This window comes from Ciconia boyciana, chromosome 2 (genome assembly GCF_034638445.1).
Source record: "Ciconia boyciana chromosome 2, ASM3463844v1, whole genome shotgun sequence".
Lineage (NCBI taxonomy): Eukaryota > Metazoa > Chordata > Aves > Ciconiiformes > Ciconiidae > Ciconia > Ciconia boyciana.
In genome coordinates, this window is record NC_132935.1 from 64,388,669 (window position 1) to 64,460,757 (window position 72,089).

General features: G+C 39.1%; 2 protein-coding genes across 3 annotated transcripts; one reads left to right on the plus strand and one right to left on the minus strand.

The window, feature by feature from the left end:
* Positions 1-10,840: 10,840 nt before the first annotated feature.
* FBXO15 (F-box protein 15) lies at positions 10,841-37,855 on the minus strand. Of its 2 annotated transcripts, XM_072852822.1 has the most exons (10): positions 37,692-37,838; positions 34,608-34,727; positions 32,597-32,701; positions 28,046-28,288; positions 27,562-27,771; positions 25,511-25,640; positions 23,059-23,141; positions 21,686-21,831; positions 15,914-16,038; positions 10,841-12,331 (listed from the first exon to the last, which is right to left on the minus strand). In XM_072852822.1, the coding sequence occupies exons 3-10, from the start codon at positions 32,698-32,700 to the stop codon at positions 12,062-12,064; spliced, it is 1,311 nt and encodes a 436-aa protein (XP_072708923.1). In that variant the 5' UTR covers position 32,701; positions 34,608-34,727; positions 37,692-37,838; the 3' UTR covers positions 10,841-12,061. The 2 variants fall into 2 exon arrangements, with proteins under 2 accessions (XP_072708923.1, XP_072708924.1); XM_072852823.1 differs by lacking the exon at positions 27,562-27,771 and having other exon boundaries at positions 37,692-37,855.
* An 820-nt stretch (positions 37,856-38,675) lies between these two features.
* Positions 38,676-44,953, plus strand: TIMM21 (translocase of inner mitochondrial membrane 21). Its single transcript, XM_072852824.1, has 6 exons — positions 38,676-39,241; positions 40,526-40,588; positions 40,688-40,785; positions 42,137-42,210; positions 44,259-44,364; positions 44,459-44,953. Exons 1-6 carry the CDS (start codon positions 38,926-38,928, stop codon positions 44,549-44,551), a joined length of 750 nt encoding a protein of 249 aa, XP_072708925.1. The 5' UTR covers positions 38,676-38,925; the 3' UTR covers positions 44,552-44,953.
* Positions 44,954-72,089: the final 27,136 nt, after the last annotated feature.

Consider the following 72,089-nt stretch of genomic DNA (forward strand, 5'->3'; position numbering starts at 1 on the left):
ATAATAAATATAGTACTATATTTATATATATTATATACAAATATTTATATTTTATTCATATTTACATATTATAGTACAATCCTATAATAAAAATAGTACTTCGGATTACTCCCTAAAAACTTTGCTTTTTGAGGTTTTCAGGTAAAACAGAACATTTTCTGAATCTATCCAGCTTCATGCTGTGCAGAGAACTGAGCAGTTCTAAGGGAGCACTAGACAAAAACATTGTTATGATATCAAAGACAAATATGTAAGTAATTTGCAGAGTATGGGCAGTGAAGAGTTACAATCTATACAAGCTGTTGATTCTTGATTCATTGATCAAAGATCTGCTGGCATAAGAAACATTTCAAAGCAATCTCTTGCTTCAGCTTAGATGAACGATTATGTTTTAACCATACAAATTAACTAAGAGGAAGTGTAACATAACCCATTTTTTATGCAAACCTTAGCAGCAAAGTCCAACTCTCACTTGCACATTTTACAGTGGAACCATCCTGACTCTTCCACCCGAAGAACGTGACTTCATATATACTATACAAATTAATGCAGCAGGATATAGAAACCCTGGGATTGACCCAGGCATAATGAAAAGAAGGAGCCTGGAACAGAATTCACCAAGGGGACAGGAATTGTAGATGGTAGCTAGAATGCTACTGAAAAAACATTATTCCAGACAAAATGTGCAGAAGCCCAAAGGTCACAATGAGTACAAACTAGAACTGTATACTTAGTAACTAGCTCTTCAATGAGTGACTCTAGGGCAGTGATTAACAAGCACATATAATCAAACGAATCCTGGCCTACAAACTAAAGACTGCTAATTAGCATAACCACATGGGGAGAGCAGTTACTAGGAAAGGATATTTGCGTGACTACCCCTAGATTTACTGCCGCAGTTTCAAGATACGTTGGCTGGAAGGAGGGAAACGGAAAGGACATGAACTTCATTTTTCTCAGCCCAGCAAAACTGGCCCAGTTACTTTTAGAATTCTTTTCAAGCATCCATTTCCAATTGTCAACCTGAACTTCTCAGAAAAAAAATGAGGTTTTTGACAGAGACCTTACAAAATTATCTTTCTCACAGTAACCTGATAAGGAACCATTACAAGGAGATGCATTTTACCATTACATTACATGACTGCAGGTGCTTCAATGCAAGAACAGTGCTTCCTATGTAATGCTAGAAAGACAAAGAAATTTTCCGATGAGCACAGGAATAAACCTTCTCATAAAGGCAATGAGGGAAATGTGAATACAAAAAGCAAATTATGTATTGACAAAACCTTAGACTTTTCAAATGCACATTCACATGTTTAACTACGCTTATCACATAAGTCCTGCTGGGATCAAACCCTTTCCCACAGATATGCTTCTGCCAATATTCTCACTGAAAAAAATCTGGGACTATGGGAGAAACAGGTGGTGATTTTATTCCCAAAAAGCCAAATTAGACGTACGCATAGATACTCAAAGTGAGATTTTGTAGTAGATGGTACCTTACAAGTCACCGGTTAAAATCCAGTCAAAGAAATTCAACATACCCTTCTTTCATTATCACATAAGATATGCTACCTTATAGTTATGTCAAGATCAGCCACATAACTGAAAAGCAGGTAACACAGATATAAACTGCTTGCATGTCAAAACCTGTTTCTCCCCCCAGTTAACTGAAGATTGTAATCAAACTGCAGGTTTATGCTACTGCAGGATGGAATTTTTGTATGATCATGCTGCTAACTTGCTGCCTCACATTTAGTGATGTATTTAGTATCTCTAGAGGCAGCAAAGCTGAAAGGACATGACTGCTGAGCTACTTGTGTATGTCCAGAGGTGAAATTCCCAGGGTGAAGTTGCTGACGAACCTTAGTGCCATCCACACTGCACCATTCTTGATCTACTTAGAACATCTCTGCCTGAAGGAAGCACTTTCCACAGCCTTAAATTGACTTAAAATGCAAACTAGGAAAAGCATCGCCTATAATATCAACAGGAGTTTTTTAAACCCAATGAATAAGATTAACCAGTTTCAGTGCAAATTACAAAATTCCTTTCAGTATAAACTCATTAAACTCCCTTCGTGTTAACGTTCTTAAGGCTAAATTATTAGTATGCAATATTTTCTACTGAATCTGTAAGCCACAACAGAAGTTAAGCTAAACGTTTTCACAAAAGGACCCTCTCGTTCCCCCACTCCCTATTTTACAGCCTGAAAATTCTACTAGCTGAGCCAAATCTCACATGCCTGTGTGACTTTTCCCGCTGTCTGTCACAAAGTTATAGGAGTGTAATGTGAAAATAAGCATTAGTGAAAGTGGCAGGGAAAAGTGCTGGTTTATGATTTATGTCCTTTACAGAATAGATGGCTAGAAAGTTCACTAAGTCCCTGTTGCCAGATTGCAGCTACCATACATATTAAATTTATGCTTCAGTTCACATTTTCCTTACAAATGGCTGAAAACTGTTCTATAAACTGTCCAATTCTGCCAGCAGTAAGCAGATGCTACCACTGTGACATATTCTGTATAAATTTTGCTGGTTTACAAGTTTATATTATACTGGAATCTTCTGTCTCTCAGTTGCTTTAATCCATTGGGCAGCTACTGTTGTTTTCATCAAGGACATCAGGCACCGCCCCACACCTTTATAAGATATTCAGTTCCATACTTGTGGGAAGAGATCAAACAAGATTTATTGTAGTCACTATGTGGCCAGACCATTTGCCTGACACTGATGAAGCTAAAAAAGGTCCTGGCAGCTCCCAGCAGCAAACCTACTAAATATTCAGCAGATAAATGAACAAAGGACATCCCCCTGATCCCCTCTATGGATACCACTTGGATTAAGGTAAGACAGAGGCAGTATCTGATGTAAAAAAGTGTAGGTGGGAAGAAACAGGTAAAGAAGCAAAAGCAACAGGAAAAAAAATAAGAAAAAGAGGTAGAGGTTGAAGCCTGAAGTACAGAACTTTTTTCCACCTTCAGCTGCAACCCTTGTATGTGCCTTTTTCTTGCAGTCTCTTGCTGCAGTTTCCAAGGAGGAGCTGCAAAGATTACCATTTGTTGGCTACATTTGTTGTACCAGCCTTACATTGCATTTCCTGAACCCTCAACAGTGGTCCATCGCACAGGACACTGGTATCACCAGTAACACAATTAAATCACAGAAGGGCTAGTCCAAAACTCCAGTAAATTACTGCTCAGTAAATTGCCCAGCTCACAGGTAAACAGGTAAACTCTGCATTCTAAGAGACATGCTGGAAATAAAAGACATTCACCTCTCCATAAAGATTACAACAAACCAATGGGTTCCATGGGCCATCGACACTGACTTTCTGCTTCCTCCCAAACTCCATCTCTCTTTTGGGAGTTGTCTCATGACAAGTTCTTTCCTCTACCTTGGTACAAGAAAATTCATGGACTCAAAGGCCTTAGATTTATCTCACCTGCCTCTATGCACCTCAGCGAGTTACTTAGGGTAGGAATCCTGTTACTACAGTCTTTCGCTACCTTCACGGGAAAGAAAGAGGTACGTGGGGGAAGCCGAGGAGGGGAAGCATTCATTTTCCGCTAAGACAGCAGAACTCGGTGCTGCACTCCAGTTCAAGCCTTAGCCTGCTACACAGGAAGCATTGGTAGTGACAAGTTCCTAAAAGTTATCAGTTGTTGCCTATCCTGTACCCTCTTAGTAGTGAAGAAGTTCTTTGCTTCCTCATACAAACACCTTTACAAGAAATAAATATAGCAGGCGAGGGAAGGAGAGAGCAGGTAAGCATATGCAAGACAGAATCATTCAATGAAAACAGATTACAAGGACAGCCAGATTACCAGCTATTTTGGTGCCTTGAGAAGAAGCAACCTAACGGTAGAAAAAATGAATGCTTAACTGCAGGTGACCTTGCACGGATGCCAGCTGCTGCCCATGTGAAAAACAGAGTGAACTGTTATGGGCCATTCTCTATGAACAAGATTTTGTGTGCAAGTTAGTGTGTGTTATTTTATATATCACATTGAAACGAGAAAAGGAAATGAAAGGAATGAGATTGCTCTATGCAGGAGCTGCCTGGAATGCCAAATGTACAACAAGGTTAGTAAAAGGTGGTGGGTGCTTCCATAGGGCTAGGAAAAAAAAAAAACACCAGTAAAACGAGTAAAATGAGGAAGTGCCCTGTCTGAAATTTGCTGCAATGATGTGACATAGGCCTCGGGGCGGGGGGTAGGGGGAGAAAGAAAAAAAAAGAGAGAGGGAAAAAAAGGGGGGTGGGGAGAGATCCAGTGTCTTAAAATTGTCTCTGGGTCTTGAAAAACAACTTTCCAAAAACTCAGTCCTTGGAAAATGATTCAAATTGCAGATTTAAAGAGGGCAGCAAATTATTCACAGCTAGAAAATTTATTATGATTACCTGGAGTTATAAATAAGTCTTCACACACAGATACACATGTACTCTCTACATAGGTAAGTATGTCTACACTATGAGAACACAAATGTAATGAAAGCTCGGCAAAAATTATTAATGAAAGACAAAAGGAGTAAATCAACTTCTGTTATTCTTATCTCTAAAAGAGAATAAATTACTTCTTCAGAGAAGAAACTCAGAGGAACAAGTAGCTGCTACAACAGTCAAACGGTGTGTGTTATTTTCAGTTGGATCAAGCAGTCATAAATTTGGGGCAGTTGCTAACATCTGAGAATTAGTTTCTATATAAATTCTGGCAAAAAAAGCAAGAATCAAGACTGTTTTTATGCTAATACCCAAGTATTAGATGGAAACAGGTCATTTGCTTAAATCAGATTTTTAATAGTCAAGGCAAAACCATCAACACAAATCAGAAAACTTAAATCTTCTTCCTCTTACTGAATGTAATTTTGCCCAGTTTCACTGCTAGATAATTTATTTCAACTCTCATAGAGATATGAGATTATAAAGGACATCTACACTGGAAATCCTTACTGCTGAATTAGTAGGAATAAACATAAAGAGCTGAGCTAAAGCACCAACCGAAACTCCAATTTTAATAAATCCTGGAATAAATGTCCCATGTAACACAAATATGGATGTGCAGTCTGACTTGCAGATGGGCCTCTTTTTGGACTTTAAAATTTGCAGACATCTTCCTCTTTGCACTGAAATATTACTGTACACAATTTGCACAAAATTACTGCAGGTGCAAAGTGAGGGAGCAAGGCACAGCAGAAGAGTCTCAGAGAGTGCTCTGTGACAGTAAATTAAATTTCCACATGTAAGTGTATTTAGTAACTTAATGAAAGGCCCCTAGTACATTAGAGATTACACTGTACTTGCAAACAGTCATTGTGGCGAGATATCATGAAAAAAAGCCTCTGTCTCTCAAAAGCAATAAACTTTGTGGCACTGGGTTTTTTCCAGTCTTGTTTGCTGGCTAATGAGAATGAGGCAATGTATGAATGTACTCTTTGGTAATGGGTAAATTTTTGAATTTATGTTTTTAAGAACCCACTGTTGCAGGCAGGCTTTTAATGGAATAGAGCTGCATAAAACAATGCAAACTTTTTCATATACAGTTCAACAACAGACAGGTTAACTAGCACTTCACTTCTAAAGAGTACCCTAAACCAACCCACATGTAGAGGTCTCCAGTTTGAGCTGGAGCTGGTCAATACTTGAGCTTTGATCCTTCAGGAATACTGAGTAAATTGGGCAAGAATCCTTGCGCTCCACGAATTCCTATGCAGATACAAAAATTAGTGAAAACTGAAGGCCAAAATAACTGCCTTCTGCTCATGCTTTGTACATATCAAAGTCTGTTTACATAAATTTATCTGTGGGAAACTAACTACTACTATGTCACTCCCGCCCAATCCCACACCTTGCTACACTTGTTACACTATCCTAACCTCAACCTTCACTTGCAGCAGTCTCAGACTGGTCACATGCCTAACTTCGAATTAACTGAACCAATCATTTCACATCAGATGAATCTTGATTCTGCAAAGTGTTGCAAATCTTTAATTGGGCTTGGGCCTTTGAAAATATGCATAGAATTGATTTCTTCAGGACACCATGGAGGGAGAAGTGAAGCAGAACATGGATTGTTAACACTAGCATATCCCCTGCTTAAGACACAACAGGAGGTAAGATTCAGACATAAATCTGCTGGTCCCAGAGAAAAACATAGATCATGTTCAGTAACTTAATGGCTTGTCCATGCAAGCACATTTGTGCCATCGGGTTTCTAAGAATGTATGTAAGCTGTAAAACTGAAATGCCGAGATTGAAAAAAGGAGCAGGATGTCAAATACTTCTAGTACTTGCCAAAGACAGTGTATTTCCAATTCAGTCTTCACCATATGTCCTACAATATGTGAAAGCAGATGCAAAACTTGAAATAAAAAAATTTCTAAGTAATTGTATTATTCCATTACTTATTCATTAAATGTCTTTTCAGGATAGCATAACATCACTGTTACAAAGTTCTGTCTTTCCTCACGCACAGATCTATTCTACAATAGAATTAAAACTGAAATTTTAAGTTCCTTATATACATGTGTAAAAGCTAGAACAAAACATGGTGGACATGGGGTATAATTACTATGATGGAGTTTTTTCCTCAAAAACATTATTTTACTTATCATATCATACAGGTAGCAAACTTGGAATAGAATGACTTAGTTTCAGAGTATACCTTACCTCTCTTTTAAGGTTTTTGTTAAATGTTTTCACTAGGTACACACAGACACGTCCCTGCACATTTCTAACAGAAGAAAAAAAGGGAAAGTTGTAAATCAAGGTGTTATAAAACAAATGAGATAACAATGAACAAAGAACCACTGATAATCACGAATAAGAATACTGACTTTATTCATTATTTCCAGATTTTTCCAAACATTGGGAGTTTTCAGTGTATTTCTAAATATATATTTTTTATCTTTACTCATTATGTACAGATTTTTCTGAATATCAAGAGGTTTTTTCAGCGTATTTGTAAAAATATATTTTTTATCTTTGGTACGGAAGAAATATTGATGATACTGAACTCTGATAAGCTAAGCATTTACCTTAGCTTGAGGGGTTTGGTGGTGGAGGTTTTTTGTTTAATAGTTAAATATTTTCCAATCCCTGCAGACTAAACTGATTTATGGTATCTCAGTGAATAAACAGGACATTACTTAGCTATTACACATTCTTCCCTACCTTGCATTTTTTTGCATAAGACTTCATCAAGATAGCTGAATTTAACTTTGTGCATGACTGATGCAGGAGAGAAAAAAATTATTAACATGCATTCCAAGTGGTCTGTATGCAGAACGAAAGTGATCCTACCTACTAATATATGATCAGTATCTGACTCATAAGTGCATTTCCCTTCAAAAGGTTCATCTCTCTTCAAAAGGAGATAAAGAATTTAAACCTACAAAGAATAACTCCCATTTCAGTTTTCTTTGGTGTGTTTAAAAGCCTTACAGTTTTCAACTTCATTATAAACACTTCTACAACTGAAGTACCATTAATACAAAGTAACATTACTCCTTCTTCACGGACATTTCAGAAGAGGCACAGCATGAGAAAGACTCCTAAATGGTTTAAAATTTGAAGTAAGAACAGAATAAGCAATGCTTTGACATTCAGTACAATCAATCTTTCCTCACCACACACAACTCACTAGTTATCCTTGTTGCCATCATTTCCCATTCTGATTTATGGTGGAAGCAAGAGACAGGAAACAATGACAGAATTTAACTGTTCATATTAACGTCCTTCCAACCCTCTACACACAAGCAGAGATTAAAACCCATCACTTGTTCTCATTTTAATTTCTCAAAACACTGTTTTATCTGTGCAGTTTCTAATGCAGTTATATTTGAGCTCAGATTCAGTTATCACAACTTAGTGAGTCAGTGTGTAACAGCTGAGCTGTAGCAATATGCCAGACAGGCAGAAGAGCAAATACTTTTAACTAAATCTCCTTCTAACTGTTTGAATGTGTTGGAACACCTGGTAAATACAAGGTGGGCTACTACACCAACTGTTGCTGGATGGTAACTCATTAAGATATACTTTAAGATATACAACTTCATCACTTGTCTAGATTCTTAATCTGAAACAGTATTAGTCCATTTCAGCTCACAGTACCCTTCTTACACTATACATATATTTTTGCTAAGTACTCAACCACTAGCTTCAGATAGCCATGTAGCTGAATTTAAAATAATAATAATAAAAAAAAGACAGTGCTTGTCTCAAAAAGCAAGCATATGACAATGAGAACAGTTTCAACAAAATCAAGACCATACCTAAATTATCTAGAGGATGAATGCAAATCAAAACATGCCTGCTAAATAGGGAGAGAGAGAGCAGGCAGGAAAAAAAAAATCTGTGATGAAGCTATCCACCATACAGCTGCTTTCTGTATTCAAACACATGTATCAAAAGCACACTGGAACAGAAATGCATTGTGAAAGCAGAGCTGGTGCTGTAACAGCAATTGCAAAAAGATGGGAAAAAAACACAAAACAACTGAAAGGCCAGTTTGATTACTAGCCTACACTACAAAGACTTCAGAAATACATAGCTGCTATTAGTTCCCCACTAAAGGAAGTCAACTGCAGTAAAGAGCAATGACTCCAGAGTGGCAGTGTTAAAATTAAGGACAATTCTTCAGATGATATAAACCAACACAGTTCCAGCTTATATCAATGGAAGATCATGTTAAGTGCCCAAGAATATTAATGAATTGTTCATTGAAGACATTTTCCATTTTACATTTACAAGTACCTCTTTCAAAAAAAAAAAACAACAAAACACAGAACATGGAAGCATTTAGGTACACAGCAGACATCTGGCAAAACAATGACAAATGGCAGGATTAACATTTACATGTAGTTCTATTAAAAAGACAACTCCTCCACTGTTGGAATAATCTCATAAAAGCCCTTTCATTAAATCACTCTTTCATACTAACTGATTCCTTTTCAATGCAATTTAAACTCATTATGTTAAATGAGAACTATTATATTTGCAATAAAATAAACATAAGTACTGTTTTTATGCTTGCCTACCAGGTAAATCACCCTTCTAAAAATATTACAGTTCTATCTGTTGCAGAGTACTTAAACATACACATTTAAAAGTTGGTGGTGGTTACTCTCTTTTTATTTGGATGAGTTGGTCCCTGAAGCACACACAAATACAAGTAAAATCTTTAACTTTTTAATTTTTTTTCCACTTAAAGTGCTTATACTTTCTCTCACAGAAATTGTCCTACTACTTGGATAAATGATGCAATTACAACAAAGACATCGTCCTCTCTTCAGCATGGAACACTAACAAAATAATTAAAAGCTGCTGCAAGAAATCCTGAGGCATTAAGAGAAAAATGTGATGTAAGGCTTTGTGTCACAACCAGTTGTGTATTTTGATGATCAGATTTCAGCTGGTGCCTCCATTTTTCCTGTTTGTTCTGACAATTGTTTTTTATACAGCAAGAATCTTTTATCGCAGCAGGACATGCAACTCATCCTACCGTCTTTTGCACCAGGTATATAAAAAGGGATTTAGCAGAAGATTAGCTGAAGATTTTATCAAAATATGTAGCTTTTTGGAACAGATTATATTTTCTTTCAGTTACCTAATGTCATCCTTTTTTTCTTTGTGGAGGTTCAGTGTATGTCCTCACTTATACAAAGAAAGGAAGATGGGAGCTGAAGAAATGGAAGTTTGAGTGAAGCCACATGTAACTTTCCAGGTTTGATTACACAGGTGGTAACTACTTAATTTGCTTCCACTGTGCAAGTTAAAAGCAACTGTCAGCTGAAATTAAAGCAGTGTACACATGGCATAATACTACAACAGGTTTAGGTCAATCTCAGGCCTATCTGAAAAGGTAAAAATGGATTCTTAGTCTTCACAAAGGACAAGATTATGGTCCTGTTACTTCAGTGAAGATGCGCAAGAACAGCTCTGCAACAGTAACGTCCATTTTTGAAGACCTCAGAACTACCATCTGCTTGGGTCTGCTGCATATACACATTCTTGTTTATGAGCAGCAGAAATAAGTTAGCAATAGCCTGAGAAAACTCTGCTATGCCTTGTATCACTTTTTCAGTTGACAGTGCTGCTAAAGACTTACCCTCTTCCTCATTGTTAGTAAACTTTCAGACTACCAGATTGGAGTATTGTGGGTAGAGACAGCACACACTCTCGTTTCATTTCAAATAGTGACGCCAGAATTTGCTACAAAACATTTAATTGTATAAAACAGTCAAATACTTTAGAAATTGAAATTGCTTTTTAAATAAAAGGAAGTACTTTACTTTAAAAAAAAAATTGGAAATGCAACAAAAATTCAGCTAGAATGAGCAGTGACAGAATGCTTCCCATTTTATGGCTGCTGAGTGCCCATTGACTTTGGCAGCTTCACAGCAGGTCAGAGAACATACTTGCACATCTCAAAGGATCAATGCAGCCAGAATATTTCTACATCTTCATTTACAGGCTTAGCAGTGAGGCCAACAACTGAGAGGACTTTAGGACTGAGCTACCATTTCCTTGCTAAAGGTGGTGCCTCAAAGTCTAACTTCAGGCAAAAGAAAATCTTGACTGGCCACTTGCCTGTGCAGCATGGATTTCAGTGCCTCTTGTTCTGGCATTCATCACACCCAGTCCACTTGTTTAAAACATTTATATTACTTCAAGGCATCGCAGTCACCATCAGCAGTCAGTAAGAAAGGAGACAAGGCAGCTGATCGTGCTTGTTACACTGGCTAACCACCAAACACAGAAATGTCTCCATTTCTTCATTAGGCAAGGTTATACAAGTCAAACTCGAACTGAATCAGCCATAACTTTATTAGCTTTGAAACTGAAATTAAGAAACAACCCTATCACTGTAGTATAGATCTCCTACTGTCTCTGTAGTATAGAGTACAAGTGCTTACACATAAACATTGCTCGCATGCACCAATTAATGTACTTAAATGAATAAAGAAAAGAGAGAAATTATTTTTTAAGGAAATCACTACCATAATAAAGTCACAGAAGTCAACAATATAGTTGTGCTTTTTTCTTAACAGAGTACTGTGAAACTACACAAATTTGCTGTGGTTTGTAACACGCTGTGTAATGACACTGGAGTCCCAATATCATGTAATTTTTTTTTTTTATATACAGGGAGTAGAAGATTTGGTCCTACAGTTACTTCAAGCAGCCTGAAAGATACAGGCACATACATTCAATTTTTATATTAATACTTATTGTTAGATAAATGGTATCAGATATGCATTGTTTCCAAAACAACTGAATGTTACGGACATTCAGTAAGAGCAGACGTCAGCTCGGCTGTGCTGATAATTGGGACACTTATTCATAGGCCAATACATGAGGCAAGTATCTAGGCTCAAATCAGACAGAAGCTTAGAACATGGGAAAACAAAACAAACAGGAATTTAAAGAAATTTCTTTAATAGATATTATATGTGATTTTCTTAACAAATGCCTTAACTGCCACATTGTTCAGATCTGTGACTTCCTGTCTACCTTTTAAATCCTCTACTAGAATACATTTAAGTGAAGTATTTTCCAAAAAAAAGTATTTGTGCATTTAACAAAACCTGTTAAAACCTGTTATTTACCAATAGCACTCTAACAAATCTGAATGGAACAGCACACATGCTGTTTTACTACGAGGCATAAAAGTCAATGTTCTCAAAAACAGTGTAGCTTACGTAAGGTAAGGCGTCTTCACAGTACGGCTCTCACAAGAAGCAATTTGTTAAACATAGTAACAAGTATCTATAATGAAAAATATTCCTAAAAATAATTTCAGTATACCCAGTACCAGAAACAGACTAACCGTGTGATGTTCAACAGAGAAGAAAAACATTCATTTATATCAACATGTCTCTTTAATCTCTCCAATGCCAATTAAAAAAAAAATTATGCAATTGCACTTCTTACTGAAAAACTAAAAGGCACAAAACTTGCCGGAACAGTCTTGCTCATTGGTATCAATTTCAAGCATCAAAAGTTTAGTGTGTTTCTTGTCTTTTTTTTTTTTAAAGCAAGGAAATTAGTGACCCACTTAAGTCAGTAATTTGTTCCATACCAGTTATTTACCTTTTTGGTGCTTATATAAAGCACCAAATTGACTATAAAATATTCCTTGGTTTCTTCCAACCATACCAACTCAACACAAACTTTACCCTCTGAATCTGCATAGTCAGTGGTATAGATATGACCCATGTAGTCATAAAGGCTGGATGCCTTGGAAGACAGTTCCATGTAGACTGGGGCACTGAAACACCAGAAGGGCTTTCCAGTTTCATCCAAGAGAGTAACATCCATCATGTAGCAGTCCTACAAACACAAGCAGAACAGATTAATTCCCTATGCCATGGCACAGTAAGTAGATCTGTCCCTGATTTTAGGATAAATATCAAGGGTTCAGAGAGCAATTTTTGGTATGAAGTCTAAAAACGCAAAATATAATTGATAGTGCTCCACTGATTACTGCAAAGCAACAAATACTTCTTTAGAGGTTTCCTACAGAAATCAAAATTGCAACCTACAGACATCAAAAACTGTGCTACAGAAGGTAGTACTGCCAACATAAATCAGACATTATTTCTTGAACTTTTTTTAAGCCTTTAACATCTGTGTTTCTCAATTATTAGCTACCTTACCATTCCAATAATGATAGTCCTTTCAATATGAGAAAGAAACCTAAGTTTAAACTGAGGTGCTAAACTTGTGTGAATGCAGCAATGTTTGCAAAGATACTTAAAGAGACTACCCCCAAGGCAGTGTACACACACAATTACCCTTATATGCCAGCTATAAATGAAAGGTATACAGCACTTTTTGAATGGCTGCAAGCTTCAGTTCCCAAATGGTAATATTAATATATCTTTCTACCCTCCAAATAATTATTCATTTTAAAAATTCTTGAAAATATTTCTTTACAACACTACACAATTACATCATTTTATAATGCTGAAGTCAGGATGCCTATTCTTGGGCACTTGCAAACTCATGGTTTCACATGTGCCTTAAAAGCATATGGTTGTGTGATATTGTTAATATCATCAGCTGTTACCTATTCTCATGAGTTCTGAATCACTAAATGAATCAGATTATCTTAATTATGCTGTATATATGCATTACTTCCAGGAGTATCATATGCTCCAAAAGCATAAACAAACCAACATCACATACTCTATGCCAAAAAATTAATTTGGAATGCTTTATTTCACTGTACTACATAGTTGTGCCTCTGTTGCTTTAACATTTCTTTCACTATTACAGTACTTCAATCAAACGATACAGAGCAGATGGCACAAACATAAGTGGTAATGTGATACATACAGTTTTCCTAAGTTCGTTACTGTAGACTACACTGAAAATACAAAATTCAAACCAAATCTGATGATCATTTAATAACTTATACGAGCTATAAATTTACTTGAAACAAGAAAGAATTACTATTTTCTGGTCTGACATCTTGCATATCAAAGGCCAATTATGAAAAGTAAAGCAGGGTGGCCTTGAGTGTTGGGGGTTTTTTCTTCCCCTGTATTTCCAACTATCTGTACATCAGCAATTAATTTTTTATAAAAAAATACACAGAAGTGCCAAAAAAAGCTTTTTTTTTTCCTTAGAGTATTGGACAAAATTCAAATCAATTCAAAGTAGTGGCATGTTCTGGTGCTGTGGCTGATTTTATTTGGCCTTCACATGTTTTAAGAGTTTTAGAGATTTATGTTAAAAGCCAAATTGAATTCTGCCCACAGCTATGTGTTGACATGTGCAATCTCTCACCACAAAATGAGGGGTTTAAAACAAAATTGATATTATTTATTTTTTCCTAGAAACAAATATTCAGTATAACTTATGCTGTAAGCACATAGGACTGAGCTAAACTAAAGGCTACAGCCATAGCTCTCTGTTTCCTTTGACAGTTAATTTCCCAGATTTTTATGTGGTACTCATGATTATTTTCATGGAAGAAAAAAATTCTGCCAACCAGCTGTAAATCATACAGAATCATAGAATGGCTTGGGTTGGAAGGGACCTTTAAAGATCAGCTAGTCCAAACCCCCTACCATGGGCAGGGACATCTTCCACTAGATCAGGTTGCTCAAAGCCCCATCCAACCTGGCCTTGAACATTTCCAGCGATGGAGCATCCACAACTTCTCTGGGCAACCTGTTCTAGTGTCTCACCACCCTCATCGTAAAAAAAAAAATTCTTCCTAATGTTCAATTTAAATCTATCCTCTTTCAGTTTAAAACCATTGTCCCCTGTCCTGTCCCTACAGGCCTTGGTAAAAAGTCTCCCTCAGTCTTTCTCATAAGCCCCCTTTATATATTGAAAGGCCACAATAAGGAATCCCTGGAGCCTTAATTTTCTGATATCTGCTCAACACGGCAGCAAGATTTCCTACATCCTATCGTATGCTTTTCAAGCAAATGAAGCATGTTCTGTAATTATGTGCTAAGATCCCACTAACTTTAAGCATGCAAATAGTTATAATGAAATTAATGGGGTACACAATAAAAATAAAATAAAAATAAAATAAACTAATTCAAGTCTAAAATTTTTCAGAAGCCTCAAAAAAGCACCTATTCTGCATTACGGTTCTTAATGAACATTCATGGCAATTAAAGAAAGATGGCAAAAAAAAAAAGCCTTAGAAGCATTTTCTTGTTAGCTTGAATTCCTTATAATTACCAACTTATGATATTTTTATTAACACACATAGGGGAAGGATTTGTTGTTCTTTTGAAAACAAACACCCACCTCAAAAAAGTTTAGTACAAACCGAGAACAAATGGAAGTGAACAAACCTGTCACTATGCAAACAAGGAATCTGAAGAAAAAAAATTGCTGTGAGCAATTAGAGAGGAAGGACTGAACGGAAACTGCAATTCAAGCTCAACTGTAGTTCACATTCCCAACAGATACTAGTAGGTTACTAAGTTTTAAGATAAATTTTATATTCCTCATTGCATAGGAAAGCTGGCTGACACTGTAAACCATAAAGCAAGTATGTTAATGTCTATGAGCAAAATATGTTATCAAACAATATTCCAGTCCACACTTATGCGGGATTAGCAGAAAGGACAGTTTTATTAATTTTAACTTTTTTTTTTTTCAAAGTAAGTGCCAAAAATGAAACCAACTGTTGAACAAAATAATTTTTCAGCAGTGCTTAATTTAAATTTATCAGAATTTTTGGTACTTCTGAGATATCCATGCAGGTGAAGTACATTTAAAAATATGTGCCTTCAACACTATTGCAAAATCTACAGAACTACTCTCAATCTTTCTTTAAAATAATTATTTTAGAAATTTTATATAAGAGAATGAGTGAGAAGTCCTCTAGAATACACAGTTAATCCAGCTGCCCCATGCGCATGACTCAAGAGCTAGGTGCTGACTGCATGACTGTGGACTGTAGTTTCTGTCTGTGTCCATCAGCATTTTAATATTCTCCAACAGTTCCTAATTTTCATTGCACATACATGCTACAACAGATCTGCAGAGTGTTTCTCTGGGGTTCAAGACTTATTGACAGAAAAAAAACCAAAAACCAACAATCAAAAACCCCACAAAAAGCACATCTGCAGTACATTTTTTATCTAGCATTTCCAAGCAGTGCTAGTCAGTCACAGCATCTTTGCTGAGCAGAAAGCACTGGAGTCATCACACATGCATAATGGGTCTATCATGCAAGCTAGACTCCAAGACAGAAATGATAAAACTATTTTTCCTCAAAATTCACATCATTTTTGCAATATTTGGATTGAGTTCTTCTTCTAGTTACACACGCCTTCCACAAATAAAAACCTTTTTTAAAAATTAGCATATTCAGGATGCATAAACTTAATTCTATTTTGAGATAAGCATTTCCAGAAACAAAAAATATTTCTGACTGACCTTTACATTGCCTTTAAACACATCTGTTTCCCAGGATAAGCCAACTGTCCCAATAAGAGGCAAGTGTTTCGTATTATCCTTTAAGCTTACAACTGTGAGCCTCAAATATCCATTTTCAATGTCACCTGAAAATATTAACAATATATATAACATTATACTACTACAAATAAAACTAAGCCCGAGTATACTGTAAATGTTCTCTCTGCTTCTCTCCATGTCTTTAGTTTCCTCCCATTCACCTATAAGGAACCCTGACACCAACAGCTAGATATCCAGCACATTACAGAGAATTTAAGTCATAATTCAGGGCTTTGATTCTGTGATCCACAGTAGAAGCAGCAGCTAAAAAAAATTCTGGTATAATTGAGTATAAAAATCTGAATGCCATGTAAAGGACTTACGCAAGGATGCAAGAAGTAAATTCTATATTCAATATTTCAAATTTCATGCCACCAGTGCCTCCATCACTGCCCACTCCCCAAAAGTCAAGTTCAACACATAGCATGCGAAATAAATCATGAGATACCCACCCCCTCTTTTCTCTTTTTTCTTTTTTTTTTAATCTCTCTACTCTGTATGGTAACTCAAATAACCCTATACAACAGGGTATAAGGATAACTATCAGTCCTCCCTGGAAAGGATATTGCATCATTTAAACTGACGAGCAGCATGCCTTGATTTGAATTGACTTTTTAAAGTATGGATTTGTTCATTTTTTAAATAGCTTCCCAAAGGTTCACTTTCATTTTTTGACAGAATTATTAAAATTTCTTTGTGATTTTTTTTCCCCCTAAACATAACCATATTTCTTTGGCATGTCTTCCTCTCCTCCCAGAAGAGACTGACTTTCTTTAATTGTTCTTTTTTCCCTTGCTATTGGAGAAGGAAAGTTAATTGGAGTCCAACAGGCTAATCATAATTTGGGGTACATCACAACAAACAAGATCTCTGGCTACAAAAAAAAATATGCATCACATCATGAAGCAAGCAGATTTCTTAGCAGGACATCCCTTAAACAAATTTCCTTGAACAAGAGATACTCTCTTAAAAGAGCAAACAAAGGCACTAGAGACCTCAAAGGAAAAAAAAAAAAAGGAACTAAGTAGCGTTAAAGTATCTAACACTTGCAGGAGACAGATAAGAAGGGAGAGAAGAATTCCCAGAAAAATACAGCTTGTTAGGATCTAGTAGCAGGCCCTGGACGATAACTGAAGGAGCTTGTAGAGGTTTAAGACACAAATGGCAAAAGTGAAAAAAGAGAGAAGTGTTTTGCCTGTGGTTCTCCTTCAATCAGGCCCAAGTAGCAGCATCAGGCTGAAGACAGAAGCAGCAACATCAGAAAGGCTGGCTTTGAATTAAAAAGCTAAAGCCTGTGTGAAGGAGCAGCAAAAGCCTTTGCCTGGTGGCTGCTGAAGGCAGACAGCTGGAGGCAAAGTAACAGTGAAAGAGAGCCCACAGTTTACCACAGAAGCCGGAAACTTCTCTGAATTGGTACTGTGGGGCCAAGCAACTCCCAAGAGACGCTTGGCCACAAAGCAATGCTGGAAAGACATCACTCACAAGCGGGGAATCCAAAGAATACTTACTGCGTGGAGGAAGCAGCCCAATACATGACAGGGGACAGGAGCAGCAGGTTTTTCAGTACAGACACTGTCTGGAATAGGAGTGCGAATACAGTGGAACCAACATGACTATGCCCAGGAAACGTTTTGTATGGTTGAAGGAAAATGCATCACTCCAGACAGTGACACCCACTATCATCGCAGTAAAGTCCCAGAGAACTCAATGAGGAAAATGTAAGCAGAATTCACTTTCAGGATCCAGCTCAAAGTGCAAAAAAGGCTATTAAATTGATACCTACCCAATGGTTTCAGTTCCAAACCTCAGTAAATCAAATCCAATTACAAGATAAAAATCTAATTCAAGATAAAAATATTTTAGATAAATAGTCAAGCTTTACTGAGTGAACATTGAAAGCTTGCATCTAAAGTTGAGCTTTCATACAAGAGACTTTAAACATCAGTCGACAAGCATTTTTTCCAAAGGACTATTCAGTTATCTGCAATTCAGATATGAATGGAAGCAGCTATTCCTCTCATTCATTCAAAAGAAATGAAAATTTTAATGGAATAAGGAGAGATTGAGAAAAAGCATACTGCTAATAAATTAATGAAGCCCAGGACATCACTACTATTGCATGGTATTAATAACAGGAACTGCTGCATTGCTAGATGGGTCACCTAGCTAAGGTGTAAATTGTAAATCCCCTGTTGCAGTTACTTCTTAACTTTAAGCCAGAACGGAGAGAGGTGACACAAATCAGGAATCTGAAGGATAATTATTCATGGGTTAGTTAATCTAATCTTTATAACGTTTTTTTTTAAAACATAAAAGGTCTGTTGCAGTCCTCATATCTAGAAGAAAGAAAAAGTATGCCTGGAAATTAGCAAGAAGCTGATGTGTTAAGTACTGAAATCTCCCCTTCCTCATCCCAGTCAGATAAGAAAAGGAAATTAAAGGGCAGAGCAAGCTATGTTAAACATACCAAGGGAAACATAGAGGAAGCAGATTAGACAGGGCTTTCTTCAGCCTGACCCAGAATTTGTTTCACTGTCCCCTTATAATAGCTACAGTCCAGAGTTTATGCAAGACACAAATAGCAGCAAAGCAGGACTTTAATCAGTATAGGTTATAGGGAACAAATATTTCCAGATAAAGGGAATACCAATATAGAGAACATATATCACATAGACAAACCTCACAGGAAAGAAACAAATAGCCCAATAGTTCAAAGGCACTTATTTTAGCTAAAAGCCAAGAGAGTTTGTTTTGCTAACCAAGCCTTTCTTGCAAGTTGTAATTTGATTGTTATTTTCACAGGGAAGGCTGTGCTTAACACTAATTCTGGTGGCAACAACCAGCCTTACCATGCTGAAATGATCATTTAAACTTGCAAATGAATCTTCAAGGTCAAGCAAAATAATTTCAAATACATGATGTGATATTTTACAAACAAATCTTAAAAGCTCTCTAAACACACAAAAATCACCCCATTATATTTGGCAAGCACAACACATCAACTTACATCAACAAGGAGTAACACTGAAAAGCCAAAGCTTAAGACTACCATAAGGCTACAAAGCTATGTTAAAAAGTTGAAAAACTAGGTAAATACATTTCAAGAATGTTTATTAAAAAGCTAGATGTAGTATTCATGGCTTCTATGAGTCATATGAAAAGCCTGTCACAGCTTCCTGAAAACAAGAAAAGTCTTCTAATACATTCAATTCAATTTGAAAGTATTTAGCATATTCACCCTACAGTATCTGTCAACAAAACCATATTACCCATTCTGTTTAAATGGAAAGAAGCATAAAATAAAATGCTAAAAACCAGCCAAAACAGAGTGGCAAAACAGCTAGTTACTGCAGTGCAAGTATTAATAACAGAAAAAAAAGATCTGAAGCCATATGTACTCCATCCACTTGGTTCAATGAAGTGTGATATAACTTTTTTAATTTAATGTTAAGAATTTTGCAGAAAGAATTGAAAACAGAGTAAGCAAAATGAAGCACAACATTAATGAACACTGACAAAAAGCAGACAAAAATAAAACTAAACGTGAACAAATAAATTGGTTATTCTGCAGAATAACAAATGGGCATTCCCTGGTAACCTAGGAGTGTCTACAGCTTCCTAATGGAAACAAATAAGTAAAACCCCAGTATAATAGCTGACAACTGATCTGTGTCTCAGGTTGTGGAAACTGCCATTCGCATGTCACATCCATAATTTAAAATAAATCTGGATTGGGTAGTGAATTTTAAGAAACAGCAAGACTTCTCACTATGTCGGAGACCTTGATGCTTCAGAGCCCTCCCAGAGAATGGGACAGAGTATCATTAGAATGGAGTCTAAAAGCAAAGCGCAAACCATCAAATACAACCAGCTTGGACAAACATACACTGTTGGCCACATTCAGAAACACCATGTTTACCAGAAAGATCAAAGTGAACAACAAATTACTGTGAAGATATGTGACAGCAGACAGCCATAAGCTGCCTCACTACCTCATTTTTGAACACAAACTATGGAGGAAATCAAGCATTTTCCAAAATAAATTGTTGTGCAAGTACATGGAAGGAGCTAGATGACAAATGAGCTTATTGCCTGCAGAACCATGGCTTCAGCCGGCTGACGTCCTGTGAGAGCAGAATCTAGAGGCTGTTACACAGCTAAAGGACGCAAAACCGAAACAGTTCAGAAAATACTTGTGATCATAAACCAGATTCTCTAACTAGCAAAGTGAGATGGCATCACAACTGTAGCTCCTGGACATTTGCTACAATTTGCATAAACATCAGCTAAATCTTTAACAGAAGTAGCTTCTAAGCAGCAAAAAAGTGATACCAACAAAGAAAAGTGTGCCACATACTGCTTTCTCTTGTACAGCTGTATTGCTAGGAGCATAAAATTTTCATTTTAGAAAACAAAACATGACATTCCCCTTAAAAAAAAAACCAAACCCAAAACCAAACACCCAACCCTCTGGCCAATTTACAGAATAATTTTTTTTTTTTTGAGGGTATAAAGAGGACTCCTGTATTGAACAACGCCTCGGGAGAGATTTCTATTGCTACATGAATAGAATTTCACTGAAGTTTTACCCTTATAAGTATTCCTTTATTTCAAGCTTGGAGCTTTTTGGGAATCTGAAAACATGTATGTTTCAAATTCAAAGGACTACAACACTCCACACTGTGTACAAGGCTATAGTCTAAATAATAGTTCTTGGAGTCTTCAAATACAAATTAAAAAAAAAAAAAAAAGTCACAGGGAAATTTGTTCTAACACTGCAAAAGCACTCAAGCCTGATAACAGTGCCCTCTACTGTCTTCATCAAAAACAGCATTTTCTGAAATCAACAGAAGGCTCATTATTACTGTTATCAGAAAAATACTGGGAAGCAATAATTAATTTACAGTATTTAATTTTAATTGTTTAATTTTAAGTTTAATATTTTAATCTGTCTCTGCTGACAGAAAGACAGCTGTGTAGCTATAGGCAAGGCTGCACTGAAGTTAAGTCAAAAGAGAGATCACCCATAAATTTTGCAAAACCCTAGCAGAATTATTAAGTTGGGCTGTACATGAACAACAAGGATAGCCAATCATGTCTCATTAAAAGAAATGCTAACAACTGAAAAAAAGCACCACAGTTAAAAACAATCACTGAAATAGTTTATTACGGAATGAAAGGATGTCAGAATAGGCAACCTTAAGTTGACCTAAATAAAAACTATAAATCTTAAAGTTCACAGTATCTTCTACAAATATATTTAAATATTTAATCTGTCAATGCACCTAAAGTATGCTTGAAAAGTGTTCTACAGAAATAGGTCTCCAACATGTATGAGGACAAACTCACTCTCACTTCCACAAGTGGAAGGGACATCAACCTGCATCAAAAGCTGTACCACTGCATTATTAACTCAGCACTGAACCAAATGAAAATGTCCTAACAATCTGCAGAACTTTTATCTCAGGCCTGACACTATGTCAATGCAATAGCAGGCAGACTTCATACTGAGAAAGCTTACGACACCACACAATGCACCATGCAGATATAGAGAAATCACACAATGAACAAAAAGATAGTTTACTCTTAAAAATCCCTTTCAGTTTCTCCCCTTAAAACAGATATATTAGATGTAAGAGGGAAACATAACAGGGATCCTTTTAAAAACAGACATTACTGTTCTGTCAACTCTACCTTTTCGGCAGAAGAGGCTCTTGAATGTTCCACACAGGTAGGTGCAGCTTCCACCGTGCATATCAAGATGTAGACTGTAGTCATGCAGTCCATATTCTGGGTCAACATCATCCAATACAGGTTTATTAGGTGGAAGGGCATATTGACTTTAAAAAAATAATAAGAATAGAATTAAGCAAGGGGGAATGACTTAATAGGAAGAGATATAGTAAATAGCCCTACACTGAGACTATCATCTTAGAAGAGGTTAAAAGAGGGGAAAAAATTATTAGAAGATACAACTTTTCTTCTTTACTAATTCTTTTGAAAATCAAATATCTCTAGTTCATCATACTTCTTTTAAGCTGTCTAATACAGTGTCTAATACTTCTAATCAGCTGTCCAGCCTAGCCAAAGGCAGAAAATATGGCAGTCAACTTTAAAAGGTACACCTGTTAAACTCCAAAATGTGGATTTGTTTACGCAAAAAAAATGCATCAGCTTAATTACAAATCTAAAAGCCAACTAGCTACAGAATTCTCTGGAATAGCAGTTATTGAATCCTTTTGTCTGTGCCTAACCTAAAAGAGAAACTACTGCACACAAATGACCAGAAGGATGAGCCCAAATCCCAGAGGTGACTACTGAGCAGCTCCCACATAGGATCCTACTTGGTAGTAAGGGAGATCGTGTTAAGTCTTACCTTCTGTGTGAAAAGAGTCATACTAAGTTATAGCAGGCACATAAGACTACCAGTAGATAAAACAGTACCTGAGCAGAAAGCTGAGTGGGTAGGCTGGAGGGAAAATAAAACCCCCAAATCATCCTCTAAAGCTGAAAAATTCCATCTTTTAAAACAGTTTACAGTGTATAAACAGGTATTATATTATACACTGCAATATACACATATACACAAATACTTCATAGGAAATCCAGCTAGTTTTTCAATAGGACTGAAAGATAAATGAAGGCACCTTACCACTTTAGTATAATTTTTTTTCTTCCCTCTTACACAGCTGAAGATTATTTTCCTACTTCCTAAAATGTCTCCCTCTTTTCTACGTCTTTCAGATAGGAAGACGGAATAAAAAGACTGCTTGTGAAAAGGGAGAAAGTATGGGCAGTGTATTTCCAACTTGCTCAATACAGCAAGTACTACTACACTTGTATGACTAAATTATCTCCTTAAGAGCAGAACAATGGCAACATTTTAGTATGAAAATACTTCTACAGCTTTGTATATAGTTACGATAACTGTTGTTTATATTAAGCAAGAATAGTTAATTACTGCCTAAATATAAACCTCTTTACCAGCAGCCAATTTTAACTGTAAAACTCAAAGCTTTACTCAAAAAGTTATCTTTATTACCCACAAAGGAGAAGCCAAAACTTACACAGTAGCAGAACCCAAAGTGCTTCTCTCAAGAAGTTGATGATAATGAAGACTTGCCATAACAAAAGCAATTTCATTTTTCTCCTGAAAAGTTAATTAAAGTAGATGTATTTTCATCTGGAAATACTTTTTTTCCACAAGGTCTTCCTGAGCATTAAAATTCATAGATAAATGCTGCTGCTTATTACTCTGCCAGTTACTGTAATAATGGCTTGCTTTAACACTTGGACTACTATAACTGCTCCCGTCTTTCCACAAAAGTACAGAATATATGTAAAAGATCACAGCATTTCTATATTATGGGGCAAGGGAGGTAAACTAGCTGTGCCAGGACAAAAGTCATCAGCAGCAATCCATGAATTGTACTTCTCTAGCTTCTACTTACCACTTTAAACCAGATACCTAAAAAGAGTCAAACAGGCCTTACTCCCAGCTACTAAATACCTAAGCATCAAGCTCTTTTCCTATGTAAGGAACTATTTGCAAAGAGGGCTAACATCAGTGAGGAATACAGATCTATTCATTAGAAATATTGAATTTCAAAGTAAAATCCCAGATGTCTTCACCAGATTACATACTCCTGGGAAAACGATTAGGCATACCTTCTATAGGTCTATATAGCTCAAGGAAAACCAGAGCTCAGTATGAGAACCAAACAGAGCCAAAAGTATCTATTTACTTCAAGAACACAAAATGCTAGGATTTCAGCTCTTTTTTTTTTTAGAGAAAAATGCATTTTTAAGTCCTACATTTGCAAACATGTAAGTCAATAGCAAAATTATCACTGCCAGCAGTCTATTACTGTCCTGAAAAGCAGGCAACTATTGTTTTCATCTCTCTGGTTTACCAAACCGAAAATGACATCCCCTACTCAAACTCTTCTTTTTAGCTACTCCTGTACTTTTGTAGTGCAAAATTACAGCTATAAAAGATATAATGACAGAGATTTATCAATCACATAGAGCCTCTCAGTCTTTCTCCATCCAAATATCAGAAGGCCCACATAACCTGTCCTTGGCTGTCAAACTACTGGCATCAACAATTTCTATTACGCAGCTAAGCTTTGTGTAAAAAAACAAGATGCGTGGAATTTACGATTATTACACCCATCTACAGTTAACTGCCTAATGTTACCCTGCCCACACAGAGAATAAGAACAGCTGTTCAAAAAAGTAAGGAGGAAAAATATGCTAGAGTGAGGCACTCGATTCTTAATAACTTTTTGGAACTTAGTTATGACTGAACCATTTCCAGGTGCTGAAAGCATTCTCTTTCCAAGCATGGGAAGGCGTAACGCGCTAGCAAGACCATAGGGACAACACACACAGGGACACCAATCTACTAAACTTCTGAAGATATGAAAAAAACAGCTTGTTCACTTATTGGAGCTTTTCATAGATTAAGACAACCCGTAATAGGCTCATGGAGGTCAGCCAGTCTCAAGTTTTCTAGGAAACAGACACCTTTAAGTCAGAGTGAAACAAATATTCCTTCTGTGGTTTTAAACAATTCCTCTGGTCATTGTGCACATTTGAGGTAGCAAGAGTTTCCAGCTGGAAATGAGATACAGCTTAGAGCAACTGTTCACAGGCTCCCTGAGGGAAGTTCCTTGCCAGTGCCAAATAATATGTCTACATCATTAACATGGCTGGGGGAGGAAGAAAGGGCTGCCATCTCTGAATTCAGTCCAAGAGCAGAACAACTGAGATGATAGACTTCCGTAGCACCTAACTGTATGCAACTTCAGGCAGACACCTAGGTCCCAGTGTATTTAGTGCAAAGACGCAGATTCCTTTAGAGTAGAAGTCTACTTCAAATGTTCTGCACTGCTCTCTGAAGACATTCATCTCTACACACAGCCTACAGAGACTAACCCCTTAACTTAGACACTTAATACCAAAAATTGAATATCCCCAAAAGGGCACGATTTACAGCACTCCTACTGCTGGAGCAAGATACGACTACCTGGTGATGTAGATTAAAGGAAACAACTAGCAAAGTTGCCTTGTGGGAATTCATCACTTTGAGTGATGGAGACAGGGCAAGGCATGAGTCAGGGGAGAAGCATGTCTGTCCTCAAACGGTTCTATTTAAAACGTCTTTAGGATATCAAATTTTGGCATGTGAAGACTGCAAAATAAATACAACTGAACATAGAAATAAGATCAGTACAGCTAATATACTATGATAAATAACTGTTCTTTCAATTAGAGGTGAATTTTTTTGAAAAGTACAGATACTCCTGCGACAGCTCCTTAGAATACAATAAATCATCAACTAGCTGTCCCTACCTATATTTTCTTCTTAGTTTAGACAAGACTTTTCAAAATCCAAAGAAAAAAAGGAAGATTAAAAAAAAACACCCAAAAAACCTCCCAGAATCCCAAACTACAAGGCAGAAGAATCTGTTTCTTCAAGTCATAATAAAGTATTGAAACAGAATGTTATCTTACCCTCCAAAGTCCTACTAAGAGTCCTGGATTCAGACTGAAGAGCTGGACAAGTTTATCAGCACCAACTGCTACACTGCTTTCAGTCAGGTTAGCAAGATGGTATTCAGCAATTAAGGAACGTCGACGAGGTCTTTGAAAAGAACACACAGAATGTAGCAACAAGACTATGTCTCCTTATTTACGTAAAAGTTCAGCCTAATTTCATTTTTAACTCTGAAGTCTGATCAACAGCACATGATGAAAACGGTTTTGAAAGCATTCAGCATGCACAGCCATAAACTTTACTTCTGAACAAATACAGCATACTAGCAGGATTTCAACACCTAACAAGAAAAGAAACAAAAGCCACCATAGGATGGCCTAATATACTACCTAAAAAAGAAGAAAAACTTATATGCTTGCCCAGTATTTCAAAATAGCCACAGAATTACTTTGTAATTTGTTTTTAATAACTATGTGGTACTAGATGGAATCAGTGAACATTTGTCAGTATGAAGGCTACTAAGAAGGTAAATTCTTCCTCCACAGAAGCAAAATTCCAAGGAAAGGATCAAACTGTACACATAATAAATTAAAAGTTTCTGTTAGAGGAAGCTTTCCTTTTTTAGAAAATTATTTCTAGAATTTGCCTGTAATTAAAGCAATTTAGCTCCATAACACCCTTTAACTAAAGCTCATACTTCACAGGCGTTCTTATTGGCTAATGATGCATAAAAAAGGGCAGAAAGCAGAGTCTGCGTTACCTATTCAGAATGGAGAAATAACTCTTTCTAAAACCCTTCACAGACTTAGGCTCTTATTGTATTCAAAACTGTTCCCAGATTTCCCAATAGTATCACAGTAGTATCACCTACCACTACACACCATTAGGAAGACAGCAACCGACAGGAACTTCATCCCATTACCTTGAACTGTAAGATTTGGGGCAGGATGGGACATCAACCCTTTCCATCTTTTAAGTCAATCAGGCTGGTATAAATACAGGCACTTTCCTGAAGTCCCTGCACTAGCTCCTTATAGTCTTAACATTCCGAGTAACATTCTGATATTTGTGAAATCATTACCTTCATGTATACTCACAAGCTCTAACAACTTCTGATTTGGTGAAATAAATACACTAACTGCCTGCAAGCTTTGTTTTACTATTTTCTACATACAAATCATCATCTCGGTAAAACAACTACATCCCCCACATAATTCAACTGCAAGACTTGTTTAGCTGACTTTACACAAAAGGCTTCTCTTGATTTTTTTACACAAATACTTTGCTTCTGCTTGAGGAACCATGTTTTTTGTAGGTGAACAACAACTCTCTCTTTTCAGAGCTCTGCTGCTAGGGGTTTTGTGTAAGAAGCATGTAGCTGATACTGCATATACTAAAATGACACATAAGACACAGACATGTGGAAAACTCCTTGACAGCAACCAAATACGTACATACCTCAAATACACACTTTTAATTTAAACATCTTTTCTCAGAATATAATGCCAGAAAAATATTGTACACACTCAAGTTACAAAACAACAGCTATCCTACATTGTACTGCGGAGTATTTTTTTTTTATATGCATGTACTTATATTGTGCACGCAGCCAAACACCAAGTTCCCTAAATTCACATACACACCTATCAGATAGAAAAAAATAAATGTTAGTAACATAGACTACCTGACTGTAGCCACATAAACACTGATTAACTGTTCCAATCTAAATGTCTCACATTCAGTTCTCCTAGATTTACATGTTTGTTTCATGCTCATTTGTAGCTATACCTTAGATTCAGCTTTCCAAGGCAGGACCTATCCGTCTGTATCTTGCATGCCAGTAGCTACATTAACCTATTAATTAATGTCATAGCTTGCTGGATTATATCTATTTCTTGCTTAAAAGCTCTACCAATGAAGAGAACATATGCTTTGGAAGAAATACTACAGAGAGGCTTTCTAAGAAAGAATTAACTTGTTAAGTCAAACCAAGGTCAGATAGCTCCTACAGACACATTGTCAACCAGTTACACCTAAAACACCTCAAAAATCCTATGTTAAAACTCACCCATTCTTGCTGGGAGCTCTGCTTTGGTCAGGAAGCAATGGTATAACTCCAAATAGTTTTAGGGTTGACAGGATGTCTAAGCATGGCCAATTACTACTATGCCAAAGTATAGTAACAGATGTGTCCTTAAATGATAGGTTTGCCTTCTCCATTACATGTTCCTTTCCATTTTTGTCCTTAAGAACAATTATCCAACTCAAGCCAGAGACTCTGTTATTTAGGAATTGAGAGGGGAGAGGGGTGTTTAAAAAAAAAGATTCTCAAACTAACAAAACTTAAACTACACTTCCAACAGAATTTTTAAATTTCTACTCACTGCTACTTATGTTTCTCAGGCTAGGTCATTTATAGGCTATCATCATATCTTCCCATTATGATATACATTTTATAGCTCTATTTCCATATCCCCCCAGCATTCGCAAAGCCATTAGTATTCTGTGCATTGTTTTCGAGTAAACATCTTCTGTGACAAGGCATTGCTTACTTCATAGCTTCTTTGTTTTTACATGGAAGACCTGTATAAGGATCTACAGGTTTAACAAGTTGCATTACTCTAGTTTTGACAGCAGCTATTTGTTTGAAGATGTATTCTTTCTTCCAGTACCCAGGCCTTCTATCATGTAGAGCAGCACAGCCCAAGGAAACAGTTTCTGTTCGTTCAGACTTCATTTTCCAAATTGTCCTTTTTGGTTGAAAACTACTGGAATAGATTTTCAGCCAGATTCCACTGAAAATAAAAGTAGAATAAAGAGGAAAACCACATAAATTTCAAGAATAGTTACTTAATTATTCTTATATGCATGTCTCCGCTACCACTGGGCATAAAGTTAGCAGAAAAATATGAAGTCCTAGATTATCAGCAAACTGAGTTTGATCTAAATCTAAGTTTATAGGAGACCAGAAACTGTAGCCTCCTAGGTACTAGGTTAAGAAAATCCAAAGGCATAGTTGTACACTTTTCCCCATTTTGACGTTCCAGCAGCTCATATGAGGTCAGTTTCCCTGGTGCAAACATGAAGGCTCAGGAACCAAAAGATGCTAGATGTCAGCATTTCTCATGGGCTTACTAGGTTATCTCAAAGAATATGGAATCTCTGAACACATATCGTGTTCTGGATTATACATACCAAATAAGATCCACTTACAACTTTCTGCTTTACCACAGAGAGAAGAGGAAAAAAAAAAAAAAAAAAGGAAAAAAGTTATTCAGTTAAATCTTACAATACGCCAGTAAGGTTGATAAACATCTCAACTACATATACAGAAAATGTGTTTAACTAGTGCTGTAGAAAGTAGGATCATCATATATTGGGAACTTCCCACTGCTTTACACCTCTCAATAGCATACTAGAGTATATGGGTTTTTAAAAAGCCTGCCTTCCTCTTATGCTGCTACTTCCTTCACACTCACTGAAGCAGACTTTTAAAAAAACAACAAAACAAAACAGTACATATCTGAGAGAAAGCTATCATGGGGAAACAAAGAAAAGGTAAGTCTTGTCTGTCTTCCTGAAAATATAGGATCCAGGATGAAGCTCAGAGACAGCGTAGCCATACTCAGCGACTTAAGTGAAAACTGATTAAGGTTAAGCAGTTACTTTTGAAAATTCCACCTCTGAACAATGATGCATCCTCCTCGCACAAAATCAGCTAGTGGAAAAAGTGTTTTAATACCTCTTACTCAACAAAGACAATCTGGACCCCTCAAGTTTCTCACACAGATCCAGCTGAAAGTGGGGTGGAGGAGGACAATTAGAATCACCTATGTTTGGTGGCGGTACCACTGTAATGTCAATCCCTTCTGCACTCTCTTTTGAAAAGCTCATAGAAGACATGTCTTTTTGAAGAGATCAAAGAAACATGCAACAGGAATGATGGGTTCCCTTCTTTCCTGTCAGGAAAAATATGAGGTCATATTTCCACCCCCTCCCCCCCACCAGTATCTCTAGGACAGTTCAGGGAATATTGAGTACAGCAGTTACAAGAATTCAAGCAACAATCTGTGAATAAAGGTTTCCAATAAGTTTTCTAATTTTAAAGTGTTAGCCACACAGTCTACGTAACTGCACTAAAGAAAATTAATAGCAACAGAAACAAATTCTCAAGAGAAATTCTCTATCATTTATCAGCAAGATTACCTTTACCAGTCCTCACTTATCCCCAGGCAAACGTACACTAATGTGCTTTGTAATGCATTTTTCCCCTCCTTAAAGCATTAAGCATTCAAGGACTGAATCCATGCCACACTGCCTCCAACCCATGAAAACCACTCTCATTTCATCAGCTGCTAAGAAAAGTCCCCACATGCCGAGAGCCAGACTCTTTGTTATTGATGCAAACGTACTCAGGAATTTTGCAAAAACCTTCCAGCCTGCTGCTCTGTAGATATATGTACAATCTCCAACTGCCATTTTTTTGAGTCAAAGCTGTTCGAAACACACAGACCCATAAGCTTCTATGACTGTTAAAGGGGGTATCACACTCAACATGAGCTTCCAACCTTCCTTTCACCAAAATCGGAGGGGGAGACACGGACATGAAGAACAATCCCACAAGTAAAACAAAGGTTTAAGATACTTCAGTTTTGAGACCAGAAAAGAAAAGACAACCCAGTTATCAGATAGTATAAAATATTTCTAATGGAGGGAGGAAATTCTTATTTAACTCCAAAGCAGCTAAGAATTGTGGGATGATGAAAACAGAGGAGAGATGTCCTTGACACAGCATCATCGGGGGAAATTGAGCTGTGTATCATCCAACTGGTCTTATTCAGCCTAAAAAGTCCAGTAAGATGTCCTCCTATAACCCTCTCCTGCTAACTGGAAACCCCTTCCCAAGACAGCCATCCTTTCTTTCACGGGGAGAGATACTCAGCATCTGGCTGCATGATGCTGAAAAGACAGGGGTTAGTAGTAGGTATTTCCTGCATTTTGAAAGTACAGTCTCAGGCAATGTAAGTTGAACAAAGACAGACTTGCCACCAATACCTACCACCCTTCTCCTCACTCTCAGTTACATATTGCTTCTTCCTTTCCCAAAACAGCATTGTGCAAGCAGATAAGAAATCAGTTCAAGCAACTCAAAAATTCAGGCAGGGCAGGGAGGCAGAGGAGAAAGAAAGGGGGACTTAGAATCTCAAATGTTTAGGGAGGTATCACTCCCTCTTCATCCTCAACTTCTGAAGAATTCAGGGCAGACAAACAAAAAGGCATCAAACAGGGAAGCACGAATTTGCCTCCTTCACAGCAGAATACATGCCACTTTTGCCTCAAAGTGTTAAGCATAATATTAATCTCAAGGCCTCTTACTGGACTTTGTTACAACAAGCCAACCCAACTTCTTACTGCTAACTCAAATGCCAGAATCAGACATGCACCATTGTCAGTCATCACTTAACCACAATGGCAAAAAGATCTGGGCAAGGCAAAAAGATCTTCCCCTGTGCTCTGGCTTCTCACTTCCTCTTATACAAGCACTTTCTGCTGGTGATCAAAACCCTCAGGCTTTCAGACAGATCATGTGAGCTTCCCACACTGCATGACAGGAAGGCTGGAATAATATCACATGCTGAAGCAAGGGGGATACAGAAAGGGGGGTCAGAAACACTTCCTTGTCTTCAACAGTTACATTGAAGACATCAGTGCAGACATTATTTGAAGAGCCCAAAGACAAAGCACTGCATTAGGCAGCACAGATATATCACAATGAAAGACTGATGGTCCTGTTGCATCAAGGACAGCATCCTGTACATTCAGAACAGCAGAAATATCCTCAAAAAGATACTCTGCCTAAAAACCAAGATCAGATTTGTCACAGATATATGCAGGGACCTCAATTAAAACTTCTGTTAATTAACCACAAAATTCAGGGACTCAAGACGGTCCATGGAAATCCAGCGGGAAGAAGTGATCTGGACCCACTGAACCAGTCAGTCTCCCAGATAAGGGAAAGTATCTCTTCCACGAATCCCATTTGTGCACATACAGTAATCTCTGTCAAGATTAGAAAATGGAAACAGACATTGTTGAGATGGAGACAGATGAATCAGCTTCCCTTGAACAGCCACAATGATTTTATCCTACCTTACTATCCTGAAGTGGAAAACGCATATTAAGATATATAAATTGTGTCAACTATGCAATTTTTATCTACATGCACCTGCTGACAGCCTCAAAAAATAAATCTGGATTATGGCCTTCCCTTTAAATTCATCAGTTCTAAAGGTGTCAATGCCAATGTTAATCGATTCACTGTACAAGCTTTGGCAAATAAGTGAGAAATGGATGTATACCAGATGCAGCAACTTCCTATATAGGAAAACATTTTCTCATTTATACAACACTAATGCAGCAGAATCCTAGAAAAAAAGGATAACCAGACATCCTAGTTATTGTGTACCAACCAGGGTGTCTCCTCTTGATCCTTTCACAAAATCATCATCATAGTGGTAGGAGCAATTTGTGAACTCTATATAAGCAATCACTTACAAAAAATGTGTCAGTATTTATCTTCTCCCCTTTTGTTTTCATTTAGAAGTCACCAAAATTTGACAGAAAGAGCAACAGATAAAACCCACTAGTGAATCAATTGACTAAATCAAACCCTCTGCAAAAACCTGATGAAAGAGCTAAATAAGTAGGACTTCAAAATTATGAAAGCTATGACAATTCTGCAAAGCTACTGGCTACACACCACTAAGGACTACCTGAACCAAAAAGCCTGTGCAGGTGCATGTGAATACAAACAAATATATGCACATTTTAGAACAAAATAAATGGTAATAGCAACATTTCAAAACACTGTATTTAGTTTTCGCCTCATAACTCCTATTAAACTTAACAGGGCTTGCACAGCCAGAATTCCACACAACACATTGTATTGTGAGCTATGCAGTCCATTTTCAGCAGAGTAATTGTCAGTAGGTACATGCATCAGTGCTCTGGCATCAGCGAAACCAGGTTAGAAAGACTCATAACTCAGGTAAACTCAACTGCTGCACAATTAAGACCAGCACTTATGCTTCTCTCTTCCTTACTTGTCATTGGCCAGATGATAGAAGTGCTTATTCACACAACCAACACACAACAGGGACACAGCATCCAAATAGGAAAATACCTTCATCAGCATTTCTGATGGCATGCTGGAAAACAAGAGAAAGAGAAATACTGTTAGACTTGCCTGCAAACTCCAGAAATGACAATGGCAAAGAATTTTAATCCCAAACCAGAGCAAAACAAAGGAGATGATAGAAACTACCAGCTTGTAAATACACAAATCAAAACTCACCTGAAGAGTTAATTTGCAGAGTTTGGGTTCTGACTTGTCTCTCTGATCTAAAACATTTGCTTAAAACAATTCACTATAACCTATTCAAGTGGCACAGCACAATTATGTGAAAAGTTATGGGTTTGCATTTTCATTAAACTTCATTTAACCCAGTTTGACATGAAACTACCTCATTCAACTTCAGTTTCTCACTGCTTGTACCATGATTTTAGCACTTAGTCCATAACCACCAGCATTTGCCAGAACTGCGTACACTCACTCTCCTCCTGACTGTAGTGTCAGGTCTCAGGATGCACCAAGACAGAAATGTCCTAGTCAAACAGTGAGCTCATGCTCTACCTCATCAAAATCTTCAAACTACATGTGCTCAGGAGTCTCATACAGTTTCCATTTATGCAACAGAAAGATGTGAATTTCAAAGTAAGACCTGAGTGGCATCTTGAGAACTTTAATGTTTCTGTGCCTCTGTAAGGCTGCCTGAAATGCAGGTGCCAGCCTAACTACAACAGATGAGTCACCGTGATTTTTGTATTAACAGACAGAAACCTCATACCCTTCGAGTAGTATCTGGTAACTGCACAGAGTTTAAAAGAGATATTTTATACTCTAACTTTTTGGAGCATGACTACGTTAACATCAAAATCACCACTGAAAATACGAGCTGCTGTGAAAATCAACACCTCAGCTGTGTCTCTTGTCCATTTACTACTGTGTCATTTACAACAGTTGCTGATTTATAATACTTTATTCCAGAATCATATAGATTTCAAGTGTAGAATGATAATAACACCAATACTCCAAGGTTTGTATTAAAACTCAGAATCTTAGTTGCACTAAAATAGAGGTGACTGTGCCAAAACTTGCACGGTTATTATGTGAAATAACTCAAACACTGTAAGTCCAAAGCATTTAGTGCATTTATTCCAGAGAGAATTTAGAAATGATCCCTTAAAAAGCTGCAAATTAGCTAAAATAATATGCTTGATCTAGAATTTTCAACAGTAGTTTTTACAACCATATTATTTTTTCTTTGAAGGAAGCTGATAGAAAGGAAATATTTTTCTTTTTTCTCTTGTCTTTCACGCCAAACTAACAGCATAAGGGATTGCACAGGCCATACAATGGAAAACAGAGAAATGACTACACAGGAAGCTACAAAATGTGTAAAACAAAGAAAATTAATTAATCTTTTGTGTAACATATTCTTACATGTTTTTGTAGAAACATAACTAATCTTCAAGAAGAAAACAACTTATGATTATATTGAAAGTGCCCTGTCACTGTCAAACAGGGAGGGAAACATTTACCTTGCAGCAAATACACAGCAGCCACTTTATTCCTCCCCCCTCATCCCACTCCACCACCCTAAGCCTCTATACAAAGCAACAAGCATCAAGAGAACATCAGAAGTTTAATTCCAAACTGGCTTTTATTGAAGTAATACAATAACAATTTTTATTCTCAAGGAACAACACAGCCCATGATGTGCAAAGGAGTTGCTGAAGGCTTCATATGACTTGGAAAACCTACATACTTCATATGAATTTAGAAAAGGAAGTGAGGGAGAACCATGCCAGAAAACATTGGAAGGTCAACATAGGATCACAAAGTAGGCCAGGAAAGCAGATCTTTTCTTTTTGACTCAAAACATGACATAGAAGTCTCCAAAGTATGAACATAATAACTGTAAGCAGTCAAAAGATGGCTTATAGTCTGCAACAGGTCTTCCACTCTTACTGTTGAACTAAAGACATACTCACCTCTCAATGCACAAATTAGGTTTCGGTTTTATGGAAGGCGTCAAATACAGACTTTTAATTCCAGCATTTACAGTTTCAGAACATTCCCCAGGCCTGGCAGCAAAGCTCCTTGACCTGTTTCTAAAAAAGAAAAGCTTTTAGGAGTCCCATCATCACAAAATGAAGAAATATGCATATTGTGCACACCTAGACACCACGTCTCAACTGAGAGAGGATTCAGGGAATACGTCACTTGGTAGCTCATTAGTATCAGTTCACAAATTTGAACAATTATCACCAAGTTAAAATACCTGAGATCAGGTATTAAAACTCATTATCTAAACTCATAGGTGTCTCTCCTATGATTAATCTCTCACAGTAGTCAGGAGGGAATAGTGCCGCACCACAAAATCAGTCTGAATCTGGTAGAGATCTATTAATGTTAGACAGCTGCACCACTGTGGCCCCTACACTCAAGCTCCAGATAGGCCCCTGCAGTAAGTCAAACTCACTGATTAATCTTCTGTTTTGCAACATTACTCCAGATATATTTTTGAGCCATCCAACTCTGCTAAGCTATTAGAAGATAACAAAACAATACCTTGAAACTTTCTCAAAAACTGACAAAGCTTAAAAAGAATTCCCTTGACTACACAACAGAATCATATTTGAAACAAAGTTACAGTCTCATTTCAGATTTTCCCCTGCTAAAATACTCACAACTCTGTGAGATAAGTGTTAGTTCAACAGGCAAGATGGGTATCAATGTTTTTAGTGCTCATTAACACATAACAATTTGGACAGAAATTACTTTCTCATACTAAAGAAGGCAACTTTGCATATTTCTAACACAAATAAATTCTTACAATCCAACCATCCACACATTTTTCCCAAGATTTCTGATAGTAAGAACTTTGTAAGCAAATACTATCATTAAACCACATAGAAATATTCAGATGGAGTTTCAGTCTTAATAAAATTCTTACACTTCATACCCACTGATGCCACAGAGCAGGCAGAGCTTCCCGTATAGTCTATTAGTGATGGTTTGTATTGACAGATGACTTTCCAACATCTGGTCAATCCAACTCTGGGTTTCTAAGCAACCAATCGATGTTGAGGGGAAAAAAAATCCAATTTTGAAGTACATGGGGACCACGTACATTTAATGCACATCGTTCTTGATTTAAGATGGGTTTATACTCAAAGAAAAATAAAAATCAGAAAAGAACAACTCTACCCTACATAGTCAACTGTGCTATGTAAAAAAAAAAATCCCTTAAGTTTTAGTGGGAATTGTTATGAGCATAACACAAAAAGACATGCACATTTCAGCTTGGGTGCCAATCTCTAATAGACTAACAAAATTAACAACTACAAAAAAGTAACTGTATATCAAATACGCCCTGAAGGTCAAGCAAATGTTTTACTTGTGTATTATTACCAAGAAGTACACTTAGGTGATGAGATGAGGCTGTAACAAACTGCATTTTTCAAAAGCCATTAAAGGGATTTAGAGACACGAGTCGTGTTCAATAGCAGCAGAACTACCACTTCTGTATCTTTCTGGGCAGCACGTCCCAGGATATTCTGCCCTGTGTCTATGCTGAAGGCACAAAGATACCTAGTTTGGGCATAGCCTACAGGGACATACCTACACAGACTCCAGGTACAGGAGTAATTCAGATCAGGAGCTGGATCCTGCATTTTGCAACACACTGTACCTGGGACAAGCATAACCTGCATTGCCTGTATTCAGTCCTTCTTGCTCCCTTTTTAACCATTCCTTGCATCCTCCTCTTCTTCACCCCAGGAAGGAATTTCTGAAGTAAGAGAAATGTTGCCTACACATGCCTTGAAAACTTCGACATAATATCTACCACTTTTGTAAGCTTCATTTCAAAAAAAGTACTGAATTTTTGCATCTTCCAAAACAAAAATATTCTCAAGGTATGAAGAAACAACAGCAAATCCATTGCATAAACTATTTTTCAAGTATTGTGTGTGCTAAGATTTTAAATTATTAACAAATGCTTTTACACCGCATTGACAAAGCTTGCCTGCCCAAGGTAAAAATCAATGACAACTATTACTCCCCCTCTTTAGAGACTTCTAGTAACTCAGATGCTCTTGCTTAGAGGCACAACAACCTCAACTGCTATTTCATTAGCTTTCAATTTGTGGGACTAAGTTTTGTATCAGTATTTTCACTTTCATAGCCTGTAGTAGTTGCAACGTGACTATTGTTTTTTCACTGGTCAGGGAACAAATTTATTTCAAAGAATATATAGAAAGTTCTCCTTCTCCAAGTGTTAAAGCATATCTGGGGATAAACAGAAATGGCAGTAATGTTTTGACATCTGTTTTTTTTCCTCAGCTAACAATTCCGAAGTCTTTTTAAAAAGTGGGTATTATCCATCCCATTTACAGGTTAAAAAAAAGGGAGGGGAATGAAACAGCTATGAAACCCAAGGTTGTACAAATGGGTTAGCAGAAAAAACTGCCTTCTCAACTTTGCTTCTAAGATGGGTGCTTCAAATTTTTGGAAGCTGAACCTGTACTGTAAGAATTAAGCTAATCACACCTTCCACAATGAAATCCTCCCATTTATTACAAGAGCCTAACTACCCTGAACATACACACATTAGCCACTAAGCTCACTAGTACTTTGTAGACAGGCTACTGCTTATTACACTACGTCCTCTAAACTCAAGCACATACCCAACTTTAAGCCCCACTACCCGGACAGAAAATGGTGCGCTAAACCTAGGCCTTCCGTACACCTGGAAACGCCTGTGTTTCCTATCGCAAGGCGCATCACCTCTACAGATATCCCCCTCCGTAAGGCCGGGGGAGGGAGAGGAGAGCACCGTGGCCACGAGGGAACAGGCCCGAGCTGTGGCAAGTTCAGAGCTGGAAACCAGAGCCGTGAGGCGGGTGGAAGAGGTTTCCCAGAGAGGCAATGGGAGTTCAGGGAAAACAACAAACCACCCCCCACGGACAAGGCGACAAAGGACGAGCAGGCAGCTCTGGGGCGGCAGAGCGCTGCTCCCCGCTCGACGGCCCCCGGCGGCCTCTCCTCAGGCCGGGCAGGGAGGCCGTTACCTGGGCCCGGCGGCCCGGCCGGGCCGAGGGGCGGCAGCGACAGCAGCAGGGGTAAAAGGACGCGGCGGCCCGGTCTCGGCGGCACCAGGGGGAGCCGCCACGTCGGCTGCCGGCGCCGCGCCGCGCCCGTACTGCCGCAGGGCCCTGCCGCGGCCCGTCGCCATGGCCAGCTCCGCCATGGCCACTCCGCCGCGGGACAGCGGCTTCGCGCCGGGCGGGGGGCGCTGCCGCCTCCCACGTGAGGCCGCGGGGCGGGACAGCGGCCAGCCCGGGCGGGACGGCGGCTAGGAGCACTGCCCCGGGAAAGCACCCGGAGAGGGGCTGCCCCCTGCTCGCCGTTGCTCTGTCGCTGCCCGAGAGAAAGGCAACCTGCGGGAATTCGTGTTCGCACCTTAGAAGTTTATTTTCAATTGGAGAGAAGGGGCTCCGGCTCCCCTGAGAGCTTCCAGCGTGCGCCCGTGCAGGCGCCGAATACACCAGCGGGGTGGACCCGGGTTAGGATGGCTGCGGGGCTGGACTGGCTGTCCGCGGCGCCCCGGGGGATAAGCGCCGCACCTTGCCGTGCCCGCTCCCGCCATGAGCCCCGGTCAGGACCTCCGACCGGCGTCCTGTCAGCTTCGCCCCGCCCCGCGCCCCACAGTGAGCTCCGCGCCGGTGCGCCGTTCCCCGGGAAGCCGAGCATGGTCTTCCCAGGTGTTCTGGTCTCCGTTCGCGGAAAGGTCAACTGCATCGCTTTTATGCACCTATGTGTGCAAGATCAAAAAACAGTCTGGAAAAAAACAGCTTAACAAAGGGCGACCGGCACTGCAGGCGCACGCCGCGCAGGCAGCCCTCACGGTTTAACGGCCGGCGGGTCCCCGCCTCGTGAGGGCGGGCAGTGCCGGCGCTCGGCTTGGCGGTCGCTGTAGTGATCTTGCTGGGAGCCGTTCCTAGCGGCGGGCGCAAGAGGGAGCCCGTTCAAACTACCGCTCCCAGGGCCCGCTGCTGCTTTCTTCCTCTCCACCCCCGAGATTTCCGCCGGAGCAATGGCGAGGGGCGGCTGTCGGCGGGTGAAGGGTAATGGGGGCTCCTGACCTGAAGCACTGGCCGCAGAGCCGCGCTCAGGGCGGGAGGCTGCCCTGACTCTTCCCCGAGGGTTCCGCCGGCAGAACGGTGGCGAGCGGCAGAGGCTTTCCGTTTAGCTCGGCTGCCTCCGCCGTACTTCGCTCAGGGGGCTTGGGAGCCGTGCCCCGGCATGCTGCCCGCCTCCCTTGCGCGGGCGGGGCAGCGCGGCGAGCGGCTGCGGGCCTGCCTGGGGAGGTGGCTGCTCGCTCCCCCTGGCTGGGCGCTGCCGGGGCCGGGGCCGGGGCCGGGGGCCGGGCCCGGGCCCTGCCTGAGGTGGCGGCACCAGCCCGCCCGCGGGGGGCTCGCCCCGCTGCTCCGGGCCGCCCGGCGGAGTATCGGGACGCAAGCGGGGGGGCTGAGAGCTGAAAAACCTGGCGATAATAGCAAACATGTGTCCGTGCAAAGGGACCGGAAAGAAGAAACTCTGCAGTCGGCTGCTCAGAAAGGTAAGGCGGGCTGTAGTCACTCGTGAGTGCGAATACTGAGCGCCGCTCAAAGAGGCTGGCACGGAGAAAATTACTGCTGCAGCTGAGATTTGAGAGCCTCAAAACTCGAGAATTGAAAAAAAAAATACAGTTCTCAGAAAATCAACCACCCCTTTTATTTTCTCATCGTATTGTTTGCAGCAGTTGATACATTTCGGCGTATGTATTGCACAAGCAGACCAGAAATTATATGGCTTCTTCCAAACAGCTTATTGATTTAGAGTTTAGATCACATCAGGGATAAGATACAGTAGCCTCTCATGTCCCTTTTCAAAAGGAAAACCTATCACACACAACCTGTCTCAATGCTGTTGAAACAAGTTTGCTTCCAGCAAAATTGTCAAAGCTCTACATGTGGTACTAGTTTCTTTATAGGATGGCTGTCACTTTGATTGGTCTCCTTCACTTCAGTGAAAAGTGATTACTGGGTAATTAGCCTCAGAAGTTGTAAGTGCTTTGAAAAGGTTTGTGAAAAACATCCTCAACTGATAGAAGGCTGCAGGAAAAATGGTTATTAAAGTTTCCCCGGTAACTTGTACTTCACTGAAAGGCACACCTTATCACTTAGACAAATCAGTAGTCTCTTTCCAAGTTCTCAAAAATATTTTGTAACAGAGAATCTCATGACTTTTTGGAGTGTATACTGCCACTTTTACTAGTACATTAGATCAAAACTAATAGATAAAAACTAATCAGATAAACTGCAGTTAATGGTCTCAATAAATAAAATATATATTTTGATCTAATATCTCTCCTTTTTATTGTTCACTTGATTGAGAATTCATAAAATCAGTTATTTTCAGTCAGTGTGTGCAATTTATGAGCTTATGCTTTTTTATTTTTACTTCTCCCTTTCTCTGCATAAGGATTGCAATGATTGTGGGTTTATATGGTAGCTTGAATACTGCAGTGCTAAATACCTCATTAGTTCTTAAAAAAAAACTAGCTCTCATGTACACGAAAAGTAGCAATAAGTGCTATTCTGAGTCTTGAAAACATCTAGTAGGAAAGCAGAAAATAATAAGCCTTAATACAGAGATATAAATACGCCCTGCACAACCTAAGGGACGTTCCGTGGCCTCTTTCTTTTAGTGATGAGGCATTATGGAAGCTGTTGTTGGAATTTTTTCTTCTGCCAAGATGTTGTTTGAGCTGCAGACTAATAGAAGAGCATTTGTATAAGAAAGCTATGCAAGTCTTACTATCAAAGATTGTAACTCCTGTGTTGTTTTCTGTCTATTTCAGTGAAAGAAGCTGGAAGAGACTTTACCTATTTTATTGTGGTGCTCGTTGGAATGGGTGTTACAGGTTATTTTTAAAAATTATGTTCTTTATCGGAAGACGCTTTTCATTCATCCCATCTGGTTTGATTAGTTTTCATTCCATTTGCTGTTGTTTCTGTTACAGGTGGTTTGTTCTATGTGATTTTTAAAGAGCTATTCTCTTCTTCTAGTCCAAGTAAGATCTATGGAGATGCCTTGGAGAAATGCAGATCTCACCCTGAGGTTGGTTTTTGAACCTTAGTTGTAAGTTCATGTTTCTCAGTAGTTACTGTCTCTCTTTGAGTCAAAAGTTCATACAAGGAATCTCACAAGCAAAGCTACAGGAAGACTCACATGGTGCTTAGCAGGCAAACACCAGCAGATCTGCCTGTGCTTTTAGCTGTCCAGAGGTGGGTCAGCTCCAAATTGGAGCCTATATTAGGACAAGTTAATGGAAGCACTGAGCCTGAGTGAATTCGCCGGCTAAAAGACAAGTTAAATGAGTGTACCACAGCATAACAACCGATGCAACAACAGTGTCTGCCCTTTCAGAGCATGTTCTTGTGTCTCCATATGGAAAGTCTTATAGATGTACCTGAGTGCCTACTAAATGTAGTACTTAAGGAGTTCTGGTGGTCAGGGAGGCAACTGGTCCCACTTAAGTTTTGTAGATCTAGCCTGCTGCCTTTCTTCAGCACAGCTTTTCTGTTGTGACACTTCACTAGGGTTCTGTCATTCTACAAAGCACTGCGTTCATTTGAAACATGGTTAGCATTCCTGTGGCTAACAGGAAAAGAGAAAGAGAACAGCCGTATGATCACACAGTCACATAAGATAGCTAGACATAAACAAAAATCGATCTAAAACTAGGTTTTAAAAACCACCACTACAGGCAAAACAAGAAATGCATGGAATAGCTTTCAAACAAGGTTGCTAGAGATGCCATTGATGATAACCTAGAAATGAAGTGACAAGTTGTCACTAGAATAAAAATGAAGACTGCTTTGGAAAAAGTTTGTAGAATTAAAACTTCTCTCCATTACTTATACAGTAAAAATAACCCTCCCTTTCTAACCAACTTTAAAGTAAGTTTAAAACTAGGTTAATTTGGTCTGGCTTTATAGATCTAAAAAAAAAAAAAAAAATCACTGAATTTCTTGAACAGTAGTGTTTTTTAGATAATGTGAAGGGGAGTGCATTTGCATTTTAAACTTTGAAACATGTTCTCTTGGAGGAGACAGCAAATATTTCATGCTTTTAATTTTTCCTTTTTACACAATATGTCAGTGAAGTAGGAAATACACAGTAAGAAGAGAGATTAAAGTGTCATAATCTCAGAGGACGGTACAAATGGAAGATATCAGTAGGATTTATTTTAGACATTTAATATGTGACTGTAAAGAAAAGCACTGAAAGACAGAGGAATTTTCCTTACACTCTTTTCTTTCATAAACTCTGCTGTTCTTGACACATCAGACTCACAGGGGGCATTTTGTTGAAAGAAAATGCATTCACAGCAGGGGTGTGAGCTGATACTGGAATATCTGTTTGAATGTGATACCTTCTGACAACTCAAACATCTTTTCTCTTGTAGATAATTGGTGTTTTTGGTGAATCTATTAAAGGTTATGGGGAGGCAACAAGAAGAGGAAGACGACAACTTGTCAGGTGCTTTTTGGTGTTTGCCCCATACAGACACTAGTTTTTGCACAGCAAAGGATTTTGGGTCACATCATAGCAAGTTAGATCTAGATTAATTAACTGTATGTGACGTACCCCGTCACTTTTGAGTGAAAATGAAGGCAGTTTTTTGCAGTATGTGGCACATACCACTAGATACAGTGCATATACAATATAAAACGGCAATTCTAAGTGCCTCAAAACAAGCAACAGTCAGCATGGTAAACATAGAGCTGGTGTCTCCAAAAAAGAGGACAAGTCTGAAGAGAGTAGTACAGACGCCTAGGCATGTATCTGGGGAGCAGCGATCTGACTGAAGTTTGCAGTCTGAAACCCTCAAATAGAGTAAAATTGTTCTTTGAAAAATTGTTCTTTGAGAGTTTTTTTTCCTTTTGAAGCAGTAGTTCTTATCAGGCCAGAAAGAGCAGGAGGTACTAACTTTCAGACTTCCAAGAATCCACCTTGCTCTGTTTAAAGCTAGGCTGGGTCTGACTGTATAGGTTGTAGTCACTGCAGTGACAATTGTCCCGAGCTGATATGCAGTATTGACTGCCCATTTCTTATATTGCTTTTTGGTCCTTGCGGCCACATCTCTACTGTGTATTTAACAGAACATCTCTCACCTAAACCTTTCATGAGTGTATCTATTATTCTCCTTTTGAGGGAAACAACAGAACTAATTCTTATGAAATGTAAATCCTCCTTGCACTACAACCCAATAGGGGCTTTGTCTTTATTGGGTTCTTTGACTTGAATTTATTCAAGGAGGTTTCATATAGGATGAGACACATAAGCCCAGATACACAACTTGAACCATGAAATTGAGAGGGTTTTTTCCGGAGGAAGGTGATTTTTACTGGTGGAAGTTTATCTTTTCACTAGACTGTGAAAAAGTGTTTAAAGTGGAGCTGCTAAATGAAAAGGACATGCGGAAATGTTTTAAGCATCTGTGTATAAAACACACTATGTTAATAAGTAAATGTACTATCAGCTTTCCTACTATTTCATTTCCATCATTTTGAAAGTCTAGTATTTTAAATAAATTTTTGAGCTGAGGACTTTGTAAGATTGTAGCCTTTGTGTCTGCAGTATAAGGATGACCTTACATGTCTCCAAAATGTACAGATATTTATGTGTATGAACACCTTGAATGTGAATTTACTGCAGTAAATACTACCACTGTACTACTCTTTATTCATTTTTGTTCTCTGTAACCCATCATGTCATCTTAAACTGTACCGGAAGTTTAATTCACAGGGTGTATCTGGGCATGACTGATGGAAATAAGAGCTTGGTAGCATGCAGCAGTTAGTAATTTCAGTAGGAAAAAAACTGGCACCAGAACTCTAGTTTGACCATTAGTTTCTGGAAGTGGTTGCCTTGAAAGTAACGTGACCTTTCTATTTATCTAATATTGGAGCATAACCTAACTCCAGTCTAAATATCAGCATTTAGGTTGGAGATCTGATATCAGTGCCAAAGTTACACAACTTCAGTAGAATGTAATTATTGCCAAAATAAGTAAAGCATATAGTAAACTGTTGGTTTTTATGTGATTTAACCAACCTGATAATTATTGACAAAACGTTCTTTGTGTGTTTTGGCTTGGTAACTTAGTTTGAGTGCCTAAAAAAAACCCTGGCAGTCTTGGCGATGTGGGTGTTCCTTTCTAGATGTCAGGCTCTGAATCTGGGGGCTCTTTAGAATAAATACAAGGAATTCCAGAATCTTCAGCCGTTGGATTGCTGTTGAGTTTTGAGGGGAGGACTGAGGTGAGGACATTTAAGCACTTCATCTGTTAATCCTCAGCTGCTAATTAGTTCTTCCTTCGAACTCCACTACTCCTTATAGGCTCACAGGAAAGCTTGGGAAGAGCAGTAGAGAAGGACCCCATAGTAGCATAAGGACTGCATCAGAATACACTTTCTCACAAAATAGTTAAGCAGCTCCTCTAAATAAGAAGTTTAAATTTGAAGTTTAACTAGCATATAATATGTATCCTTGCTGGGTGGGTTGTTTTCTTTTGCTGGTTTTAGTCACATTGAATATGTAAAGGATGGACTGAAGCATATGCGTTTGAAGTTCTATATTGAGGGCTCTGAACCAGGGAAGCGGGGAACAGTCCATGTGGAAGTCAAAGAGGTATGTACAATTGCTTGATATAGCTGACAAGCTTAATCTTGAACTTCAACTACCAAAGAGAAAAAAACAGAGCCTGAAATTGTTTTCCTTACAGAATCCTGAGAGAGGAAGATTAGAGTTCTGCTACATATTTGTGGATGTTGACACCTATCCTAGAAGAACCATTGTCATAGAAGACAACAGATAGCCAATGATAAAAGTTGCCACCTCATCTCATTGAGTATTGGATGATCCTGGTGTAGCCAGTCTACACATGAATTGTTCGGTGTTCTTGATTGTATCTTGCAGCTTTGGGGTTGTGTTGCAGGATGTAGCCTTTCAGGGGCCTCCATTAAGGTCTTTCATAATAACAGATACAGGATTTGAAGTGAAGCCAATGAAAAATAGTAGAGCCATCAATTATGGCAGATACTTTTGACATAGGATAATAATGGCTCATAATAAACAGTTTAATGCTGGATAATACTTCTACACACCCAAAAACAGTCTTCCAAGATTTTAGGTTTGGATGAGGAGCTTTTTGTCTTCCTTTGCTTGGATTTCCCACTAGCACTGCAATAAAGAAAGCGGTATTTTAAGTGTAGACAAACTTGCTGTTTTCATTCTGGATGCCTTTGTGTATATAAGAAGGTAAAATAAGAATGTATGTTAGTGATGCAAAGGGGATCTAGCCCCAAGGCATGTAAGAATATGGATTGTGGAGACACACATCCATGGCAAATGACTGAAGATAAAGACTTCAATATTGGTATCTTCTAAATAGATTAACAGCACACAGAGCAGCAGTACTGTTTGCCCCTTCCAATGTTTGCCATGCTGCTCTGCTAACTAATGACTGTTGTAGCTGCTCAGCACTACCCACAGTTTTCCCATTAACTTAACTAATCTAAATCTGGGAATCAGATTCGTATAGATTTACCAAAACTCAAAAGCTGAACTCATGACCAAATTTCTCACCTGGGTTTCTTCCTTAGGGCAACATGGCAGATAGAAAGCATAACCCTGTGTATTAATAATCAGACTCAGTTGTGCCCATCTGTCAAGCAGCACCAACCAAAAAATTTCAAGCTTTAGCTTCTTACATTTAACCACTTTCTTAAATACCAACTAATGCATTTTCCTGTAGTTACCTATCGTATTAGTTCACTAGTTAATTATCACACACTGATGTTCAGTTATCAGCCCTTATTATGAGATCATTTAATGGTACATTTGGATGGTTCTAAAGTTCATACAATATTCCCTCATACAGTGCCACAAATATCATATATAGACCTTTAGTAATACTTTACTGGACTCTAGCCATCCTGTTCATCTGTCTCCCGGTAATCTTATTTGCATAATCATAACAACTAAACATAATACTTTGTTAGACCTGGATAACTTTGCTTTATATTAAGCAGTACAACCTTGACTTCAGTCAGATCCTCATATTGTTTGAAAGTATTCATTGAAGAGGAATCACACATTCATCCCAGTTTGTGAGCAGAGGAACCACACATTATAGCAGAGCAGCCACCAATGTCAATCTGTTAAACTGAAGGCATTTTGGAGTTTCTACACTGTATACAATAGAACTGACTTCTACTGTGCAGGCCAAAAGGATTTTTACAAAACTTTGAACATCAGTTGAGACTGACCGAAGTGATTTTGTATCTGTTAGTTTCAGCAGAGTTATACATTTGTCTGCTTTCTTTCATCTCTCAATGGATACTTGTCAAGACTAACAAGCCCACGATTTTACACAGTCAAAAGCTACAGAACTCCATGTTGGTGCCTCCCTATTGTAAGTATGAGAAATGGTTGTGGTGCTTGATGTATTGCCATGAAGTAACTTTGATAAACTTTTATTTTTACCTACAGTTATTGACATCATTAATGTCCATCTGGAAAGGTGTCTTTAAATAGTGAAAGACATTGGCTCCCTTTGTGTTATTTTCTTGAAAGCAGTAGAGTCAGTAACACCTTTTATGACTTACGCCTATGACTCTTCCCAATTCTTAGCATTACACTTGCCAAAACTTTTGTTTCAGAAGAAATTTTGAAACCAACCTAACTGATTTATAACCCAGTTAAAGAAAAGAAGAAAATATCTGAGGCCCTCATTGTTTCATTGCAACCCGCTGCAGTACTGACTGATAGCATTACATACCACATTTACCTGCCACCGCTTATGTCCTGTTGCTATAAGCATGTGTCGTACCATGGCGGGTACTGAAAACCACCTCTGCAAGAGTTTTTTCATGAATGCAAGACTGAGCAGGTTTGTCTGAGCACATCAGAAATTTTGCAAGCTATCTAAGTTTATAATCTAATACTAAGATTACTAGCCTTAAGCCCATACTATACCTTGATAAAAATGTAATCATTCTTCACCTTTTACAAAGCAAGACACTGTAAAAATACACAATTTAAACTAGAAAACGTAATACTATTTTTGCCCTTCCTTTATGAGTTTCTACCACCATATCAAGCTGCCTGAAAGCCATTGTAAACCTCCATGTCAACAACAGAACTGACAGGCTAGGTTTTTTCCTGTAACTGCATCCCAGCTTTGCTTTCTTATTAATCCAGCTGTGGCTTGTTTTCAGTGGACTTCACTGCTGCAGAAAGGAGTACTTCCTAAAGCAAGATGTAAAAAACATTTCTTTATAGTAAATGGTATAGGTACAGCAAAGAGACCAGCTGTTAGGTTTACTTTTGTCTTGTTTTAGAGCCTTGCTTGCACTGAAGAAAGAAACTGTCAGGACTAGAAACTTTCTGGGAAGGAAAAGATTATGACCTCACATAATGATGTTTTTCCAACAGTGCAGGTACGTGAAATTCTATGTCAGGCTTGTGGAAAAACAGCAAGAGTTGACCATTGGGGTTAATGTGTGTGTTTGTTTTCAGCTTGAGAAGACAGACTAAGAATTTGCTTATTCACAGCCAGATTTATTTACCTTTTTTTTTTCAGTAGCAAGGACTCCTAACATACAGGGAAATGTAAGGTATTTCAAGGGTTGTGTGAAAGAACTGTCTATGTGGAAATCAGATCCCTAGTTGTTTGGTCCCTTTGACACATCAGAATAGAAGTTTTTAAAGTTGTCTGTAAAGCTGTCAGTACCATAGTTCTTGCGCTTTGGCATTTGTGTCAGGCCTCAGTATTGTGCTCCCCAGCTGGGAATAAATGCTACAGTTACAGGTGTCAGGAGCAGTCTTAACAAAGGCAACATAATGATTCTGTCCCTTTGGCAACCAGTCCAGACCCATATGAGAAAAACAGAGACAGACCAAAATTGGCAATAAGGAAGAGACACGAATATAATTTAAAAGACATGGATGGATGTGGAGTTGTTCACAGTGCAACTGACCTTCACAATTTCTCCATGATGCTGTGACTGTCTAAAAGCAAAGTACAAACCTCTGTTTTATACACTGCATTTCAAGAAACTGCAGAATCCAGAGAAACAAGTCAGGGGATTACTTTCAAGCTTATTTTTTGTTAGGGTAGCCCCAATATGGCAGAGTTATAAATAAAACGTTTCTCGTCCTGTACTTGCATGGAGTGCACTGTTGTAATTTTCACAACTCCTCTTTCTCCTGTGGAGTTGCAAGAAAGCAGATGGGTGAGCGCACTTGCTCAAAGCAGCAGGATACACAGCCGTGGTGGCACCCTCCATACACCTCGTGACAAACAGAACATCTTAAAGGCTGGAAAAAAAGCTGCAGTGGAGGAGTATATCGTATATAAATCATCTTTGTGTATCATCCTGTTTTGTAAATAGCAGAATACTAGAGAGGCAGGGTGATATTTTGCTTCTAAAAAGCAGAAAAATACAATTGCCATTATAAATGTAAAATTATAATAATCTCCAGGAACTGCTACTTGCTCTTCCCTAACTAAAGCGTAACCCTCTTTTATTTCGTTGGAGTCCAAGGAACATGGCAAGTCAATCAGTCTCCCCCCTGGTGGGAAGGGGTGCAGAGCCCTTCCAGGGTGCCTTCAGCCATCCTCTTTGCTGAAGCTGCATTACACACCCTGTCGTGGTTGGGTCTAAAAGTTATTCACAGACTAAGGGAGCTATAACATTTGCAGCCCTATCTCTGACAATCTCCTTTCCTCTTGGCCACCTCCCTCAACATCGTCACCCCCACAGAGAAAAGGGAGCAAGACCTCAGTGTCTGTAGTTAGCTTCTGACATTCACATACTTGTAATGGGTGACATGGGCCGTGCCCCTGGATGAATTGTGTAACACAGGTGGTCTTTTTACCATGCAGTGCTAGTTACTCTCCTGTTGGCAAACGGCCACATAAATGGAGGGGATTTTCAGCTCTAGAAATATTCTCCTGTAATTCCAGGAGAACACTTGGCATTTCCTTTAAAGCTGCCTTTTCTGTGGAATAACTAAAGTGCCCAAGAAGTAGTGTACTCCATCAGTACACTTTGCTTTCAAGCCCTCTTACCAAAACGCTAGCTAAATGCAACAGTAAGAGAGGTGGGTGTACAAGTGTTGTATACAAATTGTGTACATTGTGTACAAAATGTTCAGGAAGCCAAAGGGTAGTGAGGTCTGCACTGGTGTCTCTTTAAGAAAACTATCTAGCCTTAAATACCGTTACCTTCAAAACATTCTGAAAAGCACAATATTCCATTTAAATTTCTCTTTCCCATCTTGTCTATGTCTAGAAGTAGTATTTATCAGGATGTGTACTCAGTCCATAAAGTGCTCCTCATGATTTTTTTTTTACTGCCTGCAACACCTCGCTAGCTAAACAGATATACAAGGGTATTTTTCTTTACATTTCTGGAATGGGGGGACATAGCTCTAAAGGAAGTAACTTTTCCTGCTTTGTGAAAAAGCTGACAATATACTTAATAAAATGAAGGCAAAATAAAAGAAGTAGCAGAAGAAATCCACCTTTACCTGGGCTTAGATATATTAGTGTTCTTAATTTGGACAGATGACAGATACGAGGCTCAAATGCTTTCAAATCTCAGTGGAGGAAAGCTTTTGGGAATCCTTTTTCTAGTAAAATCTCTCCAGTGAAGAAAAAAAAGGAACTTCATAGCTTGATTTATCATCCTCCTCCTAGCTAGATACCTATCACCAGCAAGATTATTTAAGCCCCATGAGATTTCAAGGGTATTAAAGTTTTATATGTATGTAGTTTGGCTGCAGAAAAATAAGTTAAACAGCTCTTGCTAACATAGAAGCCTTGTGGGAACTAGTTACTTTTTTCCATATTCCTTGTGAGGCTGAAGTTCTGTCGGTCCCTATGGACCAAGCTGGGATCCATGTTTAAAAAACTATTTTCTCAAATCCTGTTTAAAGCAAGCAAATACATGGGGGCACCTTCATCTGCATTAGGTGAAGAAGATTAGTCCAGCAAGACATGCAGTTTAGAGAACCTTGATCTCTTCTGTACTGCTTTACCTGGTGGTAGTTTTGCACCGGAGGAGGAGAACTGCATTCGCCGAGTTTAAACATAATGTTTTGGAATGCCCCTGTTGTAATTTTGAAGACTTTTAGCCTAGATTGTTCCTTAAAAAGTTGTCCCTGGTTCACTGGATCATTGCGCTACCAGTAAGCCGTGCAGAGCTCCTTCTGCATGGCAAGCAGCTCAGACTGCTCCGTCCTCTCACTGGATGATGCTTGGCTGGGGAGAAAACAAAGTAACTGGAAGGTTCAGTTTCACTTTTCAGTAAACACAAGCAATAAACATTTCAGTGTTTTCTTTTTAAAGCTCTTTCCTCTTTTTCTCTGGGAAAGCACAAAATTATAACATATGCCAGTTACTTTCTGATGTAAAACTGTCATGTTATTGTTGCTAAAGCTATGGAAAAAAATAACTGTCAGGAAGTCAGAGCCAAAGCAATGACATTTTCGTGGAAATTAAACACATTTTCCAGAGTTAAGTTTTGATCATTGCAGAATTAATAAATATATATATATATATATATATATGCTCGAAACCCCATTCTCCTTTAGGAAATGAAATGTGTCACTCACCAGTCAAACGCTGTTTTTCCAGAAACATTGTATGGCAGACTACTTAAAATGTATTTGAGGTAGGTGTGCAACTTGGTCTTAACTTTCCTGTCTCTGCCTTCATTTTTGTGGATGCCAAAACTTGTGTACGTAGTATAGGCAGCCAACATCCTTAGAGCTGATTTGTGGGAATAATAATGTTATTCTGTCATCTACATGACCTCTATTTGAGTTTAGGTCCTGTGTATACTTGCTGTATCATGACAAAAAGAAATATACCTTCAGGAAATTAATTTTGTGAAAACTTTATTTTAATAGCAGAAAATGAATACTCGTTTACTAAGCTTCAGTAAACAGAAGATCATGCAAAGAAAATGGAGTTTTAGACTGGGAAAGAAAGATGTTGCTGTGCATGACTGATTGACTTTAAAAATGACCTTGATACATAAATAATTCCAGCATGGAAATCAAGTTTCAACAGCCGATGTAGACAATGGAGTCATGATCCTGGGAATGGTTGCAAATAAAGGCATGTCTGATACAAGAAATTTCAACAAACTCACTGAACAAGCAGAGAAGACAGGAATGTGCATAAGACAATTATTGTATCACATGCCAGCTGCAGAAATAAAAAGACAAGGAAGATGTGCTAGGGGTTTTCACAATTATTTTCAATTCACTTTGTTCTCAGCCTCATCTCACTATCACAAGGGATGCCATCCATCCTAATACTCATGGGATTATTCCAGTGTGTAAATTATCAGCAACCTAACCTGTTAAAGATTAGGTCCAAAAAACATTGGGGGCACATTTTGAGTCAAAGCCCACTTTTAGGATTCATTACAGCCTGGAAGCTGATGCAAATACATAGGGAAAGCACAAAGATTTAAAAAAAAAAAAAAAAAAGGATAAAAAGTTTCAAGGAGCAAGCTTAAAGATGAGTGTAAGGGCTCATAACTGGCCTCTGTATATGGGGTCGGGAAGTCTGCCTGAAGGTCTAGAACACAGTTGGCACTGGAAAAACAGAAATTTGAAAGCAAAAAGATGTCCCACCCCTTTTTTTATTTAAAAAAAGGCCTAATCCGTAAAGAGGTTTTCACTTTCTCAGAATAGAGAATAAAACTCCAGTGCACGTTCTCCCTAGGCAGCTGGGAATGTATGATATAATTTGATTATTGATATAATTATGATATAATATACCAAGGAGAATGAAACAATGATTCCAAACTGTACTGTGAATAATTGAACAGCAGAAGTATTTGATGGTTTTTCTTCAGAAGTTCTCAGTTGTTTGTGTGTGTTACATAAAATAATCTATAGGAATTATAGAAGAATGTGAATTAATACCATTCTGTATTCAAATTCAGTATATTTAGATTTTCTTAATAACGATATGTAAGTTGAAAATGTAGCAAATAATACATTTTGCAAATAAAAGGAAAGAAAAGGAAAAAAAATAAAAAAGCTTGTTTGGAAGTCTTGTGGTTGCCCTAGGAGGAATACATTTGTTTCCCTTCATCTCATACAGGTCATCAAGGAACTGTTGTAACTTGACAAATAAAAGAAATAGGCACAAGTACCTGTTTCAGTAAAGCAGTTCAGTTTGGAAGGCCTCTGTTTGCTGTGGATCAGATAAAGATTTATATCCTCTCAGTGTTCAGTATCAAACTACCACATTTCATTTTAAATATCCACATAAAAAATAAAACCAGTTATGGAAAAGACGTAATAAGTAAGCTTATAATTATCTACATAAAGGAGATGACACAGTACCTCCAAAAGAGAGTACCATGGATTTCAAAATAATAGAAAATGTCAGTTTTAGTTGTCATATATGGCAAGTACAAATATTTACCCGTCTATATAAAAGTTTGCTGTATGTACTTTGATACAGGCTTTTGCCTGAGGTGGCTGTGTGGGGAGGGCACATGCACCCCTGTCCCTCTGGCTGGGGGTGGGATGCTCTCGCCTTCTCCGGCCCAGAGCCGTACTGTGGCAGGTTAGCCTTGGCCAGCACCCAGACTCCCACCCAGCTGCTCCCCCCGCAGTGGGATGGGGGTGCAAATGGGGAACAGCAGGAACGAGAATTCTTGTGGTTGGGGATGAAGACAGGGAGACCACTCGCCAATTACAGTCACAGGCAAAATAGACTTCGTGGGCAACCTGCCGCAGCGATGGGGCACCGAGGGAGGCTGGCGGCGGTGGCGTCTCTACTTCCAGATCACGTACACACGTCTGCCTCCGCATCTTAAAACCTCCCAGTACTGTGCTGGGAAAACTTTCCGGGATAATCATGTTTATCCAACCTCCATTTAATTACAATTCCCCTTTATCTGAATCACAGTTATGTTCTCTAGCATGAATTGCCTTCTTGTATTACTTGCTACAATCAACTCTATTAACCTTCATTTATCCAAGCACGTTTTCATTTTTTATAGGAACAGGGTTGCTTTGCAATTTCAATCCTAATTCTTTTTTTCCACTAAAAACATAACAATTTCAGCCATAACAATGTCTTATTACAGCTGTTTTATACACATACTAAATACGTGGCTATATTCCCTGAGATCTGATTTGCTTCATTAGCGCTACAGCATCCATAGAGGAGCTGGAAGTTAATTGCTATTTTGTGTGCTGTCTGGGGACATACATTACCTTAGGTTTAATAACACGAAGCCAAATCCCAATGGCGGAGCGCAGATTTGCAGAATGCCACTAGTTGCTTTTCAGCGTGATACCTGGCAAGGTGCAGGCATCCCCTCCTCCTCCGTGTGGCTGCAAAGCCACCGTATTCAGGTGTGTGACACTGGTAAGGATAAAAGTGGTGGAGAAAAATGGCTGAGATGTCTCAAGGTTTAAAACACAAAGCAGCTTTCTATCAACTGTCTTGAGCATAAAAGCCTCATAATAAACCACAACTACTTTCCCCTGAAAACATCCGTGAAAGATATCCTACTTTACCTTTTTTTAAATTTTTTGTATCCTTCCCACTTCTTTTCCCTGAATTTCTCTTTTAACACTTTTTTTGGGAGTCCTGCCAGCTCTACATATATTTCTCTTTTCCTTCAAAATATTATGCCTAACTTCCGTGTCTGCATTTCTCTTCTTTACCTATATTTAATTTAACAGAATGAAAGCTGAGGAAGAAATATTACACATTCAGTTTCGAAGGTTTCTAGGGCTGGCAGCTTTTCTCCTGTGGTTTTCTCCAACTTTTCCGTCATGCTGACTCACTTAAAAGGTGGTATGAAGTCAATGCCTACAGCCTGTAATTCAGCATCATCTGGATAAGTAATCTTACAGCTACCAAATATTTTACCATATGTTAAGGTAAATAAAGTGAAATGATTTCAGGGAAATAATTTTAATTTTACTGAGTGCCCGATTTCTACATGAAACAGCGGCAGTCTAACATTCAATGTCTTTCCTATGAAAATCTGGAGGTATGATTATATCAGTACACCATATGCTACGCAATGGTTTATATCCAAAATAGAAGTCAAGGAATTCATCCCTGCCCCATCAAAAACTGAACAATTAATCCCAAAGAACAATGTCATCCAAACCTGCCCTCTGCCACATTCTTCAACTACTTGCATTTTAATGTGGCACATGTCTCTACATAAATACATATATATGCATATACATATAAACATATATAAATATATAATGTAGAGCATAAATGTTATATAATGTATATTATGTATACATAATAGAAATACATACCTATCTACCTACCTACATATATATATATGTATATATGTTCTTGGCCTCACCTTGGTAAGCTTTTCATGTGACATCAAAGTAAACCAGCTTCTGAGGCCATTCCAAAAGACATCTACCATTACTGACCAAGTCATATCGGAGAGCAGCTCTCCAGTGATGTTCCTGAGATCACCATGATCCACATAGGCCACGTGGAACTCACAAGTGGTGCATTCTGGATGGTAGGTCAGATCGACCCCTTCATTTTTTAACTGATGTCCAGCACTCCATCCAAACCTTCAATGATTGACATCTACAAAAGCTTCAGACATCTCTCGGTGGCAAATACTTCAGGGGGAATTAAAAAGAAGAAATCAGATAAGCACAAGGATGTGACTTGTGCTAAGATTAGAGCCAGTCAACTCTAATCTCTCCTGCACTGAGTGAATCATGATGACAGTTTCTCCTGATAATCCCTCACTCCATCCTGCGTTGTAATGGTAACGGCCAGAAAAAGTGCTCCATTCACTGGTGGTTGTCAGCCTTTGGGATGGAATACCAAAATGAAAGTATATGGATTTGGTTTTTGTCGTTTTGTAAAAACATGCATTTTTCATGTTGAAAGTATTAATTCTAAACCAACTGCCAATGTCACAGTCAGCCCCGTTTACCCACAGGCTAGCCATCATGCTGTACCACCCACACGAGGGATGTGACATAGTGACTTCCTTTTCATGGAGGACTGGCCCTGTGCTTCCTAAGCAAAGTGTTCTTACATGACGTCTCCAAAATAATCATCAACCACAACATAAATATCAATACATACATGCACAAGATCAAAGAAAAACTAATACTCTAAAAAATGAAACCATCATAATGTCAAGAAAATGAGTATGTATTCCACGGAGTGAAGTCTGTATTTTTAGATTTAACACACTTCTATGAACATTGTCAGGCAACACTATAATCAGTGAGCAATCTTGCTGTGTATGCTCATTGAATGCTCTTGCTTGCATTCAATACTTTTGCTCTATGCCCAGTCTGATATGGTTACATCGCTGTACCTGGCGATAGAATTCAGGAGCAACCAGCACATACATATCCATGTTGAGGTCATTGTGATGACTTATAAAGGGTTTTGCTGCTGTGCCTGCTGGTGTCATACTCGTGGGAGTCTCCCCCTTTCAAATGGCAGACATTTGATGGCTTTCGAAAAACTATATTCTATTCAGTCTTGGATCCTCGGGGCAGGTTCCTGTCTCTAATTCAAGGGTCATTCATCTGTTCCCTGGGAATAAGAGGTGGTTTGCTGAAGGCCAGCTGCAGGCTGGTCTTTCAGACCCCTGCGTACCACGCACGTTCCTCAGGCCATGCTCTCTGCAGCGACTCTGTGCAGATCTCACTGGGATTTTAAAGACAAGAAATAACATGGATATTTTTGGAACTGCCTATATGACACTGCCACAACGTACAGGGTTACATGAGAAGCACACTTTCCCACTGAAATAATTTACTTAGTAGAAACAAGGACTTGTCAGTAATGATACAGTTATTTTCTGCATCACATAAACCAGCAATGAGCACAGGGCTGGGACTCAGGAAATACTGATTCTAAACTAAATTCTGTCACCCATCCCTTCTGTGGGTCTAGAGTGAGTATTTTTGTCTTTCTCTCTGCTATAATAATCACCTGTCCCAAATGAATGTTGTGAGAATCAGGTAACGAACTGAAGCTGCAGAAAGCCTGGGCAGGTAGGCAGGAGCCCTCAAAACAAAAGAATGAGTTTGAGAAACCCAGAGGGACGGGTTTTCAGAAACTCTTGAGGACATTTCTTAAACGCATTTCAAGTCAGGTACTCAAAAGCATTTTTCCAGGAAGATCTCATCACTTCTGTCTAATAAAGTGATGAGTAAAGAGAGGATTACATAATATGTCATGACATAGAAAAAAACCCACGATATCAACCTTTCTCTCAGGCCATACCTCAGGAATCCATGATTATACAGGAAGTTTCACAGGAAACTGATCATATTAGTGCAGATAATGAAGGGCCAAAGTGTCCAGTAGCCCAAGCCTGTTATTCCTGGACATCCCACGTCCCTGCGCTGCAATTCATCTCCAGTTTTAGTGAAAAGCTCTTTGGACTTGAAAAAGAATGTGACAAGAAACAGAAGCTCACTTTTAAGCTCAGGTTAAAAAACAGGGCAAACCAAAAAGTTTTATGCATAACAGTACTAAACCCATCACTGGAGGACAGTATGGACTTATTTACGCATATAAAGAATAAAGTACATGTCTCTGAGCCGGATGCAGCTTTCTTCTGATGCAAACAGGAGCCATAGCACTGCACACCACAAGTGGGAGCACACGTCGTTCCACAATATAACGGACTGCATGACTAATAGCAATTAAAAGTCATTGAAGTGCCACCTACTGTAAATGACAATGCTGTAATTTACAAAATGTGATCTGGAAGAACATTTTAAGCCTAACCATTGCATGGTACTGCGGGGTTTTCTTTTTGCCCCTTTATAGCTTAACCCCTCAGAAAGGTTTCTTTCACTAACCCGGTGGGTCTGGCTGGGGAGGAGCAGGCGAGGCTGAGCACAGCTCCACAGCTCCAGGTGCAGGGACAGGGTGCAGAGCCTGTGAACATGAGTCCCTTATGAGCACAACTGCCTTAGGTGAGAGAGAGGGAGCAAAAGCAGGTCTGGGAACAAGGTCCAGCTGAACACAGGTATATTACCTTACCCGGCAAGCGGTCTAATAGGTAGACTGGTTGAGATTTTGCTCCCTCAGCTGACTTTTAGTGGATATTGTGAAACATTTGCAAAGAGAAATTTGCAGGTTTGCGTCTCGGACGTGCATCTCATAGACCTTAATCTACAGCTGCTTCGGCTCCAGGATTATGCAGACGATCCCTGTTCAGGAACTGCTGCCTCTCCTGACGGCCAGTGCCTCCAAACTTAACCAGCACATCACAGCAAACAGCCCGGGAACTATCCACAAATTCAAGTGTGTTGGCAATGAGCAAATTATTTGTAAGAGGGAACAAATATATGGGAACAGTAAAATAATGATCGACCCATTTGTAGTTCACAAACAAAAAGGACAGCAATATTGATGAACACCTATTCACTGTAAATAGCAGGTCCAGCCACATCATACCTGGCTCTCACAGAACGTGTGCTTAAAAGTTGGTGGAAGTAAGTGGGAACACTTATGACTTAAAATATCTTTTTAGTCAACACTTGAAAGTTTTACATGATTTCATGCCCATGCACATTAATTAAGCTTTCTAGTTCTCATAATAGATTCTCACTGATCATGGAAAAAAGCCACAAAGTTGAGAGCAGATCTTGATTCTTCTCATATGACAAAAGTAACAGATGCTGCAGAAAGGACTGAGCTTTCCTAACACTGAACTGGGAACTTTATTAGGAGACAATAAATAATATTACCCTAAGCCCATTCACCTTTCTTTTCGACTACCTACAACATTCCCTCTACAATCTTTCCAGATTTCAAGAAACAGTAACTACCACCAGTAAGTCCTTCTTTATCTGCAAAGAATGCAGGCTCCCTCAGCTTTTGCCATAATTTGTAGTTTAGCACCACCTTCCTAGATACCAAAGAATGACAGCTTTGCACTGCCAGATCTTTGCCTTGATGCCTTTGTACAAAAGCAAAAAAAAAAAAGGTAAATACAAAGAAGGGTGGTTATTTCCCCATCTGTTTTAATTACTAGACATTTTTAGTAATGAGATGGAGTTCCCCATCCTCAGCAATTTTTAGACCTCAGCAGTTTTTAGAAACTGTCCCACAGACTAGGGCTCCCTGTAGCACTTCAGTTACGGCAGCTCTATCAATAGCTGTTCATCTGTGCTGTCATGGTTTCAGGGCCCATGGCTTATGGTTCCAAGTCATGAAAACTGAAGTTTCTAATGCAAACTGTAGTTTATGCTGAATATAGTGTATTTTCATATTAAAAAGGAGATTGTGAGTGCTTGATCTGAACAGGGTACATTTGCTCAACATTCTAGGCAATAAGTTTAAACCTATTTTCTACATTTCATCATAAACAACTGTTACGGAAAGAGTTGCAATGATTCCTTGAAAAACAAACAGAATTAACAAATGTATTTCACTGGCAGCCTCATGGTCCACAATATAAATATTTTCTTCCATAATCCAAGGAGATTATAAGAAAGACAGTAAAGGTGACAGACGTAAGGGTAACTGACCTTCATTAGCATCAAAGACAACCCCATACCGCAAAGAAAATTCAAGTGAAGCATCTAGATTTTTTTTTTTGATGCGTTCTTCAGTTTTCCCTTTCTGCATGTTCCCCAGCATGCCCTCACTTGCATGGGGCATGTCCAGGATCAGCTAACCAAGAATAAGCTTAATCACAAAATTACCTTACAATCACCCTCTGCAAAACCTCTTCTAGGCTGAGCTCCTTATCTTGTGACCCAGAAGCTGCATATACCCCCCATGACATGACCTGTTCTACAAAATTCCCACATGTTGATACGTCAAAAAAACCAAGAGGTCTGTGTACTTTCGCTTGGCTTGGTGTTTCACTTCAGCGCTCTATCAGAGACTCACAGGAGGTGCTCCCCAAGATGTCATCACAAAATTCTGGGTGACACGGTTGTGGCAGTCCTGCCTGTGTTTCTCAGGACAGCCCAGTCGCTAAGCTGCTCACTGCCATGTTGGATGCTGAAGCTGCATCCCCTCTTAAGCCTTTGCTTCCCTCTCTGGTTGTAAAATTATTCTCCGCCTACAAAATGCTTTTAATGAGGGAGAAACCTCTGAGGCGTTTTGTGTCTTAGTTTCTTTGCCTATGCAATTGCTCAAGCATAATCTGACTGTGAACATAAAGCAATCCCTCATTTTTATTTCTTTTGGGAAAGAAAAAAATACCGATATTGCATATAAAGCAACCATCACACTTTCCTTGCCAGGTGTCCACCCATCTATCACGTACCTTCATTTCCCCAAATGAGAACCCCAGCGGCAACCAACAGTGGTTTTAGTTATGGCAGTGAGCTAAGGAATGAACATGTTTACGTCTACTGACTCTGGGCAACAACACAGAGAGAAAATGATAACTGAGAAGAGAGGAGCTGTAGGTGTCAGCCTTTAAAATCTTCCCTGAATTCCACGTGTGAATCATTGTACCCTTTCTGGAGGCACCCTCAAAAAAATCCATGTGAATTAGTCTTTTGAGGTGGATTAGTTTAATTTCTTTACACTTTTGTGTGGGTATTCTCATTCAGAATTAAAAAATTAAAGTGGGCTTAATTTCATTTCCTTAATTTCCAAAGAGAACAGGACATTAAGGACACTGCGATTCTGGCTAACAGTGTCCACATAATCCTGTGTAATGCAGTTTGATTCATGCCATTTCAATTCACATCTTTAGTTTGCTTGGACTGCATTTCCAGCGTGGCCCTGAGAAGGCAAACACCAAATGCATAACTGTTTGAAGAATGTCACGATAGTGTGCAATGCTAAACAGATATATATTATTTTCTTGCCCCAATTAATGGAGCGTATAAATGTCTCCATAGACATTGCTACTCAGTAGAGGCAACCGCGTAAAGAGATCTGCATGCTCACGTGGCACATATTTTTGATGCTTCTGTTAAAATTTGAATTTGAGTTTAATTGCACCTGGACTTTGCATAGAAAATGTATTAAATCAGAGAGTTCTTTCAACTGTATATGACATTTACACTTGCAGAAATTACTGTTTTTCATACAGACATGCCCAGTGTAAACAGATTAACTCCTACTTAGCAGGAAAACTATTTTTAGATGTCTGTACTTCCCTTGCCTCTCCAGACCTTCTCAGACACCAATCGTTATCTCTAAAACCCCTCTCAGATTCCTCAGTATCAGACCCAGACCAGCCACAGTGTGGGACAGACAGCTCAGTCAGGAAAGCCATGGGGAGGACTCAAGGGTCATGGCGTTTTCCAGTCATAATGTTTATACCTCTGGTTCATTAAATTGATTTGGGCAGGCTCTGACTTCTCTTTGTAAAACACTACCACTGCAGATGAGCCAGTGGGTATCTCAGAGGTGTTAACACTGAACCGCAAGCCCTTTACAGCTCCGGTCCATCAAAAGCCACAGTCCTGGTAAGCGCAGCCTGCAGAGCAGGCAGCTGCCCTGGGCTGACGGTAGTTCTCCATCTTCCTCTCTACCACCCACGCCATTGCTGGCTGTGGCAGAGGTCCACACAAAGGGGAAAGCAGCACCCAGGGACTTTTGGGCCTTGTGAAAGAGTGGCCTGGAGAAGGGTCTGTGGGCTGCCCGCAAGAAATCAAGTCCAGTTTGAAGCAGAAAAGGAATAGAATGGGAGCTATGGACTCAGTCACTTCAATTTAATGCTTTTCTTCAGTGCAAGCCATTTTCCCTCATGAGTGACTGGTAAGTAAGTCAAAGTATTGTGAGAAGTAAGAGATTTCTACCTCAAATGTACTGGCCTGGTGAAGACATTTCTTTGCCAAATGGTTTTCTGTCTTTCAGGTAAGTGAACTTTGCAATTAGCCCCCTGAGCATGGTATTTGCATGAAAATCGTGCCATTAAGGATGCTCTCCTTGTCTTCCAGCTGCTGCATTTCAAATTTGACAGCATTGCTGTGTTGTTAGAAATTTGAACAGAACGAAGGGCATACAGAGAGAACAGAAGGCACACAGTATTAGCAATTATTATTTGATGAATACAAAGTGATAGCGCCAACTATAAAAGCTAGAAAAGTCCTGCTTACAGTTGTTTAGCAACTTGGAATTAAATTTTATACAATGAGCATCTGTTATCAGCTGATTTCCCCTCACACTCCTTCACCAAAAGCTTCAGCCAACATAGTTTGCCCATTTCTGGGGCAAAAGCTGAACAAAAAACGTGTCTCCATTTCTCCTCTGCCTGATGTAAAATACCAAGACCCTCTTCTGGCGGCTCCAGCAACCTCCAGTTTGAAGCAGGGATTTCAGATTTGCCTGCAGACAGCTTCTTGCTGCAGAAATGTGGCCTTTAATCCCCATGAAAGTCCAGGCAAATTTTGCTACTACACCACAAAGTGATAATTAACCTTGTTTGCTTCCTACAGGCCAATGCCAATGCCCTCTGCCTGTGGTTATCCCCCAGCAACCGGCTCTGGCAGCCCTTCCTGGGTCATGGCACCATCAAATGCCATGGAGCGCCCAAGCCCGGGCACCCCGGCGTGACTGTACCCCACTCTGCCCTGGCTGCTGGGTCATATCCATGCAGATTTCCAGCTGGGCAGCAGGAAATCCCTCGGAGCCTCACAAACAGACTTTTCTCAGCACCCCACCCTTTCCTCCGGGATTTATGGCAAGCAACAGGGAATAGCGTCCTTGGAAAACTTTTAAATCATGTTTTTAAATGGTAACATCTTACTTCTTGTTCTTGACCGAAACTTTTCTGTGTGCTGACAGATCCTTGCATCCTCCACACTCGGGAAGGTGAAGCCAGCTGAGCAGCTCGCCACTGAATTGGAGTTGTGTGGCTGCAAAATCCATTCAGCAGACCCAACAGAGCTGCCATGGGGAGACCAGGACCTCTGCTTGGGCACCCAAGAGATGACTTCTGATTAAAGCAGAGCTGTGAGATTCTGCTGTAGAGAAGAATATCAATAACTAAAAAAAAGCTATTTAGAAATTTATTCCACCATAGATTTGTTCTTTTTTATCCTCCTGTATGTTGAGAACACTGGCTGCTTATCCTCAATAATTGCAGCCCCCCCCTGCAGATGCCCCTGGCAGGGGCAGGGACAGGCAGATCTGGTTTAAGTAGCTCATCCCACCTCACCCTGGGGACAGGTGGCTCCTTCAGCCACCGTGTCTCAGTTACACCCGGTCACGTCCATAAGCCCTTAGGTTTTTCCTGTCGCCATAGGAAAGGTGATAAGCAGAGGCTGAAGCAGAAGTCTATAGCAATGGAAGAGGATGTTTTTCCCAAAGCGTTTAGCAACAGCTCTTATCGAATGTTTGCAAACTCCCATGCACTGCTAGCAATTGAAAAATTGGAAAAAATTACCAAATTGTCTTAGGTCACCTGTATAAGCAGTTTAACTCATACAAATGGCGCTCTGCAGGTATTGTGGGGAGGAGGCTGCCGGCAGACAGTGGTGAGGACCCACTGGTATCCATCACCTCTCTTCATGATGCACTTGGGTCAGGAAAGGATTTCTTTCCATGGCCTAACGACTGAAACTCCTTAGTTTTAAGCCCAGCTCAGACTCATTAAATCCACTCTGATGCCTTTAACAAGTCTCTTTTTCCACCTCAGAGTTCCCAATGTGGTAACTGGATTAATCGGTGTTTACACAGAGCTTTGTGATGGAAAGTCTTGGTAAAATGTGTTCTGTAGATTTAGCCCTGTTCAGACTACAGATTCAAAAAAACGCAATACGAAGTTATTTAAGGGTCCTCATTCAGCAAAATATGCAAGAGCATGTTTAAAGGTAAGGATTTGGGTTAAGAACTCCACTAATTTCAAGCCTAACTTTATTAATTCCTTATACAAAATGAGCAGTTTTCCATGTTGGCATGCATGCCAGATTTCAACAATGTTTTATTTAAAGGTGTAAGCAAATTACATTTTTGTCAGACATCTGTAAATCCTACTGAAAATGTATCTGAGTTATTTTGCCTAAATAATTTGTAAATGTATATTAGGAAATTTTAAATGTTCGGAGGCAGATGCCTTTTCTACATCCCTGAAGAAAAATTGAGAATAAAAGTGTCTTTAGCTGGTTAGAACAGATGGTAGGGCAATAAAAGTGCTGAACAGCTATAAAGCAAGCATCAGAAAATTACATCTGTCAGAGAAGAGCCAGTAGCAGTGAGATGCACAAGTATAGGCATTAGGGAGAAGTTACTTAGGAATAAAGAACGAGACTTTTTATCCCACATGTTATATTCTGTCAGTCTTGATGTCTTTTTGGTCCTCCTGATGCCAGTCTGCAATTGAGCGATGAACAAAAAATACAAATAATTGCTTTACTGGAAACAGGTCCAGCCATATTCAGCATTTATCTCTCATGAGCAGCAGTGGTTGTATGCTGTGTGTATTACTGATTTCTTCACCTAACAGTGCTGAAAACAGTGAACATTTTTCACTGTAAATTTGAATTATGCTATCACACAGCCTGAGGAACTGTTTGTCCTGCTCTTTTCTGTCTTCTGCTCTGACTTGCCCTGTTACCACTTTCATGCAAAGCTGGAAGGAACCAGGGTTCCCTGCCTGGGTAGTCAATGGCAATATTCAGCACCTGATGTACTCACATGAGTGTTCATTAATGATTTCAGTGATACAACTGTCTGTCTCTCTGCTACTACCTGAACGTCTGTGGCTTACAGCAACTGATTTTCAGACTTCTGTAAATAATATTTTAGTAGTTACTAAAATTATTAATAATTACATTATTATTTTCACAGTTATCTCTAGCACTCCAGAGCTTAGTGAAGAGCTGTAAAACATAACACTTCTAAACTTTTCTCTTATCTATCTGCTCTGGAAGACCATTAATTAAGTAGCCTATTTGAAAAGGTAAATGGTTTCAGGATCTCTCATTATCTGCTGTCTTCAGACTTTGAAAGTGTCAGTAGAATTCTTATGTCCAACCTCATCTATTCCAAATATTCATGTGTCTCTGTAGGACTTTCTTACTTGGTGGTCTTGATGTCTCTTCAGGTTCCTCATGATCCACATAAGAAGTCTTCTTGTCTTCAGTTGTTTGACTGAAAACTTTGGAAAAGAAGAATCTCCATAAGGAATAAATGTTATGTTTAAAAGGACATTTCTAGATTTTGCAAGCCCAGAATTTAAGATTTTTTGAAAAAAATAATACCCTCTTAAGACAATGGAGTTTTATCAACCGTAACACAATTTTTTTTATGAACTGATTGTTTTGTTACAAATAAACCGTGATGCTAACACCACCTATTCCCAAATTTCTTATCCTTTTATTTTCCTTATTTAGATTCTTAGGCTTTGAATTAAATTTTAATATGCTCTGATTTTCATCACACAGCCTACAAACCTGTAAACTGAGAATCTTGGATAAATCACTTGACTCCAGAAACAGAAGATTTATGCACATCGCTTCAAAAAAGAGTAGTACTGCAAGTAAAAGTATATCAATAAAAGGGAAAGAAAAGTTCATTTTTATTATCAAAGTTTAATCAAACCCAAGGAGTAGCCAAGAAAATAAAGTAGGAAAAGTAGATTAGATACTTTAAGTCTTTCTTTTTGATATAAGAACTCTTGGTAGACAAGATGAGGATTATTTATAACTGAAAGTATAATTTAATTGTTTAATCTTCATTGTTTTGGTTCCACTGAGGTTGCTTAATCACACGTGTTGGCTATGGAACAGGTGTCTTTGAGGCTGCACAGAGCAATGAAAATCATATGGCAATTCCTAAAGAAGTGGAGCTAGGCTTCTTTCTCATAGAAGTACAGAAAATATCTAAGTTCATTTCTTCTCTAGAAATGGAAAAATCTCTTCCATTTGGTGGTTTCTTTAGAATTTATGACAGGCAGAAGAAAGCTTGAAGTTTATTGACAGCAGGAGGGTTCACATCAACTGACTCTACACGGGGATGCCTGCTGCCTCAGATCTGCTGATGCTCCATTTTCTTTGGGATTCATCACCACATAAAAATCAATCAGACCTGTGAATTATGTCTTTGCTTCGAAACTGTTTTGTGGTTATCTAATGCTTCACACTACATCGCAGTGTTGCAATGACAGGCATTTTATTCTGAATGAAAAATAGATGAAAGGTAGCTGGAAATGCAGTTTCTTTGTTTTTTTCTGAACAAGACCAATATTTTTTCTCTATTCATAACCTAACTTGTTCAGCTGATCTTTACAAAAAGCAGGTATAGGATTTCATAGTGCTTTTGTCTACATCATGCATCACTTTTTACATAGCTACAGCTACGTACTGTACATACTGTTTTTGGAAAACAGCTTCCAAACAAGGCTGACGAGTTTACAAACTTTTCCTGATGACCAGCAGACTTGGCTAGACTATTTTTCTTTCCATGCTGTATGTCAACAAACTATGACTCAAACCAAATTCGTGTAGCCCCTAAGAGGATAATATTAACTCTGGCTAAAGCAAATAACTCAAAGTTTTGTGTGTGAACAGGAAACAGATTAAGCACAAATCTTCTGTTATAACTGAGATTAACATAGCGACGAAGGGGCCGTAGCAGGCAAAGGAATGAGCTGTTGAGTTGGTTATGCCTAACAGTTTTTGAGAACTGAAGAAATGTCTTTCGAAGTCCATGGGTAGTACCTTAGAGTCAGTAAGTCAATGGCAAAATTCCTACTGACTTAGCTGAGCTACCTCTGCCTGGATGGCTCTTCCCAGATATTTAACTGCTGACTTGCCTGGAGTTCATCCTGGCAGGTCAGCCTGCAGGCACCCATCCTGAATAACACAGGAAGAAAGAATTGGAAATAGCTACATTGGCATAACTGCAAACACGCTAATTAAAATGTGTTGCATTGCACAATAACCATCAAGAATGTACACATGAAAACACAGTAACTATTGAGACATAATAACTTTTAATCCTTCTCTGTCATGCCCCCATTAAAGCAGAAGTAGCCTATTAGTGCAAAACACATACTTTTTTTCTAATGTAGATGCAAAATGTTTTAGCGTATCATGGCAAAATTCAAGAGAAAGTCCACACTAGTTTACATGACCGTATACTGAATATACAACCTATGCAATGTTTCTTAATGCAATTCTTAGTCTGTTAGGAGAGAATGTTAAGACTATTAAATGAAACCATAGCAGCTTTTAGTGCTGGTACAATCCTCTGCCAATTTCCTGAAGTGCAGTCATCCATTTTTTCAACTAGTGAATACCTTATTAAAGCTAGAATATTTCCAGCAACACAATTCTATTTTTCACTCACAACTTTTATTCCCGTTTCCCACAATGAAGCCATGCTAGCAGCAGTCCTTTGCCCTTATCTGTGGTGCTGTGTATCTCTGCACAGCTGAGGGAACAGGAAATTTGCACCCAGGCAGGTGAAGCGCTTGGTCTCCTGCTGCTGCTCATGCTGCCCTGGGCACCGGGAAGGTTGTGTGTACAGCCCCACACTCTTCCTTATTTCACAAAGAAGAGCAAAGGAAAAAGATTAAATTCAAACTCCTCTTGTCCTTTGAGTCTTTACATGGGCATTCTGTAAATATACAGAGATTGAAGGTTATTAGATGGCAGCCTTATAAAAAAGATTTTTTAAATGAGGGTTCATTCCTAAGGGGCTCACTCACATTAAGACTTTCACCTTGACTCTTGCCTGGCAGTCATAATAAATGAAAGCTTTACACTAACAATTCTTGAACAAGCATCTGATTCCTTTTATACCATAGGGTTTAATGTTTTATTTACAATTGTGGCAGATATGTTATGCCTATATTCCAAAGCAGTAGCTGGGAATACCCTACCCCTTTATGACTAAACGCTTGCAAGAATTGCTTTGCTTTGCTACTAGAACATGGGAGGAGAGTGTCTGGCAAATCTAAATTGGTGTTTCACTGAAAAACAGTTGTGCAAAAGGTTGCAACAAGCAAGTACTGAAACCAGCCAGCTCTTCTTCTGTACACCCAAAAGGGGTTAAAAAGAACACAAGGCATATATATGCTGAAGGTGTATACCTCCAAGAGCATTGTGGCAGCATGTAAAACTAAGGATATGTCTTCACTGTGTAACACGGTACTGGGGAGATATCTGCAAAAGCTGAGACAGCCGAAGCAGCATGGATGTGTTAGCATCACGCCATGCCAGTGCTGAATCTTACTGTGGCTCAGGCCAGATATCATGCTTTCAACCCAGTGTAAACACGTTGTACTGTATAGGCAAAAGCTCAGATAAAATCAAAATGGACTTCAGTTGAAGAAGTCATCAGCACCCACAGAAACTACGCTCAACGGTTTTCCTCCAACTTTGCCCAAAAGCCCGTGCAGACTCTCTGTGGGATCTGTCACTTTTGCACAGGGCAGGGAGGGCACCCACCAATGTTTTCTATATCCACACACCACACAACCTGCATGTCTGCGATTCAAATCCCCCATGGCTACAGCCTGCCTCTGTTTCATCGAAGACTTTTGCTGGAATCCGCTGTTAACACTGCCTTCGACCTTAATGCTTAGACCTTAAACTGATCATTATAGGTGAAGTACCCATAGGACACCACAAGGTCAGTGCAACCAAAGTGTGTCAGAACAACATATACAAAAGCACCCAACACATTTTGCACTCGCCAGGATGCGTTGCCTCACAACAAAATCTGGAAACGCATGGGTCTTACCGACGCACACATTAGGTTATCATACCTAATGCCCCAGGGAAGGCAACAGCAATGCCCTCACCCTTGCCAACGCTTCTCCTCTGCTTTGCAGGCACCAGCCACGGCTCCTTTCAAGTCTGATTAAGGCAATTACTCAGTCTCTTCTGAGTAGCTGTTCTCAGGGTGTATTTAGCTTCACAAGTTCTCGAGAATTTAAAATCCAAAGAGCTTTTGCCGTACTTGCACAACGGAGTGTTTGTTGCAGAAAGCCAGAACACGCACACCCACCCTTTCAGCTTCAACTGTATCCCAAAATTGCAAACTGTGCTTTTAGACCTGAGAAGTCATGGAAGAGAAAGACTAGTCTTACAAAAGCAATCTGAAGCTAACACATCCCACACCCCCAGCCAGCACTGCCAATATCCAAACAAATGGTAAGTGGAAATAAATGAAACAGAAACTATGTCGAAAATTTGTTGTAACTAAAATATCTGCAGCATGTTTATCAACAACAGCTAGGGACTTTCCAGAACCGTAAAAGAGGATCATCTTTTCCCTGAAGAAATTACAAAACAAGGGCAGATAAATGTTAGGGGATTCTTATACCTGAGATACACTAGAAGGTCACCAGAAGTTATTTAATTAGAATTTAAAGAAAAATTATTTTTCATAAACAGTGGGAAAGTTCTTAAACAGCCACTGAATCAAACTGAATTATTTTTCACCCAAAGTTACCCTTACAAAATTTTGCATCACATCGCATAACTTTGTATAAATGGCTGAAGAGTCATTTCACATGAAAAAAATTGTCCTTTTGGATCACAGGATAGTTCCGGCTGGATGAGAGCTCAGGGCACCTCAGTCCAACCTCTTGCTTGCAGTGGGGCCAGCTCCGAGCTCAGACCGGGTTGCTCAGGGCTTTGTCCGCTTCATCCACTTCTTACCACAATGGATTTTTTTCCCTCTCAAAGTAAGGGAAAGAGAAAAACATGAGAAGAAGCTGTACCAATTCAAATCACCTCGGCCAGGATCTCGTCTCCAGTGGTGCTCCACCAGCTGGGGCATCAAGGGCTGCCTTCGTTCGTGTCCTTAGCGCGTGGTCCCAGGCAGCTTCACCTGATGCCCCAGTGCTGTACTGGGACAGAGGGTGTCAGTCCCTCTCTAACGTAGTCATACCAACCACGATTTTGTACTGCTGAGGAGCTACAACGGAATTTATTCCTTTCCTTTCCTGGATTGTTCAATTTCTTCTTTTGTTTAATTAAAAAATGTACACTAATGAGCCCATAGGCCAACAGTACCCGGTGTCTGAGCTTTCAGATATGACAGAAAGGACATATTCAAACATGACTGGATTAAGAGCAGCCAAATCATTGCCTAACAGAAAATAACACAGGTCTAGCAAAATACAGGTTCTTGTATGACCTTCTGGGTGAGAAGTTTGCACAAAAGGAACACATCAAATAATTTTTTTTTTCCAAAAAGGTAAAATCCTATGAATGAATAAACATTCCTACTACAGAGACTTTACATGATTTTATACTAAATTTGATCTTCCAGAAAAATCTAAACTGCCATGTTGAACAGGAAAAGGGGGCAATTTAGCTTAAAAATGCTAGTAATTTAAAATTCATCACTGCTATAGCAAAGGACCCTAGAAATGTTATAAAATAACTACTTTTGAAGGCCACAAGAGAGGTCCGCCCAGAAACCTGAAGGGAACTGAAGCACCTTCTCTAGGACATACACAGAGTGGAACAGACTTCTCAGAATCCATCCTGTGCAAATATGAACAAGCTCACTTTGCTTGCTTTAATTTCATGGAGGATATCAACTTCTGATCTAATAAAAAATGCTTACAAAAATGCTTTTTATTTATGAAAATTAAGTCCCAATTGTTAGGGTAATTCATTCTGCCTGCAAAATCCATGTATTTGTATTGCTGTTACCTTAAATATTTTTCAGCTCCAGGTAAAGACTATTTTTAACCTGTGTTTGAGAGAAAACACTGTCTCAAATTCACCATTAACTCATATTGTTCACCAGCTTATAGATGTGCCGCTTGTGAGACTGAACTGGTGCCGTATCTACTGCTGTACTGCAAAGAAAGTTTGATAGCATTTATCTCGGCCATGTCCCTTGGAGGTGATGGGTTGCCTGGTTCACTTCTAGCTCCTGCCAAGGCCTGGGATGGCAGTTTGCTACCTGCAAATAACAGAAGAGAATAAATCCCAAAGAAAAAGAATTGCTGGCCTGTTTTTATATGTGGTTGATTTGGTAGTTTGGGGCACAGAAACATGTTATTCCTTTGTATGTTACTAGCAGAAAGTTAATAGCTCCTTTCTTTTGCTAGAAGGGCAGCAGCGGTAGCTGCTTGCCTAGTGGAGTCTGTCCTGTTTCTCAGCTTATTTATCAGGAATCAGTTCAGATGAGGAGCATTTTGGATCCTATTCTTTAGTTGAATAAATCACGGTTATTCGTTTGGGACATTTCAGCCCAGTTGTTTTACACCCTTCTCCAGAACATATGCAGTGACACACCACTCATCCCTGGAAGCTGCTTATTTTTACAGTCAGTTTTGTGCAGCTTGCCTTATAGTACTTTGACACATGTGAATATCCACTGAAACGCATTTCACAGCTTTCCTCTCCTTGTATTTATCTAAAGCTTTTGTGGTCTGTTCTTCTTGTTGTTCCCTGACATGGCAATTTTCGACACACCAAGCAAAGCTGCTTTGGCATCTTGCTGCTAAAATGTAAAGCGCTAAAGCATTTAGAAGTTGGTCTGAGTTTCCTGATTTAAGGAATGCTACTGCATGCCTTAAGTCAAAATGATTTTAGGAGAACAATTCTTACCTTAAAGAAACTGAAATCATAAAGCACTGCATGGATGTAGTTCAAGAAAGGTACAGACATGAAATAGGTATTTTGGATATAATTCAGCAAAAAAATTAATTTGATCAAAATCTACTTAAGTAAAACCTCTGATACATTTTTAATGAAGGTTTATATACACCTGAAGATGCAAGTTTGTTTTGAACAGACGGTTTTAAGCAAGTATGGGAATGAGGTTGAGTACTTACGCTGTCTGTCAAATGCATTTTAAATCTGCTGAGTTTACAAGGTCAAACAATTCTTACATAGTCATCCCTGCAAAGCCTGCCAGAGAGCTGTCAAATTAGGGTTTTTTCTTTTTTTTTTTATCTTCATTAATTAAGGTCTCACAGGAGAGAAGGTTTCCATGTTCCAGCAGCACCAACTGTACCCTACTCTTCGTTAAGCTATTTACGCTGAAAACTGTGAAGTGGCTTGAGAGTTTTTGACTGGCTTCCCGATTGCAATACAAGATCAATTCTGGTCCCAAGTGCACTTGCAGGAGAAAAAGAATTTGTTCTGAGCTTTTAGCTTCTGGGTCTTGCGTACATTAGGGCTTTTTTGCACAAAAATCTCCAGCTATTGCAAGTAAAGCTGAGAAAATACACATTTAATATGCTGCTGGAAAAAAAAAAAAAAGTGAAGTGCCCTGAAGTTTTATATGGTAATATATCCAAAATTAACATTTGAAGATGTGATCTCATCAGAGGGAATGAAAAAGATCTAATTACAGACAGGTCTTTTTACGTCAGTATTGTGATGCTAACAACTCAAAAAGCCAGAAATAATTTATTTTAATTTCTAAAATATGCATAATTGACTTCACATACAGCCTGGATGCAAATTTACTGACACAGAAGACACCATTCTTGCTGTCATGTGCAAGAGAAGAATTTCTCTTTAAATATAATTAAAATCCTCAGAGAGACTAGTTTAAATAGTTAATGATTTTCAGGTCTTGCCAAAGTGATGCTGATTATTTTTCAGATTCTGCACCCTTCCAGCTTTGGGAGATGTTTTTGCTGTGAATGTTATGTGTTCGCATAAATATCTCATACCCACTGAGACTGAAATTTAAAATTATCAGGGTAGTGGGTTTTTTCCTAATTGTGATGACCACAGTGCACAGGATGTGCATAGTATCTGGCAACTATAATCATAGAATCATAGAATCGTTTAGGTTGGAAAAGACCTCCAAGATCATCAAGTCCAACCATTAACCTAGCACTGCCAAGTCCACCAGCAAACCAAGCCCCTAAGCATAATGTCCCTCCTTCTCCCACATCCCCTTACTGGGCTTGCGGAAAATACTGCTTTTCAAAACATATAAAGAAGTCAGTGGAAGCTCTTTAAATATTTGTTAGCCCTGTCTTTCTGCACATCCTGAGTATTCTGTGGATGAAAACACATTAAATAATAAGAGTATAATGTGTGTGGAGAGAGATGGGGGCTGTGGGAGAGGCAGGTCACCGAAGCAGCAAGATCAAGGAAGAGATGAGATGATGTATCAGGGCTGCAGGTAGACAGCCGGTCCCTGGCCCACGCTGACGCTGTCTCAGCAGGATGTGGAGAAATTACTGGAGGTGACATGAGAAATTGCTGGAGGTGACAAATGACAGTGGGAGAAACTGGCAAAAGTTTGGGGGAGAGTCTGGCGGGATGGCTGGATCTAAGGCGATCACAGGGGGCTAAGGGGAAGGTGTGCGAGAAAAGGCCAAACGTGGCAGCTGAAGGTTGCGCTGGGGACTTTCGTACCTCGCAAGGCCAACAAGGCCTGGGGATCCACCTCGGTAATGCCCTCCAAGGCTGACGTTATC

Coding starts and splice junctions, on each gene's coding strand:
- FBXO15 (XM_072852823.1), bottom strand. CDS start 37,855: ATGGCGACGGGCCGCGGCAGGGCCCTGCGGCAGTACGGGCGCGGCGCG. Junction 16,039..21,685: donor GAGCCTCTTCTGCCGAAAAG/GTAGAGTTGACA, acceptor TAATATTTTCAG/GTGACATTGAAAATGGATAT. Junction 12,332..15,913: donor TGTTTAAAGGCAATGTAAAG/GTCAGTCAGAAA, acceptor TTGTGTTTGTAG/GACTGCTACATGATGGATGT.
- TIMM21 (XM_072852824.1), top strand. CDS start 38,926: ATGCTGCCCGCCTCCCTTGCGCGGGCGGGGCAGCGCGGCGAGCGGCTG. Junction 42,211..44,258: donor GGAAGACGACAACTTGTCAG/GTGCTTTTTGGT, acceptor TGCTGGTTTTAG/TCACATTGAATATGTAAAGG. Junction 44,365..44,458: donor TCCATGTGGAAGTCAAAGAG/GTATGTACAATT, acceptor TTTTCCTTACAG/AATCCTGAGAGAGGAAGATT.